At 38.4% G+C, this 72,089-nt stretch overlaps 1 protein-coding gene across 1 annotated transcript; it reads left to right on the forward strand.

Annotated features, from left to right (window-relative positions):
• Positions 1 to 10,577: 10,577 nt before the first annotated feature.
• MEP1B (meprin A subunit beta) lies at positions 10,578 to 40,507 on the forward strand (the record flags this gene model as incomplete). Its single annotated transcript, XM_081263033.1, has 13 exons — positions 10,578 to 10,632; positions 10,877 to 10,920; positions 17,124 to 17,202; positions 24,287 to 24,404; positions 25,103 to 25,281; positions 26,900 to 27,118; positions 28,168 to 28,320; positions 29,797 to 30,012; positions 32,893 to 33,333; positions 34,979 to 35,158; positions 36,296 to 36,422; positions 37,402 to 37,606; positions 40,490 to 40,507. Coding segments are annotated over 13 exons (2,034 nt in total), but the record flags the coding sequence as incomplete, so codon positions are not given.
• Positions 40,508 to 72,089: the final 31,582 nt, after the last annotated feature.

Below are 72,089 nucleotides of genomic sequence, written 5' to 3' on the forward strand. Positions count from 1 at the left end.
TGTCCAAGAAAATCTTTGCTTCTCCTTCACTTTTTGAAAGATAATGTAGGATATAGAATTCTTGGTTGGTAGTTTTTATCTCTAAACACTTTAAATGTTTCTCTACTGCCTTCTTGCTTGCATGATTTCTGAGGAGAATTCTGATGCAATTCCTGTCTTTGTTTCTCTATGGGTAAGGTGTTTTCCCCTCTGGCATCTTTCAGGATTTTTTTCTTCATCTTTTATTTTCTGTAGTTTGAAAATGATGTACCTGGATATAGATTTTTGGAATGTATCCTACTTGGTATTCAATGAGCTTTCTGGATCTCTGGTTTGGCGTCTGACATTAATTTTGGGGAAATTGAGTCATCATTCAAATTTTCTTCTGTTTCTCTTTTTTTCTTCTTTTAGAATTCTCATTATGTGGAAATAACACCTTCTGGAATTGTTCTACCATTATTGAATATTCTGTCCCAGTCTTTTTTCTCTTTTCCAGGTTTTTAAAATTTTTTTAAAAATTTTTAAATTTTTTTGCTTTTTAGTTTTGGAGATTTCCATTGAGATCTTCTTAAGCTCAAAGATTCTTTCTTCAGGAGTGTCCAGCTTACTAACAAGGCCATCAAAGGCATTCTTTCTTTTTTAGTTATAGATGGGCACAATACTTTTATTTATTTTTATGTGGTGCTGAGGATTGGATTGAACACATGCCTCACACATGCTAAATGAGTGCTCTACCACTGAGCTACCACCCCAGCCCTCATCAAAGGCATTCTTTATTTCTGTCATTGTGTTTGTTTTTTTTTTTTAAATCACTAGCATTGACTTTTGATTTTCTTAGAATTTCCATCTCTCTGCTTACAGTACCCACCTGTTCTTGCATGCTGACTACTTTATCCATTAGAGCCCTTAGCATATTAATTATAGTTGTTTTAAACCCCTGGTCTAATAATCCCAACACTCCTTCCACATTGGATCCTGATTCTGATGCTAGCTCTAGCTCTTCAACTGTTTTTGGCGTTTGAGTATACTTGTCTTTTTTTTTTTTTTTTTTTTTCTGGATAGCTGAACACAATGCACTGGGTAAAATGTGTGTACTGGTGGTAAAGTGTTGGGGAAGGGAAGCCCTCTGCAGTCCTGAGATTAGGTTTCAGCATTTTGGCAATCCTGTATCTCTAGACTTGAATTTCACATGTGCTTTCAGACTTGTCACCTCCAGTCACTTAGTTGGGACAGGATGGCCAGAATGAAGTGGAAGGCTTCCTCACGTGGAAGGCTAGAGGCAGCTGGAGTTGGGTGTTTTCCTTCTCTCAGGTGAGTTAGGGAAGTTTCTCCAGCAGATTAGGTTCTGGTGAAGCACTTTCTTCTGAGGGCTGACCTTGTTAAGAAGAACATAGTGCTTTGGGGGTTTTCAAAATGGTTTCTTTTCTCCTCCCCTGCAGTAATCATGAGGGGACTTTCTCCAATATTCACTGTGAGAACCCAGGAGAGTTCATGGAGGTAAAACTCCTCATACCTCTCACCACTACTTTGGGACTGGTTTCCCTGGCGGATTTTTCAGGGGGGCACCGGAACCCAGGAGCTCTCCTATACTAGGCAAATGCTCTACCTCTGAGAGCTCTACTCCCTGGTCCTCCCCTGGAGTTTTTGAAGGCTCAGACTTGTCTACACTGGCCCTCCAGCAATTTATTGACAACATTTCAAACTTCCCGCCCCCACTACTGATTCCTTGCAGTGGTCTTTGCTCTGTTGTAACTCTGTTCACCTGTGGTCCCTCCATTTGAGGGGCAGCAGTTTGCCCTATAATCTCGCCTCTTTTAGAGATCTAATAGAAGTTGGCAACTTTGTAGTTTGTTCAACTTTTCATTTGTTAGGAGGAGTGGCAACTTCTTACATGCTGGAGTGGAAACTGGAGGTCTCATGAGTGGCTTTTAAAACTATGCTATGGTTGCACTGAACTTCCACTCTCAGGAAGCACTCTTTTATTTTTGACTTTGCACATAAGAGTGATTCAGCCCAACAAAATTATAAAGCAGGAATGTGTTGCAGAGTAGCCAGCACCCCAACAGAATAGATTCCTGCTAGGAGGTGTGAGCCATTTGGGGGGAAAAAGTCTGAAATAATCAGTAAGAAATAAAGACAAAGCCAGAGAATAGATTTAAAAGTGAGGTGCTCGATGGGCCTTCCAGCCCTGATAGGAACTGGAACTAAACAACTGAAATGAAAAAGACATTTAAGGGGAAGTACATCAAAGGCAGGGATGAGGTTTCAGTGTGGCAGGGATCTTGCAGTAAACAGGTTGTTTGGTGCTTGGCAGGTTACGCCCATCTCCAGGTGGCTGTGTTTGAGCCTAAACCTGAGAGCTAAGGCAGGACGCCAGCACAATCCAGGCTTTCTCAAACCAGGGAATTTCACCCCCGAGTTCCCAGAAAAGCAGCTTCCTTGCTTTATGTTGGCTCAAATAAACCCATAATTCATATACAGCTCTCAGCAAATGTGTATAAAGGAAGTCCATAATAATATATCATGACAAAGCCTTGCATTATTTCCCAGTGGGAAGTACTAGTTTGTACAGGACAAAAGTATATAGGACAATAATATGTGATTTTTATTGGCTGTTGGACTTATGTGCCTAGCAGAGATGAGGGAGGCTATGAAGACAATTCATAGAAGGACATTGATCTTCAATAGCTTATTCTCATTTTTCTCAACAAACATTAACAAATACCAAACATTAACAAATGCCAACTCAATGGCTTTGGTTCCTAGTTACTTGGGAAAAGCAAACAAACAAACAAATAAATAATTCTGGTAATAAATGCCATACATAAGGGCAATCAAAATGGAAATGATTCATCTCTCCTTGTGGGTGTTTGCAGTTAATTGGAACTGAGTTTGAGGTAGTAGAATTGAGTAGAATCCCTTTCACAGTCTCACTGTTAAATTAGGAGTGGCCTCTGATGTCACTCTTTCCATCACAAAGTCAGCTAATGCCCACTATTAGACCATTTCAGCTTGGGCTAAATTCGTAACAGCATGAAGCTGGCTGAACTACATTAGGCTTGTCAAATTTTATAAGTCACCTGGTGTTCTTATTGTAGGAGGAGGAAGCTGTTTACCTAGTCACATTGCAGGGGTTTCTCCCCACTGTTCCTTTGTGTGTTGGTTCCCAGCAGAAGACTTTGAAATGGGGTCCAGGTGGTTGGAGTAGGTAGGATCTTCCTAAGTAGGGGTAGAACTTTTCCTCACTGCCTCAGTCAAATTTCCTTTTTTTTGGGGGGGGGTGTGTTGCAGGTACCAGGGAATTAACTCGGGGACACTTGACCACTAAGCCACCTCCTCAGCCCTAATTTTTTGTATTTTATTTAGAGACTGGGTCTTACTGAGTTGCTTAGTGCCTTGTTTTTTTTGCTGAGACTGGGCTTTGAACTCATGATCCTCCTGTCTCAGCCTCCTGAGCCACTGGGATTACAGGCATGCTCCACTGTGCCTGGCTCAAATTGATTCCTTAAAATGTGAAGTGTTACTTCTGGTCATTGAAGATGGGACTGTGTTGTTGGTCTCAATTATCATGACAACAGTGGATAGTATCTTTGCCTTCAGCCTGGGTTGTGATTGGCAGTGAAGTCAATAGTTTTAAGAGATGAAAATATGACCTACAGTCTGATGGATAGGTACCCTATGAACAGGTGATCAAGTTAAGGAAGGAACTGTGATGGTTAATCTTATGTCAACTTGGCTAGGCTATAGCCAGCCAATAGTATCCAGATATTTGGTCAAACATCAATTTAAATATTATTTTGAAGGTGTTTTATTATAGATAAGATTAATATTCAATTCAGTAGACTTTGAGTAAAGCAGGTTATCTTCTATAATGTGGGTGGGCCTCAAGAGAAAAAAAGACAGAGGGGGAGGAAGATTCTCTGCCAGCCAACACTCTTGATCCTCTATCGGCAACTTCATTTCCTACCTGGGTCTCCAGTCTGCTGGCCACCCTTTGCACAGTGTGGTCTTGCCAGCCTTTACAGTCACGTCAGTCAGTTCCTTAAAATAAATATCTATATACACATCCTATGGTTCTGTTGATCTGGAAAACCCTGATTAATAAGTAACATAACAATTTTGAAACATGGGGTGAGCAATTTAATTTTAGGGGAGGAATTCACAATATCTTGTGAAAAAATGTGTTTAGTATGTGCAGCACCAAACAATGCAGGGGTCTTGGGCAGGTGTCTTTGAGCTCTTTTGTTCTTTAGTTGGTTAGTAATTTGTGTTCCCAGGGATTTCCACGATCACTCCACATTTATCCTTTACCTTTTTCTAGATCTATTTAGTTTCATTTAAATTCAAATGTACGTACCTTCTCAATATTTTTTTTTAAAGAGAGAGACAGAGAGAGAGAGAGAGAGAGGGAATTTTTTAATATTTATTTTTTTAGTTATCGGCAGACACAACCTCTTTGTTTGTACGTGGTGCTGAGGATCGAACCTAGGCCGCACACACGCCAGGCGAGCGCGCTACCGCTTGAGCCACATCCCCAGCCCCCCTTCTAAATATTTTATAGAAGCATTTATCAGATTCCATGAAGAGCTAGTATTGAGAAACTCATGACCTAACTTACACTTTTTTTTTTTTTTTTTTTTTTTTTTTTTTTAGGGAGAGAGAATCAGGTAAAGAAAACAGGCTTTGTAGCCAGGCATGATGGCACTGGCCTGTAATGCCAGAAAGTTGGGAGGCTGAAGAGGATCAAGTTTTAGGCCAGCCTCACCAACTTGAAGACCCTGTCTCAAAACAGAAAATAAAAAAGGCTGGGGATATGGCTTAGTGGTAAAGCACTTCTGGGTTCAATCCTGTCCCCCCCAAAAAAGAATAAAAGAAAATGAAAAAGAAAATCAGAAAATGCCAACTCTTATTTCTCAACTACAACCTTAAGTATTCTATTCAGTTAAGTAAGGCTCTGGGTTCAATCCCCAGTAGAGCCCCCCCATCCTCTCCTCTGCCCCAATAATATGGGCTTTGAGAGAAGAAAAACATCAAGTCTCTGGGATCTTTCATTGTACTTGCTATGCTAATTCCTGTTAGAAATTTTTCTATAGTCATCATTTATTACCCTCAGGTCTAGAGTATACTCATATTCTTTGGGGATTTTGAGAATCAGTTTTCTAAAAGAAACATGCTTTCTGGTGATTCCAGTGGATTTCTGTGCAATGTATAAGTCCTAATGTCTCAAGCCCTGGGTTTCCTGTTGATGTTATTGCCTGGGAGAAATAAAGACCACAGGTGGACTCACAGAGTCAGAGACCGTTTCCTGGGATTAGACTCCAAAGGTCATTGTGAAGCTTGGAGAAGCCTCCAAGGGGCAGAATACAAGTGATGGAAGATGGAGGTTTGCTAGAACTGTCAAGAGTATCTTCTGCTGTAGAATTGCATTAACAACCCAGAAAAGAAGGAAATGTAAAAGACATCACCACATTTATTATAGGCAAAATACATTTTTTGGAGTTGGCTTCAGCAATGCCTCAGTGACTTCCCATGAGACTCTGCATGAGGTGCTGCTAATATGCTATCATCAGGGCTTAAAATAGCTTTTGAGATCCTAGAAACTGTTGGTGCTGCTCATCCTGCTTCGCTTTTCCTAACTTCAGGTGATAAGAGCTGCCTGTCCCAACACAACACAGTGCAGTCACGTCTTTCAGTTCCAAACTTCAGTTCACCCAAACAGATATGCATAAATATTTTTTTCTGTAGCAGTAATTATCAGTTGAGGTACCCATCCATGTAGGTGATAGAGATTTAATTGTAGCCATTCACATAAAATTTTTTAGCCTTTGGATTGTGCCTAAGCTTAATTGACCCAAGGCTTTGGGAGGGCCTCATCTGATTCCGGGTGCCATCAATTCACATAGACATCCTTTGGAATAGTCCCTCTGTCTGGCCCTTGGTTATCATCCTGTGTAATCTGCCGAGAGGACAGCCTTATTCCCATCCACATAGTCCTTCAGGGCTGGTGACCTTCCCTGTACTACGGTGCCAGTCTTGCCCTCACAGGACCTATCTTCCTTTTCGTAAGACATCCTTTCTTCTGTTATATTGTTTCCCTGGGACTCTACCCAGATAATAGACCTATTTGCTTTTGGATTATACCAACTACTGGGGAAGTCTCAGAGACTCAATAGTGAGGGATAGGTCTAGATTTTTTTTTTTTTTTTTTTGGTAGTGGAGATTGAACCCAGTGACACTTAACCATTGAGCCACATTCTTAGCCATTTTAAAAAATATTTTCCTTAGAGACAGGGTCTTGCTAAATTGCTTAGAGCCTCACTTAATTGCTGAGGTTGGTTTTGAACTTGTGATCATCCTGCCTCAGCTTCCCGATCTGCTGGGATTACAGGCGTGCACCACCTCGCCTGGCTGGAGGGATTGACCAATACCTACTATCTTAAACTTTCCTTTTTAACCCTCCACCTACCCTCTCAGGGTGGGAATAGTTTGCTTGTATACAAGAAGCATCTTCCATGAAATTTTATGGCATTTGTTGGTAAATGGATGGAACTGGAATCAATCATGCTAAGTAAAATAAGCCAATCCCCCCAAACCAAAGACTGAATGTTCTCTCTGATATGTGAATTCTAACACACAATAAGGTGGGGGAAGATTGAAGTTTGTTGGATTAGACAAAGGGAAATGAAGGGAAGGGAGAGGAGATGGAAATAGGAAAGACAATAGAATGAATCAGCCCTAACTTTCCATGTTCATGTATGAATACACGACCATTGTAAATCCACATCATGCACAACCACGGAATGGGATCCTAAGTAGAATAGGTTATACTCCACATATGTATAATATGTCAAAATACATCCTATTGTCATGTATATCTAAAAAGAACAAATAAAATAATTAAAAGAAAAACAAAAGAAGCATCTTCTCAAATCCTTTGCCCATACTACATGTTTTTCCATGTCCTTTCTAGTAGCCCAAAATAGGGCAAAGACCAAGCAAGAGAGGGGAATGAAAAACTGAAAAAATTTAGTATTTCAAAATTATGATTCTGTCAGTAAGTGAAACCGTGGAGATTGAATCAGAATTTTGTTGTTTCTAAAGAGCAGTTATTCCAAGAAAAGAAGAAAAAAAAAATGAAGTGGATTGGAAACATCATTTTATTAGAAAATCAGTGACCATTCCTACCCTTTTAACCCTAATTCTCATGTATATTTACTTGATAAGAACGTTCAGGAGTGAGATATGTCACTATTTTCTACTTTATATATGAATATCAACTATGCCTATTTTCTAGACACATTAATAGTTTTAATAACTCAATAAATTATAGGCGTAACCGATGTGAATCTGCAATATGTATACGGGGTAAAAATGGGAGTTCATAATCTGCTTGAATCAAATGTATGAAATATGATATGTCAAGAGCTTTGTAATGTTTTGAACAACTAATAATAAAAATAAATAAATAAATAAATTATAGGCAATCCACAATTTTTTTTTTCTGATGCTGGGGACATAATCTAGGGTTTTACACTTTCCAGGCAAAGTGCTCTGCCATTGAGTTACATCCTCAGCCCAATAGATTTTTTAAGAAACAAAAGAATGATAAAGAGTATCAGACATAACTGTGTACGTTAAAGCATCACAGGGCTACACAGACAGAAAGAAGGTTCATATATGTTTATTATTTGAAAAAGCAAAATTGAAAATTTTATATTTTCTTGTGTTCAAGTAGTAGTCTTAGGAATCAGAACATATATGTTAGAGAATGTGTTTTATTAATAGGCCTTATCCAGGCACTTAGCTATTAAATGTTGGTGGGGGTGGGGTGAGCCTCCACAGAGGTGTGCTGGAGATACTGGACTTTATCTCCTTGATTAGAGGTTACTACCGCAGCAAACTGACCTGCAAGATGGATCATTGAGATCAAAGGCTATAAGTTATGATGTTTGCTTTTGAAAAAGTCAACTCTACTCTGAACGTCATAGTTTGCAACTTTCAACTGGAAGCTACAACATGGATTCATGGTCTCTGTCTTGGTTTCTGTTCCTGGGCAACCTTCTCATGGTTTCTGGCTGGGTAAGAAAACAATGTATAGAAAACAATTAGAAAAATTGGGGAGCATTTGACATCAATCATTAAGGAAAAATTATTCTTTTTATGTTTATTATATGTTTCAAATGTTAATCTCAATTGAATTTTTTAATTTTTATTTTTATTTGTAGGCAGGGGCTGGAAGGATTTAGGGAAACAGTTTTACCAGGCAGAGAATCAGAGACATTGACATAAAGTTATTATTATTATTATTATTTTCAGTTTCAATGTCATGTAACAAGTTTTCTTTTGATAAGATGGAAAATATGAATTTTGAAAATCATTCTTTTTTTACTGTTGAAGAAATATGGATTGATGCTAGAGTAACTTGACACAGGAATGAAGTATGAAAAATGTCATAGGCATAGTCAAAACTTTCTGTTTTAATTTTTATTTTTGAGACAGGGTCTCACTAAGATGCTGGAACTGACTCTGAACTTGTGATCCTCCTGCTCAGCCTCCCAAGCTCCTGGGTTTACGGGAGTGTGCTACCATGCCTGGCCTGTGAACACTTATAAAGTTTTATAGCATGGCATTTCTCTCCTGCATCTTTATCAATTTAGACTAATTTTCCTATAGAAACACAGGCCAGCCCAAGGTTTAAATGAACTTTCAAATGGGTGGGGGAAAACCTTTGGCTGTGATTTAAAATAACAGTTATTATGTTGAGCTGTCCGTCAATGAGTAAGAACTAGAACTGCAAATAAGAGATACATTGAATACAGGTTAAAGCTGTAATTAGGAACAAGTACTTTAACTTTATTCTGTAGGCTCACCTGCATTCTTCTGGGTGTATGGCTGCGTGTGGTCATAGTAGGAGACACTCAAGGCACTTGCTGATGTAAAAAATGATGGTAACCTAATCAGGTCATTCTCCAACATGTTAGCATTCGTATGATTCTGTTTAGACATAAAGGCTGTATCTGAATATAATTGTCCTTACACTTGGGTGACAATTTATTACATTTTACAATGCATGTTTCACATAACTCTTGCAATACTCATGCAAAGCAGGTATCGACCATATTTTACAGAGTCTAGTACCAGGAAGGTAAACTAAATTACTGTTAGTTGATAAAGCCAGTAAGACAATCCACATCTACCGTGTTCCAGTTTCTTCAGCTTTTATACTAGATTCCACTGGCTGAAAATTTTCTAGGTTGACTCAGTTTTTTTCCACTGGGCATGTAGTCTGAGTTCTAGTGGTCATTTGTGGAAAACCTATTTTCAGGGGGAAAAAAAGGCTTTTCATATCAAACAAATATGCCCATTTATTTTTTCCTCAGGTATTTGGTATTGTCGTTGAAGGCAGAATCTTAGGAAAGACATGAAGTCTTGAGGAAAATTTCCTTTAAAAGCCTTGTCATAAATGACAATATTTCAATATTGGGAATGCATTTTTAGGCTTTTCAACTATTGCTGCATGAATCCTTTAGAAGATCATGTTTAAGGTAAACAGTGATTTGAGGGCCAGAGTTGTATGTTCTGCTTTCTTTTCAGCTTTTGAAGTTGATTTCCTTGTTTCTTTTACCTTCAAATTCATTTGACAAGCAGTTTCAGTTTCTATTGGAAGCAAGAAGTCTATTTGCAAAAAAAAAAAAAAAAAAAAAATCATCTTACAACTTAGCTATCTCAGTTACATGCCAGAAACGAATACATAATGATAATGAAGAAAGAACAACAGTGAATGTCTGGTTATAAATTGGAAACAAGAAGACCATATATATCGTGGCATCCCAATAATATCTTTTTTTATATATTTATGTTTGTTTCCCAGCCAGCTCAAGAAAACTTTGGTGAGTCTATTTTGAGTTTTCCTCTAGATTACAGTAAAAGAAGGTAATGTGGATAGTGAAATGACTGAATAACCTAGGATGTGTTTACTCCTAAGCCTAATGCATAATTGCTTATGTAGCACTGATGTGTAATTGCAGTGAACTTTGATTGAACACTGGCCTCTTGAATTAGCAAGGGAATGTTTGTATATATTGTCCTCCTTCCAGGGTCCATATGCTCAGCAGAGAAAGAGATGGTGGCCCAGGCAGGGAAGGCCAAATACAGTGACAGACAGCCACTCCATAAATGCTTGCCTTTGTTTTTGTTATTTTGAGTTACATCAGATGAACCTGATAATACAGGCTGCATTTTAAACATTTGTTTCCTATTTCATCTAGTCATTCAATCTGGTCTTTGAAGGTTAATAATATATGGAATGACCAATTTCTTATTCCCGAGTCATTTGACTTTCAAAGGATTTGGACAGGACAGAGTAAATATCAAAAGCCCTTTCTTTAGTTCCCTGTCTGGCTGATGGGAGGCCATAATCAATTAACTAATTGATTAAGATACTGAATCAATCAACTAGAATAATCAATTGATGTTGAATCAGAATCTAGTAGTCACTTATCTGAGGCAAAATAAACTTGTTTACTTTTGATTATATAATTGACAAATATTTTCTCCTACCCTAAACATAATGTTCAACTTACTTTTTCTTTGTTATTTTGGTCAAAGATATAGATGGTGGAACTGAGCAGGACATTTTCAATATCAATGAAGGTTTGTACATCTCTATTTTTTTTAACCACATCTTTTCTTTTCTTTTTTTAGTTGTAGTTGGACACAATACCTTTATTTCATTTATTTATTTTTATGTGGTGCTGAGGATCATACCCAGAACCTTGCACACACTAGGCAAGCACTCTACCACTGAGCCACAACCCCAGCCCTAACATCATCTATTATGTAGAGAGTTTGAACCTAATTTACTAACATGAATTTTTCTTCTTCACTCTTCTCTTAGATTTGCATCTGGATCTTTTTGAGGGAGACATCAAACTTGATGGGGTGAGTTGCCAAAGAACAAGGAAGACTTTTCTATTGATGGCAGAAAGCTCTATACACAGTGTCTGAGGATGAAGGGCAGCATGGGTTTTGCTCATTCCTGCCTAAGGGCACAGAACCTTGGAGACACATTTACTTAATGAATGCATTGTTCTTGAAGGGACTCTTATAACAGTGTCTTCATCTTCCATTCCTCAGATTTCTGTGTGGTTAAAGTCACCATCACTCCACCATGGATATCTTGATCTTATTGGTCTGACTGCTTTTCATTTTTGGAGCAATGTGGGAGATTTTCATTTTGATGTAGAACTCCATTGATTCAATCTAGTTGAAACAAATTAAGTATATTTGTGAACCTCTTCAATGAGTTGGTTTTTTTGCCATAAGAAATAGATTTGATGACCTTTCAGCTAAAAATAATGTTCCCAAGTAAAAGTTGTCCCAAACCTGTTCACACGGAGCACTGCTGATTCTTATCTAGCCATCATGACACATATGTAGATTTTATCTAGATTTATAGGGACTTCAAAGTTCCCTATTATAAGCACTATACTTTTTCATGAGGATATTAACATTTTATCTTGATAGTACTGTTTTTTAATGTGTAAACATTTTATTTTGAAATGTGTGCAAGTTTTTTGCTCAGAGAATTTAATACCTCCTTTTCCCCATTCTTTTTTTTTTTTATGATTTCCAGTTTGAATCCATGCTAATTATATCTGTATGGATTACAAGGACTATTTTTTAAAGACAAGATATAATTTATGTCCACCAATTTGAAGTGATTTTAGAACTACTATCCACTTGGTGATGATAGAAAAAGACTTGGTTGTTTATAACTGGTTCTATCAAATGTTGTCATATAGGAGAATGCACAACCCTAAAATAAAAAAAGACAGACAACTTGACAAGAGTCATCATGATTTAGAATACTTGTACCCTTTGACCTAGAAATTATCCACTAGACATTTTCAGGAAAATTTCGCTCTTCCTTTAAACCCACTCCATCACCTCCCGCACCCCAGAAAGACTGCTCTCACCTACATCTAGGGTTACATGTGTGTGCCACCACACCCAGCTCTCACATACTGTCTTCTCCTCTAGGTGTAAGCTCCGTGAAGGTTGAGACCTTGGTATACTTCTTACCAAGGGATTCCTCCTTTTAAATAACATTTGATGTGTTGACTGGATGGATTCATGAATGAATTTTTTTTGTTTCTATTATAAATTTTAAAACCTTTACAAATTTTTTGAAACTTTGGCCCAGCTCACATGTGACTTTTTGTGACGTGAAATTTAGATTTTTGAGGTTTTACTATCACTTCCTTCTTACATATTTTTAATCTCTAAAAATTTACCAGTATTTAGAGTTCAGTTTCCAACAATCATTTGTTTGTATTATTATTTCTTTTTTTTTTTTTTTTTGGTACCTAGGAGCACTTTATCACTGAGCTAAATCCAGCCATTTTAATTTTTTTTATTTTGGATAAGGGTCTCAGTAAGTTGCTATAAAGCTGGCCTCAAACTTATGATCCTCCCACCTCAGCCTCCCAAACTACTGGGATTACGGGAGTGTGCCACCATGCCTGGCCTGTGAACACTTATAAAGTTTTATAGCATGGCATTTCTCTCCTGCATCTTTATCAATTTAGACTAATTTTCCTATAGAAACACAGGCCAGCCCAAGGTTTAAATGAACTTTCAAATGGGTGGGGGAAAAACCTTTGGCTGTGATTTAAAATAACAGTTATTATGTTGAGCTGTCCGTCAATGAGTAAGAACTAGAACTGCAAATAAGAGATACATTGAATACAGGTTAAAGCTGTAATTAGGAACAAGTACTTTAACTTTATTCTGTAGGCTCACCTGCATTCTTCTGGGTGTATGGCTGCGTGTGGTCATAGTAGGAGACACTCAAGGCACTTGCTGATGTAAAAAATGTGGTAACCTAATCAGGTCATTCTCCAACATGTTAGCATTCATATGATTCTGTTTAGACATAAAGGCTGTGTCTGAATATAATTGTCCTTACACTTGGGTGACAATTTATTACATTTTACAATGCATGTTTCACATAACTCTTGCAATACTCATGCAAAGCAGGTATCGACCATATTTTACAGAGTCTAGTACCAGGAAGGTAAACTAAATTACTGTTAGTTGATAAAGCCAGTAAGACAATCCACATCTACCGTGTTCCAGTTTCTTCAGCTTTTATACTAGATTCCACTGGCTGAAAATTTTCTAGGTTGACTCAGTTGTTTTTCCACTCGGCATGTAGTCTGAGTTCTAGTGGTTATTTCCCATTTTCAGGGGAAAAAAAGAGTTTTCATATCAAAAAGTATGTCCATTTATTTTTCCTCAGGTATTTGGTATTGTCGTTGAAGGCAGAATCTTAGGAGAGACATGAAGTCTTGAGGAAAATTTCCTTTAAAAGCCTTGTCATAAATGACAATATTTCAATATTGGGAATGCATTTTTAGGCTTTTCAACTATTGCTGCATGAATTCCTTTAGAAGATCATGTTTAAGGTAAACAGTGATTTGAGGGCCAGAGTTGTATGTTCTGCTTTCTTTTCAGCTTTTGAAGTTGATTTCCTTGTTTCTTTTACCTTCAAATTCTTTTAACAAGCAGTTTCAGTTTCTATTGGAAGCAAGAAGTTTTCCAAAAACAAAACAAAACAAAACAAAAACATCTTAGATTTCCAACTTAGCTATCTCAGTTACATGCCAGAAACGAATACATAATGATAATGAAGAAAGAACAACAGTGAATGTCTGGTTATAAATTGGAAACAAGAAGACCATATATATCGTGGCATCCCAATAATATCTTTTTTTATATATTTATGTTTGTTTCCCAGCCAGTTCAAGAAAACTTTGGTGAGTCTATTTTGAGTTTTCCTCTAGATTACAGTAAAAGAAGGTAATGTGGATAGTGAAATGACTGAATAACCTAGGATGTGTTTACTCCTAAGCCTAATGCATAATTGCTTATGTAGCACTGATGTGTAATTGCAGTGAACTTTGATTGAACACTGGCCTCTTGAATTAGCAAGGGAATGTTTGTATATATTGTCCTCCTTCCAGGGTCCATATGCTCAGCAGAGAAAGAGATGGTGGCCCAGGCAGGGAAGGCCAAATACAGTGACAGACAGCCACTCCATAAATGCTTGCCTTTGTTTTTGTTATTTTGAGTTACATCAGATGAACCTGATAATACAGGCTGCATTTTAAACATTTGTTTCCTATTTCATCTAGTCATTCAATCTGGTCTTTGAAGGTTAATAATATATGGAATGACCAATTTCTTATTCCCGAGTCATTTGACTTTCAAAGGATTTGGACAGGACAGAGTAAATATCAAAAGCCCTTTCTTTAGTTCCCTGTCTGGCTGATGGGAGGCCATAATCAATTAACTAATTGATTAAGATACTGAATCAATCAACTAGAATAATCAATTGATGTTGAATCAGAATCTAGTAGTCACTTATCTGAGGCAAAATAAACTTGTTTACTTTTGATTATATAATTGACAAATATTTTCTCCTACCCTAAACATAATGTTCAACTTACTTTTTCTTTGTTATTTTGGTCAAAGATATAGATGGTGGAACTGAGCAGGACATTTTCAATATCAATGAAGGTTTGTACATCTCTATTTTTTTTAACCACATCTTTTCTTTTCTTTTTTTAGTTGTAGTTGGACACAATACCTTTATTTCATTTATTTATTTTTATGTGGTGCTGAGGATCATACCCAGAACCTTGCACACACTAGGCAAGCACTCTACCACTGAGCCACAACCCCAGCCCTAACATCATCTATTATGTAGAGAGTTTGAACCTAATTTACTAACATGAATTTTTCTTCTTCACTCTTCTCTTAGATTTGCATCTGGATCTTTTTGAGGGAGACATCAAACTTGATGGGGTGAGTTGCCAAAGAACAAGGAAGACTTTTCTATTGATGGCAGAAAGCTCTATACACAGTGTCTGAGGATGAAGGGCAGCATGGGTTTTGCTCATTCCTGCCTAAGGGCACAGAACCTTGGAGACACATTTACTTAATGAATGCATTGTTCTTGAAGGGACTCTTATAACAGTGTCTTCATCTTCCATTCCTCAGATTTCTGTGTGGTTAAAGTCACCATCACTCCACCATGGATATCTTGATCTTATTGGTCTGACTGCTTTTCATTTTTGGAGCAATGTGGGAGATTTTCATTTTGATGTAGAACTCCATTGATTCAATCTAGTTGAAACAAATTAAGTATATTTGTGAACCTCTTCAATGAGTTGGTTTTTTTGCCATAAGAAATAGATTTGATGACCTTTCAGCTAAAAATAATGTTCCCAAGTAAAAGTTGTCCCAAACCTGTTCACACGGAGCACTGCTGATTCTTATCTAGCCATCATGACACATATGTAGATTTTATCCAGATTTATGGGGACTTCAAAGTTCCCTATTAAAGCACTATTTTTTTCATGAAGATATAAACATCTTATTTTAATAGTAGTTTTAAAAAATATCTTTATTTTATTTATTTATTTTTATGTGGTAATGAGGACTAAACCTAGGGCCTCTCATGTGCTATTCAAGCCCTGTACAGCTGAGCCACAACCCCTGCCCAATAGTACTGTTTTTTAATGCATAAACATTTTATTTTGAAATGTGTGCATGTTTCTGCTCAGAGAATTTAATACCTCCTTTCCCCCACTCTTTTTTTTTTTAAAGAGAGAGTGAGAGAGGAGAGAGAGAGAGAGAGAATTTTTTTTTAATATTTATTTTTTTTTTAGTTCTCGGCGGACACAACATCTTTGTTGGTATGTGGTGCTGAGGATTGAACCCGGGCCGCACGCATGCCAGGCAAGTGCGCTACCGCTTGAGCCACATCCCCAGCCCCTCTTTTTTTTTTTTAATATTTCCTGTTTTGAATCCATGCTACCTATATCTGTATGAACTACAAGCACTATTTTTTAAAGACAAGATACAATTTATCAAGCTGAGGTTGTAGCTCAATTCTAGAGCGCTTGCCTGGCATATGTGGGGCAATAGGTTTGATTCTCAGCATCACATATAAATAAATAAAATTAGGTCCATCAACAATTTAAAAAAAAGAAAATTAAAAAAATGATATAATTTATTGTCCACCAGATTCATAGATATTTTTTTTACCTTACTATCCATTTGGTGATGATAGGAAAAAGAGATGCTTATTTATGACTGGTTTTATCAAATGTTTTTATATAGGAGAATGTACAACCCTAACAAAAAGACGGACAACTTGACAAGAGCCATCATGATTTAGAATACTTGTACCCTTTGACCTAGAAATTATCCAGTAGATTTTTTCAGGAAAATTCTGCTCTTCCTTCAGACCTACTCCGTCACCTCCTGTACCCCAGAAACACTGCTCACCTGCAGCTGGGGTTACACATCTGTGTCACCTGCTCAGCTCTCGAATACTGTCTTCCCCTCTGGGTATAAGCTCCATGAAGTTGGAGACCTTGGTGTACTTCTTACAAAGGGATTCCTTTTCTCTAGAATAATATTTGATGTATTGGCTGGATGGATACATGAAGAAAATATTTTTGTTTTCTATTATAAAATTTAAAATCATTACAAAATTTTGAAGACTGGCTCAGCTCACATGTGACTTTTTCTGATGTTGTGAAATTCAGGTTTTTGAGATTTTGTTCTCACTTCATTCTTATATATTTCTTTTTTAAAACTTTCTTTTCTCCTCCCTCCCTCCCTCCCTCCCTCCTTCCTTCCTTCCTTCCTTCCTTCCTTCTTTCTTTCACTGGGACCTGGGGATTTAATCCAGGAGCACTTTACCACTGACCTACATCCCTAGCCCTTTTTATTGATTGATTGATTGATTTTGTGTTAGTGTCTCACTAAGTTGCTAAGGCTGGCCTCAAACTTATGATCCTTCTACCTCAGCCTCCCCAGTTGCTGTGATTACAGGCATGCACCACCATGCTGGGCAGTGATATTTCTCTGTCAACTTTATGAACAAAATGATAGGAATTAGTCACTTTTTCCTACAAAGTTCATTATTTTATGATAAAAGTAGGAGTCCATACACAATTTTTTTGGGCTAGCTGGGAGAGCTTTAAACTTCATTTATTTCTAGATTAACTATTGAACATTTTCCCCCTAATTCATTTAACTAACCCTTTCACATCTATTTCTGACAGGCACAAGACAGAAATTCTATTATTGGAGATACATACAGATGGCCTCACGTCGTTCCATATGTTCTAGAGGATAGCTTGGGTTAGTATGCACCTCAGAGTGTCCATAGCTAATCCATGTTCCTCACAGAACACGATGACAACATATATAAGGGTAGGCTCGTGTGGCATTCAAGGTTTTGTGTCTTTGTTTGTCTGTGAGCTGTGTACATTTACTTTAAAAAGGAAGTAAATGAACACTGAAAAAACCCTAAGTGATTCAGCCTGAAATTTGATGTGTTTTGATTAATATTGGGATCAATTCAACCAACATTTATGCAGAGCTTAAATGTTATTGGATACTAGGGGTATAAAATTTAGGAACATACTTTGTATTTTAAGGCATTAGTTTCTCATATGTTCAAGTTTTAAGTATGAGTAAAAAGCATAAATAACCAACCAACTAAAACTTTAATGATGACATTGTTTTACCAACATTTTATTTTGCCAAGACAGGGATTAACAAGAACACACTATCTTTTATCATTGTGTTTCCATAAAACAAATAACATTATTAGTTCAGTGTTAGGTCACTAAAAAGTCAGAAAAACCTAATGCAAAACTAAGGACAGCTGTTATGTATTTATTTATTTAGGGTACCTGGGATGGAACAATCCAGGGCTGCTTAACCACTGAGCCACATCTCCAACCCTTTTTATATTTTATTTAGAGACAAGGTCTTCCTAAGTTGCTTAGGGCCTCACCAAGTTGCTGAGGCCGGCTTTGAACTTGCGATACTCTTGCCTCATCTTCCTGAGCTGCTGGGATTACAGGTGTGCACACCCTATGACCAGCTACGGGCAGCTTTTTGTATCCAGTTGTGATAAAAAAAACCCCACACATTGTCCTCATTTTGCCTGTGGACTGGTGACTGTGATGTTATTGACCAGGATCAGTTTAGATATTGCTCTTTGAGAAAACGTTGGGGGGAAAAAATGATGTTTCCTTAAAGGTTACGCATTTCAGTTGAGATTCAGATAAATCAAAATTTAATTAAAATAGAAAAAGCATTATGGTTAGTGATATGTTCAAAGAGCTCTGAGGGCACATTGGAGGAAATTTCACTCAACCTAGACACAAAGGCATATGCATTCAGGAGAAGATGACAGTATGTAGCAGGACTGTGGTGAAGGTCCTGCAGATTGTACCCCATACATTTGTGCTTGGAAGAGGGAGAGGTGGGATGGTGCCAGGTTTGTGTTCTGTTCACCAGGAGACATTTGTTTCTTTGAATGAACAGGTTGTTCACCCACCTGGCCATCCAGCACTTGCAGCACCGCATCTGTCCAGATGAGGAGTCCCTTTCCAATTGACCCCAACTGGGCTAGTAGGGCTTCTGATAGCAAGAGAAGGGTACTTTAGGCAGGTGGCCCAGTATGTGCAAAGGGAGTAGATCTTTCTTCTGTATTAATTCCAAAAATTCTGGAAGAAATTGATGGAGATGGGAGAAAACTCCTACTTGGAATTCAAATTGGGATTGTAAAACTAATGACAGCAAATAGTTGTGGCACAGATTAGGAAGAACTTGAATCTTGGTATAAGACACCTTGGTGTGTATATTGATGGTAAGGTAGAGCAAAAAAAAAAATTTTATTGTGAAGGTAAGAGAGTCATCATTTCATTTTATAATAATTACTCTGGTTATAGTATAAAGATGTTATTAGTGGGGCAAAAAGACAGTAGGAGATCATTTAGAAGACTATCAAAGAAATTCAGGAAAGAAATGAAGAGATTCTGAATCAAGACTGTCTCCAGGAGATAGAAAAGAGTGGATAAATCTAGAAGAGACTTAGGAGGCCACTGTCAGCTTGGTGATTGACTATGAGAGTCAAGAAGATGGTTAGTAAAGATTGGATCTTAGTCAACTGGGTAGTGCCTTTAATAAGAATGGGGAATATATCTTTTAAAAAATTCTTTAAAAAATATCTATTTACTTATTCTTTTTAGATAAACATGACAGTAGAGTATATTTTGACATATTATCCATACAGGGAGTATAACTGATTCTAATTAGAATCCCATTCTTGTGGCTGTACATGATGTGGGGTTACACTGGTCATGTATTCATAGACGAACATAGGAAAGTCACATCCAATTCATTCTACTGCCTTTCCCACTCCCATTCCCCATCCCTTCCCTTCATTCCAAGACTAGAGAATATATCTTAAAGAGGGTAGGTTAGTTTTCTGGAAGTTATTTGTCGGCATACAGAATTTAAATTGTATCTCTAACTTGTGGTAGTGATATCAAATAAAGTGTTGATGGGTGGTCTGATCATTAAAGATACAGAAATATTTGGGAATCATTAGGATGTAAGAGATAGTTGAAGCCATGGGTGTGAATGAGTGTCTCTCACAGTGCCTTGTCAATAACTGACACTTCACAGATAACTGGATTATACTGATCGATCCAGAAAGATTGTGTTGAGTGAAAGGAGAGCCAAAGATGGAACTCAACCTGGGAGAACAACTTTGGAATTGATACAGGAGCAAGATCTGATCAAAGTTATTGAGAAAGGAGGACTGGCCTTAAATGTGTATAAAAAATGCAGTGGGCTAGAGAAAGCCAAGGCAGGAATAATTAACAGTGTTAGAAGCTCTCAGAACTCATGGAATATGAGGAAAGAAAGATGTGCGTTGACTTTTGGAGTTGGGGAAAATCTGAAACACTTAAAGGATTTTTTTAAAAAAAATTTGAAGAACTTTTATATTTAATTTTCATATATATCTTTAAAAATATTTTCCTAATATATTCAAATTAATGAAAGACACGTGCACTTTAATCTGATTATATCACTTAGTCTATTTTTGCATGTATTCCAATCATGCCTAAATATCTATTTTTAAGTAACATTATAAACAATATGAAAAATGTCTTGCAGGTAGGAGCTATTTTTCATCTTATGAATCTGAGGGCATATTATAGGCAGTTAAATATTTTAAATAAATAAACAAATATATTATCTGAATAATATAATAGGTAATAGGTTGAAAATTCAGCCTAGATCCAAAATGTGCACATTTTACATAGTTCTAATCATGATGTTTTAAGGTTTTTGTTCTGCTTTTTTCATTTTGTATTATTACATTTTTTTCATGTTACATAATCTTTTTAACAGAATGAAACTTCAAATTTTTGTAGGTCAATTTTTATTTTCAATTATGTGATTTTGATTCTTATTTAGAAAGTACTTTATCTCCATGTAATATGGTAGAATCAAATTTATTTTCTGCATTCAGAATAAGAAAAGTGTTTCCTCACATTTCAGAAATGTGAAACATTTCCAAGTAACTCAGACTAAGGAAATTACTGAGAAAGGCCACTCTCACATGAAGCAAAAATGAACACTGTGAAAGGTATTCCGGAAATGACTTCTGGAAAGTCCTCTTTCTCAGGCTCTCGTAGGCCTACCTAAGAGGGCTGTAGATGAAACTTCAGCTGTGGTCTGGCTGGTAGGTGTGGCCCCTCTGAAAGGGGTAACACTTGGAGCATCCATTTCTAGCTTCTAGTGAGTAAGTTACAATTCCTTGCCTGAGTGCTCAGTGTTTGGGAAAAATCTTATGGAGTGGAGGCTAGATGTGAATTAAGTGGGTGTGAAAATGAAGTGGAAGGGGGTCTGAACCTGAAGAGACCAAAGAGGGAATGATAACCCTACATAATTGCTGGCTGAAATCCTAGGATTTTCAGGGACTTACCCTTTTCCTTGGGAGCCAAGGTGGTTATTGTTGTTTTAAATTGGTACATTATGATTAAATATAATAGTGTGATACATTATGCCATATTCATACATTCATATTTAGCCAACCTCATTTCCCAGTATTTTTCCTTTCCCTCCTTTTTTGGGAGCCAAGGGACTTTTATGACATGATCCTGGTGGAGCTTTTCTACATCCATGATGCAATCAATAAAGGCTTGTGGTAGGACAGGCATATGGCAAATGAACATCTTATCGTGGTAGAGGTCTTTCCTGCTAATACTACACTCATGTGTACTCACATATTGCATTTTCAAAACAGTCCAACATGGGTGTAAATTCTCATCAATTTTGATGAAAGGCTTAGATTAGCAAGTCCTGCTTACTTTCTATACTAAAATGGTGATGTTGTGGTTGGTTTAATCAAGGCTTATTTTAAGAAAAAGTTTGATTTGAAATAGTGATACAAATGTGATATTTTTAGTTCAGAACATTTTATTTATTTATTTATTTGGTTAGTTAGTTAGTTAGTTTTTGGTACCAGGAATTGAACCCAGGGGTGCTTAACTACTGAGACATATCCCCAGCCCTTTCTCTCTCTCTCTCTCTCTCTCTCTCTCTCTCTCTCTCTATATATATATATATATATATATATATATATATATGTGTGTGTGTGTGTGTGTGTGTGTGTGTGTGTGTATTATTTAGAGACAGGGTCTTGCTGAGTTGCTTAGGACTTCACTAAATTGCTCTCCTTAGAGAATATAGCTTTGAACTCTTGATCCTCCTGCCTCAGCCTCCTGAGCAGCTGGGATTACAGGAGTATGTCACCCTACCCAGCTATAGTACAGAATATTTTGAAATGATTTAAACATTTGACAAGAAATTACTATACCTTTTGTAGCTATTAATGCAGTCATTAAGATAATGATAAAGATTTAGTGGTATATTATTTAGTAAACAATAGTTCATATAATATTATATAGACTGTAATTTTCATTTTTTTATAAAAATACATGTGTGCTCTGTATGTACCATAAGCAAAAAGTATGGTAAGGGTGATTATTTCTCAGTGATAGGATTTTAAATTCCCTTCTTTCTTTTTTTAATGCCTTTTCCAATGTTTTCACAGTAAACGTGCATTACTTATGTGGTATTGTAAATGGTTCAACTCTGAGGGCCTGTTATGATTTATGGATTTTGAGGCCTTACCAATGACAATCATATACTTGTATTTAATTCAGCTTAGACAGAGGTGTTGCAGGTCATCCTCCTTGACAGGGTATACAAAAATTATGTAGGAAGGAACTTCCTTTATTTGGAACTTCATCTTTCTATCTCTTCTTATGCTCACAGTAACATGGCAAAGTTGATTTTATTTCTTCACTAAACTGATGATAACAGCAAAGCTCTTAAGAGTAATTAAATTAGCAAAGGTTACAGGTCAGAAGTTAGGTGAAGACGCATGAGAACTTGTTATGTCTGGCCCTGGGGTCCTAGCATTTCCTATTCTCCACTACTCCTTCCAGGCAGGCCACCATTCTTCGCTTAAGCAGTGCCTGACTCCATTCGTGTCAGACCCTCCTTTCAGGTCACCCTCAAAGTTTTTTTTTCCCTCTATATTTTGTTGCTTTAATGTGTCTGCCTTCTTTGAGCTTCATATCTCTCTAACCCATGAGCACCATTTTTATCTCCTAATAGTTCTTAACTCCATTTTGGTCATGGACTTGGTTGCAAACCTCTCGAAAGCTCTCTTTAGAGAATATAGTTTGCAGGTATAGATAGAGGAAAAGATACATTTACTTTGCATTGCTATTTTATGGATCTTCCCTTCTCAAGGTCCTTGGATTAAGAATTCTGCTGGGGCCTTTAAATATAAATGGTAGTTCCTTAGATAAAGCAAGTAACATTGACTGTTCATTTTTTTGTGGAGGAGGCGGGTAGTGGGGATTGAATTCAGGGGCACTTGGTCACTGAGCCACATCCTCAGACCTATTTTATATTTTATTTACAGTCAGGGTCTTGCTGAGTTGCTTACCGCCTTGCTTTTGCTGAGGCTGGCTTTGAACTCAAAATCCTCCTGCCTCAGCCTTTCGAGCAGCTGGGATTACAAGCATGCGCCACAGCGCCTGACTTGACTGTTGCTTTTTTTTTTTTTTTTTTTTGAGAGAGAGAGAGAGAGAGAGAGAGAGAGAGAGAGAGAGAGAGAGAGAGAGAGAATTTTTTAATATTTATTTTTAGTTTTCGGTGGACACAACATCTTTATTTTATTTTTATGTGGTGCTGAGGATCAACCCAGCGCTCCGTGCATGCCAGGCGAGTGTGTTACCGCTTGAGCTACATCCCCAGCCCCAAATTTATTTTTTATTCTACTTTGTTATATATGACAGCAGAACGCATTACAATTCATATTACACATATAGAGTACCATTTTTCATATCTCTGGTTGTATATAAAGTATATTCACACTGATTTGTGTCTTCATACATGTACTTTGGATAGTAATGATCATCACATTCCACCATTATTAATTACTCCATGCCCCCTCCCTTCCCCTCCAACCCCTCTGCCCTATCTAGAGTTCGTCTATTTCTCCCAGGCTCCCTCTCCCTATTCCACTATGAATCAGCTTCCTTATATCAAAGAAAACATCTGGCATTTGGTGTTTGGGGATTGGCTAACTTCACTTAGCATTATCTTCTCTAACTCCATCCATTTACCTGCAAATGCCATGATTTTATTCTCTTTTACTGCTGAGTAATATTCTACTATGTATATATACCACAGTTTCTTTATCCATTCATCTACTGAAGGGCATCTAGGTTGGTTCCACAGTTTAGCTATTGTGAATTGTGCTGCTGTAAACATGGATGTTGCTGTGTCCCTGTAGTATGCTGTTTTTAAGTCCTTTGAGTATAGACTGAGGAGAGGGACAGCTGGTTGACTGTTAATTTTGATCTATGTTGTATATCCTCCGAGATAAAGAAACACCCTTCCTATTGTTTAGTAATGCACTGCTAATGGACTCCAGAAAAATATAAGGCAAAGTAAGGATTCTGAAGAATAATCAAATACTTGAATAGAGTACTTAATTGGTACTGTATACTAAATTTTATAAAAACAAAATGTTGGAAATTCTTGAAGGAACTACCTCATGATAGTCAGTAGAGTACATAGCCTATTTCCATGGTGAATTGTTCAAAGGCGATTATTTTAATATGTGTATTTTTCTTTTTACTTGTTTATTTTTTTTCTTTCTACATTTTTTATGGGTGCATTAGAGTTGTACCTAGTGATAGGATCTGTTGTTACATCTTTGTACATGCACACGATTTAATAATCTAATTTGGCCCCACTCCCCAGCACTCCTCCTCCCCCTTCCTCTCATACCCTGGTCCCTTTCTTCTACTCCTCTCCCTTGGTTTTCCTTCAGGTGTGAATGCTAAAGCAGTTATCCTCCAGGCATTTGATCGCTATCGCCTGAAAACTTGCCTTGACTTCAAGCCTTGGTCTGGGGAAGATAACTATATAGCATTTTTCAAGGGCACTGGGTAAGTGGAGGGTTACTAGGGGTTCTGAAGAGACTGTTGTACCTAGGGAATCGCCTCACAGTAACTGCCCAAGGCCCTGACCATTAGGGTAGGGCCATGGCTTCTTTTGCTGTTGGTTGCAGAGCAAGACAGCTAGGTCTAGTTTCCCTGGCATAAAAATAATGTTTTCACACATTCAACCAGACTTTCAATGTTAAAATGAATGTGACTGAATGTCATCTATTCCACAACCTTGTGGATTTCCACCCATTTGTAATTGAAATGTAATCTTTATTCCCTCTTAAATAAAAACACTTTTGTGTGCCCGTGTGTATTTAACTTAATTTTAACCTAAAAATTATTCTTACCTAAGAACATGGGAGCATCTTTGCTTGGAGCTCAGCATTCTGAGTGGTTGCTGTGCCTGGGAAAGCCCTTGTAAATGGGCACAGGCATACCTAGGATGATCTCATAGACTGAAACTTCCAGGAATATCAGGACCAAGCTGCCTGGGGAATCACTTGCTCCTATATTAATATGTAGCATTAGGGCAAGTTCTCTAAAGATCTCTGGCCTGCAAGGTTTTTCATGCCTCACCAGGATTGTGAGAGAAATGCACAGTGTCTCAATCTAGGGAAGGGCCAGAGGGTGGGCATTCCTCTGGAGACCTCAGTGTGCATCTCTGTAACATTTCCCCCTCTCCTGTAAACTCTCCTAAGCTGCTGGTCCTCGATAGGAAACAGGCATGAGGGGAAGCAGCAACTTTCCATTGGGAACAATTGTGACAGGATAGGAACCGTGCAGCATGAGCTCTTACACTCGCTGGGATTCTGGCATGAGCAGTCTCGTTCTGACCGGGATGACTATATCCAGATAATGTGGAACAGAATTAAACCAGGTACATTTCTTCTCTCTCTCTCTCTCTCTCTCTCTTTACATTTTTAGACTAAAAATGTTAATGCCAATGGTTAATAATTGAAAAACTGACATCTTGCTGCCTTACTTGATTTATCCTCTAACTCAGTGTAATCTGAAGTACCTTAAAAGTCGTTGGGTGCTACCATACAGGAATCACAGAACTGTGATTTAGAGCTGTATATAACAGAAACTAGTGTTTCTCAAGACATGTTCTATGGGATACAGTCCCACAAATTCTTACATGTGTCCAATGGGAAGGAGTCTGAATTCGAACTAGTTCAGGTGAAAAGAAATTAAATGTGCAGTTAGTTATCTGATTGCCTGGCTGCAAACTAAGAGATTTCTAGAGCAAACGAAGTGTTTTAATCTATGACCTCACTCTTTAGTATTCTCACAGTTTTATTTTGGATAGGAACTTCTGCCCATATTTGATAAGACATCTATATATCTTTGGAAATCTCAGGCACACCTCATTATATCCACAAAATCACCTGATTTCAAGTTCTGATCAATTGCCCTTAACTGCGATGCTGAGTTGCGTGGTATCTTCTTTAAATATATTCATTTTAGTTAAAAAAAATATTTACTTTCAGTACTAGGGGTTGAATCCAGCAGGCTGTACCACTGTACTACAGCCTCAGCCATTTTTATTTTATTTTTTTATTTTTGAGATAGAGTCTCCCTAAGTTGCCTAGGCTGGTCTTGAATTAGTGATCCTCCTGCCTCAGCCTCCTGAATAGCTGGTATTACAAGCATCTGCCACTGTGTCTGGCCAAAAATGAATATTTTTTTCCTTTCCTTATTTTTTTATTGGTGCATTAGAGTTGTACATAATGATGGGATATGTTGATAACATATTCATACATGTGTGCAATATGATAATATAACTTGACAAATATCACTCCCCAGCACCCCCCAAATGAATATTTTTAATTGATAAATTGTAACTGAATACACCTATGAGCTACAAAATGTCATTTTGATATATGTACTCAATGAGGAATGATTAAAACAGACTAATTAGCATGTCTATCATCTCACTTGGTGTTTTTATAAGACATTTTAAAACTACACTTAGCAATTTAGAAATATAAAATAAATTATTATTAACTGTTGTCACCATGATTTATACGTATCTACAAATATTCCAGCAATCCTGGAAAACGTCTCTGACCATGTCAATCCTTTTTCTAATGATTCTTGTCTATATTATTCCCAGGTCCCATTTAAACCACCCTTCCCAAAGTCCTCTTAATTTTATCTCCATTTGCTGTGGAGATGAAACTTAAACTTCTGCCCTGGCTGGCCCATAATCCTGACTGTTTCGTTACCACTTTTTAGACCCTTGGATCAGGCCCGCATATTCCAACTTGGGACATGGAATCTTAGATATATTTAGTGTGATTGCTGGAATCACAATTCCAAGTGTGAATATTATATTCTAAGATAGGAAGATGTTAAACACTCAAGGTACAATAGATCCTTTGCATAAAAGTTTGCTATATTTTATTCTCCTTCTGTAAGTGAACAGTGTGTAGAGAAGATACATTGGTTTTATGAACATCAAGTAATCAAAGATTTTTTTATGTACCACTTAGGTCGAGAGCACAATTTTAATATTCATAATGACAAAGAATCAGATTTCCTGAATGTTCCCTACGATTACTTTTCTGTAATGCACTACAGTAAAATTGCATTCAAAAGTGGACAAGACCCTACAATTATAACAAAGATGGCAGGCTTTGAGGATCTGATTGGCCAACGCATGGATTTCAGTGACTATGATCTCCAAAAGTTGAATCGACTGTATAACTGCTGTATGTGACAAGTTCTTTGAAATGTGTTGTATTTCCCTCTGCTGTGTGGAAGAAAATGATGGTCTGTGCCATTGGGGGTTTCTGAGAATATATATGTTTGACTTTCAGAAAAACAAAGTAGCACCCAGATCCCAGTTTCCCACTCAGTTGTAACATTTTTCTTCTCTCAAGTTCTGTCTTTGAGTTCTTTTTTTTTTTTAATTTTTAATTTGTAATTGGACACAATACCTTTATTTTGCTTATTTATTTTTATGTGGTGCTGAGGATCAAACTCAGGGCCTTGCCTGTGCTAGGCAAGCACTCTACCACTGAGCCACAACCCCAGCTCTGCCTTTGAGTTCTTAAAAACAGCTTGAGTCCTTTTAGGAATACACCTCAGGCAGGGTTTTGAAGCTGTTCCTAATTCAGACATGGACCCAATTTGATATTCAAACCTCTTTTCAGCTAAAATGGGGTACACATTTGTAATATAAACAGGATAAAATAATCTGGGTTGTGTGGCTTAATGACTTGAATAACAAGGGGAGTGTAGACTCAGTTTCTACAAATAGATAATTAGAAGAAAATAAAAGGCAATACAGGGCTGGGGTTATAGCTTGGCAGTAGATCACTTGCCTCACGTGCGTGAAGCACTGGGTTCGATCCTCAACACCACAGAAAAGTAAATAAAATAAATAAATAAATATTGTGTCCATCTTAAAAAGAAATCGTTTTAAATTTTTTTTTAGTTGTAAATGGACACAGTACCTTTATTTTCTTTCTTTATTTTTTATGTGGTTCTGAGGATTGAACCCAGTGCCTCACACATGTGAGGCAAGTGCTCTCCTACTGAGCCACAACCCCAGCCCCTTAAAAAGAAATCTTAAAAAAAAAAAAAAAAGACAGTGCATCCTATGTATGCTGATCCACAAAGGAGGGGTCTCTAGCTCAGATCAGATAGGTGTTCCCCTTAATGATGACCTTCTAAACCTTCCTCAGACTTCTGTGATAAGCTCAGTTTTTTTTATTACTTGGATTATGATGCTTTGTTAATAATTTTTTGTTTGCAGCCTCTTCCTTGAGTTTTATGGACTCATGCAATTTTGAACTGGAAAACATATGTGGAATGATACAAAGTTCAGAAGATAAGACTGACTGGAAGCGAGTTTCAAATGTTTCTGGGGGTCCAAAGACTGATTATTCCAACATGGGAAAGTGTAAAGGTAACAGGACTGAGGGACTTCTAGATATTATGTTCAGTGCCCCCCCTTTTCCTTTTACTATGAAACCCTGGGATTTTATCTTTCATTTCTGTCAGAATTATTAATGATAATCCATTTGGTTGCTACAAAGGAATGAGCTTTGTGCATTATAAGGACATGGGTGATATCTTTGCTTTTACGCTCTGAGAACATTTTTCTTTCTAGTTTCTGGGCTGCCTCTCTCTCCTGCCCACACAGTAGGCTCACTTCTCCTAAAGCACTTACAGCTGCACCTTGAGTTAGCCTGGGGACACACAGATACTGTGGCTTTCTACCTACCTGGATTTCAAGCCCTACTTTTTAATTTTTTTTATTTGTTCTTTTTAGTTATACATCACAGTAGAATGTATTTTGACAGATCATACATACATGGAGTATAACTTCCCATTTTTGTGGTTGCACATGATGGTCATGTATTCATATATGAACATAGGAAAGTTATGTCTGATTCATTCTACTGTCTTTCCCATTCCCATCCCTCTACACTTCCCCTCATTCCCCCCTCCCCCCATACAAGCCAGTGAACCTTTCCTTCTCCCCCCTCCCACCTATTGTGACTCAACATCCACTAATCAGAGAAAACATTTGGCTTTTGTTTGTTTGGGATTGGCTTATTTCATTTAGCATGATCGTTTCCAGTTCCATCTGTTTACCAGCAAATGTCATAATTTCATTCCTCTTTAAGGCTGAGTAATAGTCCATTGTGTATATATACCACATTTTCTTTATCCATTCTTCTGTTGAAGGTCACATAGGTTGGTTCCATAGCTTAGCTATTGTGAATTGAGCTGCTGTAAACATTGATGTGGCTGCATCACTGTAGTAGGCTGATTTTAAGTCCTTGGGGTATATGCCAAGGAGTGGGGTAACTGGGTCAAATGGTGGTTCCATTCCAAGTTTTCTGAGGAATCAAGCTTCTACATTGGGCTGAATTTCTATTCCCCTTTTGCACATTCCCAGAGGGGGGAACAACTCTCCATGCTGTCTTACTGATGGTAACTACTCCCACTTATAGCTTGGCCAGGGATGGGAATGTTTGAAAGATGCTCCTTGCAGAATATCTGTCTTTTGATCCTGCTTCTTAGGCATGACCTGAAGGCTTATATTGGATTTTTTTTTAAATTAGTGTTTTATACATAAGCTTGCTTTATCTTTACAGCTCATAGCAAATGAAGATAAGTGAAGATCAGTGCCCACAAGCAAACTGCTACTATTGTAATTAATATTTTATAAGTAATAGATTGGGGTTGTGTTCTGTTATGTCAGTCAGTTAGCGTTCTGAGTACTAGAGATATAGCTTAGGCTCCTAAAGTTTCTCCCTGGGGATTTACCTCCTGGTACTAATTGGGCCTAACCTAACTAACATCACTATTAACAAACACACATTCCTCTAGCCAGCATCTGTTTTTTTTCTCAATTCTTTTGTCCTCATACCAGGTTCTGGTTTCTTCATGCATTTTAACAGTAGCTCTGTAAGTGAGGGGCACACAGCAGTGATGGAAACTAGGATGCTGTACCCTAAAAGAGAATTTCAATGCTTGGAATTTTATTTGTATAACAGTGGAAGTATAAATGACCACCTGAACATATACGTCAGGAATTATGCTGCAGATGATGTAAGTGGTCATTGGATCCTTGTGAAACAAATAAAAGGTAAATATTAATATTTTTATTTTGGGGGTTCAGAGTTCTTTGTTTATTTAATGCAGCAACTTAATAGAGCAGAGGTTACTGACTCACTACTTAATCTTTTTTTTTAAAATTTTTTGGTACCAGGGATTGAACCCAGGAGCACTTAATTTCTCTGACTCACTACTTTTTGAATACAACTTGATCTTTGTTTCTTAAGGAAGCCAAAGGGAGGCTCCTTTGCTGTGTTTTATTTTTTATTTTTAAAAACAATTTTGAGGGCTGGGGATGTGGCTCAAGCGGTAGCGCGCTCGCCTGGCATGCGTGTAGCCTAGGTTCGATCCTCAGCACCACATACAAACAAAGATGTTGTGTCTGCTGAAAAACTAAAAAATAAATATTAAAATTCTCTCTCTCTCTCTCTTGAAAAAAAAAACAATTTTGATACTGTGGATTGAATCCACGGGTGCTTAACCACTGAGCCACATCCCTAGCACTTTTTTATATTTTACTTGAAGGCAGGCTCTCATTAAGTTGCTTAGGTCTTGCTAAGTTGCTGAGGCTGATTTTGAACCTATGATCCTCCTGATTCAGCATCCTGAGTTGCTAGGATTACAGAGATATGCCACTGTGCTTTTGCTGTACTGTGTGACACTCAAGAAATAAAACTTGGCCACATCAATGTTTATAGCAGCACAATTCACAATAGCTAAATGGTGGAACCAACCTAGATGCCCTTCAGTAGATGAATGGATAAAAAAAAAAAAAAAAACTATGGTATATGGGCTGGGATTGTGGCTCCAGTGGTTGAGTGCTTGTCTAGCATGCACCGGGCACTGGGTTCCATCCTCACCACCACATAAATGTAAAATAAAGATATTGTGTCTACCTAAAACTAAAAAAAAAAAAACCCACCTGTGGTATATATATACAATGGAATATTACTCAGCAATAAAAGAGAATAAAATCATGGCATTTGCAGGTAAATGGATGGAGTTTGAGAATATAATGCTAAGTGAAGTTAGCTAATCCCAAAAAACCAAATGATGAATGTTTTCTCTGATATAAGGAGGCTGAGTCATAGTGGGGTAGGGAAGGGGAACAAGAGAGAATTAGATGAACTCTAGATAGGGCAAAGGGGTTGGAGGGGAAAGGAGGGGGCATGGGGTTAGAAATGATGATGGAATGAGATGGACATCATTATCCAAAATACATGTATGAAGACACAAATGGTGTGAATTTACTTTTTATACAACCAGAGATACAAAAAATTGTGTTCTATATGTGTAGTATGAATTGTAATGCATTCCTCTGTCATATATAATAAATTAGAATTAAAGAAAATTAAAAGGAAAAAGAAAAAAGAAATATAACTTGGTCTCTGGAATTGTGCAGTTCAGTCCTTGGCAAGTAATAATCGTGCAATGAGAACTAGCTTAAGCACAATGGGAAAGGTTGCCAGCTCATTGTAACTGAACTATAGAATGGATGAGGGAGGAGCTGGCCTCAGGGGCCCCTGGACCTGTCCCTGAACATTGCTGGGGACCTTGTGTTTGATCTCAGAATGGCCTTGTTCATACACTGGGACTTGGGCTGTTTAGTTTCCTATATTACCTCATACCCAATGTGCCATTTGACTAGAAAAGGGACTCCTCTAATTTCCAGCTTAAAAAATAAATTCCACCAAAGGATGCTGAGTGTTATGACTTGGACTAAATGCAACTTCCTGAGTACAGAGGCGGGTGCTCATCCTTCAACCCAGCCCTGAGTTGACCACCTGTTAAAGCAGATGGCCAGGATGGTTCCCTGGGGAAGGCAAGGGAAGGGCAGAACGTGGACTGGCAAACAGATGACTGTGTGCTCTGCAGGTTGACCTCTTGGTTTGATGAACTGAGCAAAACCTATTATGAAATAGACCCACATGATGCTGTGTTATGCCATTTCCTCCCCTCTGCTTAACAATAGAAACAATCTGAAATACAGAGGCTATTTTTCTTTGTGAACACCTATGAGCAGTGTGGTTCTTAATCTCACTAAGAATATGTACACAGTATGCACACACATCATGTATGAAATTAAATACAATATATAATTATAGATATGAAAACCATGTATAGAAGTCTCATATATGCAATACAAATATATTATATATATGTATATGAATCTACATACTAATATATATATGCAATTCCAGGTTTGAAGGGAACTCCTTCTCCTTAGCAACCGTGAGTGACTCACTGATAAGCAAACACAAAGGGATCTTAAGAAACTAGCTAGGGGTACAAGATGAGAGTTGAGAAGGAATTGCAGACAGGGAGACAAGAACTGATATACCAAATATCAGAAAAATATTTTCAATACATGTATGAATTCAAATTTAAGTCACTAGTAAGTGATCTGAGGAGTACCTAGTAGGATGTGGACTTCCAGAGTTTGGTAGATCTCTGTTTTAAATACTGCTGAAAAGATGATTGTGCATGTAAAGAAGGTATACCAATCAAACTATAAAAATATTAAAGGCAGCATTGGCTGAGTATCACAAAGTCATGGGCACAGGTGTTGAGTATAGAGCTTGCTTGACTGTTAGCTACCAGAGAATGGCAGGTAATTCATAAGTTGGGCTTGGAGAACTCATGAGTCACACACTACTGCTTGCTTACCTACCTCTGGCAAAGGGTGACCTCTCTGAGAAACAACTATATATGCATTCAGATATTCTAGAGAACAGTATGACTTCCACAGAAATACCTTGAAATCCTGGGCTGGAAAAGTGAGCTCATACTTCTGATCTGTAGGAAGCAATACCTCTTGGATGATCTAGGAAGATTAGAGCTCTACTGTTTATTTGCCTGTGATGCATAGTCCTTTGTCTTCTTTGAAATAATGGCTTTTTTTTTTTTGCAGAAATTCCCATTGGGATCTGGAAACTTTACTACATACCACTGAAAATGGTCAACAAATTTAGAGTGGTGTTTGAAGGACTCAGGGGCTCTGGTGCATCATCAGGTGGTCTGTCTATTGATGACATCAATCTTTCGGAAACACAGTGCCCTGAACATGTGTGGCACATAAGGAATTTCGAAGAGACCATTGAAAAAGAAAATGGAATTCTATTAAGCCCTCCATTTTATTCTCCTAAAGGTTATGCTTTTCAAATTCAATTCAGTCTAAAACCTTCGACAGATGCACAGATATATCTCCACTTGGTCTCTGGAGGCAATGATGATTATTTAAAGTGGCCATGTCCTTGGCAACAAATCACGATGACACTCTTGGATCAAAATTCTGACATTCGACGGCGTATGTCCAACCAGCTGAGCGTAACTACAGACCCATTTCTTCTTGGTTCGTGGCTCATTTTATTTATTACTAATACACAATTATTGCTCCAGGAGAGACAGATGATTTGGGAATGACAAATTGGATTGCACAATTGGTTACTTTTGGAATTTGAGCTCCAAATCTTAAGAATAGGGGATGCTTACAGGCAAGTCTTTACTAATTGAGGACAGAGTCTCTGAAGCAGGAGACTACTAAGAATATCAGCAAGGACTTTGACAAACAGGGAAGCTATTAGCTGGGTCCCTGGGAATTGATGGCCATCCTTGACTTCCATGTTGTTCAAGCAATGTTGTTTTTAGTATGATGTGCCTGGGTTCAAATCCAAGGTTTGCTTTGCATTAGTTATGTGACTGTGAGCAAATAATGTTTTGGAGTCTCAGTGTCCTCAGCTGTGAAAGTAGAGCAGTAATTCTCCCATAAATTGTTATGAGGATAAATACAGATCAAGTACGGAAGGCTATTGGAACATCCTGGTACGCAGAATTCTCAGATGTTGAGTTTCTCTAACCCATAATGCCTTGATCATGCCACGGGGTTTGTCAAAAACAATTCAGCTCTTGGAATTTGGGTGGTTTTGATCAGGAGGAAGATCTTGGGGATAGGGCGGGGGGGGGGAGGTTGTACTGGAGTATTGGTAGGAAGGGTATGGATTGTAATCTCTTATGGAAGAGTTCTGGAGGATTTGCTAACAGTGACATCATTCTTCATTTTTTCCAGTCTCAAAAGGAAACAGGGCCCAGAAGGCCATGATCACTCTTCTAATTGTAATACTCTTTTGTTTCTGGAAACCTGACAAAGGGAAAAATAGACTTATGGCAAGCTAACGATTATTGCCAAATTTTGAATTTTATAAACGTTTAGAATTTTTTTTCACTCTTCCTTAAATTTTTCTCCCTGAATGACATTGAAAATGGCTCAGTTTTGCCAGGCGTGGGTGGCACACACCTGTAATCTTCGTGGCTGGGAGACTGAAGCAGGAGGATTGCCAGTTCAAAACCATCCTCAGCAAAAGCAAGGCGCTAAGCAACTCAGTGAGACCCTGTCTCTTAATAAAATACTAATAGGGCTAGGGATGTGGCTCAGTGATCCAGTGGCCCTGAGTTCAATCCCCAGTACCCTCCACCCCCCTAAAAAAAGAAATGGCTCACTTTTGCTGGATCCTCACCTTTTCCCAGGAGCAGTGCTTCTTGCTGTCTTGTATGTTGGAAGGACTTTGCTCTTTTAGGTGAATAATTTGATTAATGAGATAATTTATTCTGCGCTAATATTTAAAACTCTCTCAGCAACCTATTGCTTTAACTCAATTCAAAAGGATGATCTGTAACTCAGAAGGCCACTGGGGCATGGTTCTAAGTGTCAGAAGGGTTTCTGTACCAGTTAGTAAGCAAAGGTGTGTCATCCTCACCTAGGGGACTTTGGGTCCTCTCCACTCTAAGCAGGGCCCTTCCTGCCAGACAATCTTATTTCCTTTAGGACAGTATAAATGAATAGGCTCCAGTGGCTTGCCAGAGAATACATCACAGGTCAACAGCATCATTGGATTATTTGGGGCCCATCCTGATTTGTGTTTCACATTGCCTGTTCTTTCCTACCACCCAAAGCCATGCTGATGCTAAATACAATCCATTCATATAAATTGCTTTTTCAGATGATACAAAGTATTTTTGGGACAGGCCTTCTAAAGTGGGAACACAGACTGTTTACCCTAATGGAACTGAGTATATGATGAACAAAGGCTATGGGAGCAGTGTCTTCATAAGCCACAGCAGGCTGCACAGCAGAGAGTTCATAAAAGGAAATGATGCTTATATCCTACTGACCACGAATGGTATGCCAGTAAAAGTAGTTTTATTTAAGTTAATTTTTGTGTGTGTGTTATGGCCATGGGCTATTTCTGATGTTCTTCTGGTTTCATTTTTAGGCATATTATAGGATGTAGGAGGAAATGGGTACAAATGAGGTTTTTTTTTTGGGGGGGGGATACGAATCATTAACAACATGAAAAGTATTAAATTTGAAACAACAAAAGTTCTAGGGTATAGAATTTAATTACTATCCCATGGTACAATAGTAGAAAGCTTTAGACTGGATGATTTCTTTAGAAATAAGTTAGGATACAGATAATATTCCCTAGGATTATACTCTATAATTTATAAAATAAAATAGACAAGCACATGAAATTCATCTGTAAACAAACCAAGCTATTATCTGATACACACATGCACACGCATACATGAAAACATATGTACACACCTATATCCTGGCAGTAATCATGTTAGTTAATTGTCTGTTAAATTTTTTATCCATGGCAATCAATAAATACATTTTCCAGCAATGCAGGTGGTTTCCATGTTTGATGTAGTATGATTTTAACTCATCTACTCTTAAAGATTCACTTGTGTCTCAGTAAATCAGACCGCATTGCAACCGAGAGGTGGTACAACTAGAACCCATGAAATTCAAACCACAGTCTTCACTAGAATAAATCTAGATGATATTTTTTGGAAAAAACTATTGAGAAAAAAACACTAGTAAAGAGAAGACATTTTAGGGTACAGAGAAAAAGAAGTCACATTACAGTGAGAGAACAAATTACAGTGTAAAGAACATGGCACAGGCTACCAGGGCACCGTACTTTGCTTGAAGTCTCTGCCTCTTACTCTACCAAGCAGGAGACCCTGACCTCGGGCAAGGTCCTTAACCACTTTCCATTTCTGAGCTTCGGTTTTCTCACCTGTCTTTAGTGGGTTGGTGACAAGGGTTTGAGTCCCTCAGAGCTCAGCTCCGAGAGCCCTGCCTCTGTTGATTCCTTATTTCACAGCCTCTGAATGTTGCTGGACCACACATCAAATTATCTAAATTCCTCACAAGGCTGAAGCCTGAACATCTATTTTGAGACTTAAGGGCCAAAGGATTACTCAGGCACATGCTGATCACCGTTTCTCTCTCCTGTTGCCCCTCTTAGACCGATCTGACCTCGCTCAAACACCGGATCAGAGTAACCCAACCTCTGATCCCAATGACCTCTGCTCAGTAGTCATATGTGAAAATGGTGGCATGTGCTCTGTCCAGAATGGCAAGGCCGAGTGCTGGTAAGGGGGCACTTGGGAGAGGGCCCTGTTCTTATTGTTAGAACGTAGGATTAAATGCTGATAGTTCATATGAATTAAATTTGTCAATTCTCCTCTCAAAACCACTCACAGAATATTCAGTGTTTTCGCATTCCATTTGGGACTTCAGATACCTATAAGGACAATAAAACTTTTAATGAAAAAAAAAACCCCAACAGATTATATTCCATGCTTTTATGATTATGTCAAAGTGAATCCTATCAATATATATAACTAAAAATAATCAAGAAAAATGTTTTTTTAAAAAAGAATGAATGCTTAGCATGCTCAAGGCTGTGGGTTCCATCTCCAGTATCATGGGGAAAAAATTTAAAAATCTTTTAAAATGAAAAAAATATGACACATTACATTCAAGTTGCCTTAAAAAAAAAAAGAAAGAAAAAGAAAAGGACTCTTTACAAGTTACTTGTTAAGTCCTCGCTTGTCAACTCCTTTTGCCAGTCTGGTCCTTTTAAGTATGTTTATCCCCATTTTCTAGATGAGGATACTAAAGTTCTGAGAAGACCTTGACCAAGGTGTAAAACTAGAAGTTGGAGAGCCAAACTTTCTTTATTGGTTGTGCTCCCTCCCTTTGCTACATCTCAGCTGCTGTTTTTCTATTGAATTAGGAATGACTCCATTTTTTTTTTACAACTTTTCTCACTTTTTATTCTTATTATTTTTTTATTTTTTTTATTGTTGGTCGTTCAAAACATTACATAGTTCTTAATATATCATATTTCACAGTTTGATTCAAGTGGGTTATGAACTCCCATTTTTCCTTTTCATTGTTCCTGTCTGGTCTCCTGGTGCCAGTCTAAGTCCAGAGTGGGCGAAGTAGTTCATATGTCAGTGACTTATTGGTGATCGAATAGGACTAAAGGTGATCAACAGATTTTATGGGGAGGATTTCCACAGTCAAATATCAATGCATAACTCCAAGTCACTTCACCATGTATAGGTGTCCTTCTGGGGAAGACTGGTGGTACATGGGAGAAAGGTGTGAGAAGAGAGGTTCAACCCGTGACACCATTGTCATTGCTGTTTCTTCCACCGCTGCTGTGTTTGTCCTGATGCTGATAGTCACCCTCATCAGTGTTTACTGTACCCGGAGGAGATATCGCCAAAGGCCAAATTCAAATATTACGAATATCACTCTGGAAAATGTAAGTTGAGTTGGCTATTGAGTTATTCAAAATCTATGGATGAAATCATATGGAGAATTAGGACTTTTTTTGGAGGAGAGGGTACCAGGGATTGAACTCAGGGGCACCCCACCACTGAGCCACATCCTCAGTCCCTATTTTGTATTTTATTTAGAGACAGGGTCTCACTGAGTTGCTTAGCGCCTTGCTTTTGCTGAGGCTGGCTTTGAACTTGAGATTCTCGAGCCTCAGCCTCCCAAGCCACTAGGATTATAAGCCTGTGCCACTGCGTCCGGCTGAGAATTAGGGCATTTTTTATGTACTTTTTTTTTAAAACCTTCTTTTGGTTTCCTATACTGAGAACAATGGATTTGAGACTCTAAATTCTGATTACTTTCAATATAAATCAACAGCTTCTGATATCATGGCCCTTCTTCTTGGGATAGTTCATTATGCTCAAAATTAAGTATGGTTATGCATTTATTTTCCTAGGGTGTGGGGGGTCTGTGACCCTCTGAAAGACACGCTGATTTCTCCTGCATATTTCCACCTTTCTGGAAGAGGAGAAACAAGGCTTATAAGTGTTTTGATTCCAAAGGTCTTGTAGTGGGGGATAAATTGAGGCCTACAGGAAGGGTGCAGCTGTGTTTGGGGAAGCTTTTCCAATGAGACGATTCTAGCTAATGCTCTATAAGTAATCATGAAGACAAGATCTTCAAGCAGAGGGTTTGACATTTTTCCCCAGGAAAGCTCTAAAATTGGCAACAGGTTCTCAAAATTATTGTCTCAGGAGCATCCTTTGGGCAGCAGAACCTGAGATGGATGGTTGGGTGCAGGGGATTTATTGGGAACACTCCTGGGAAACAGGTGTGATGATGTGAAGGCAGCTGGCACAACAGGGGTAAGCACGGGGTATGATGTAGGCATGGTTGGGCTTTGACCCAGGCTACAGGGAGCTCTGGAGCCGGGAGGGCTTCTTAGCCCAGGCCTGACTTGAGGGAAGGGGCCAGGACTTCGTACTTCACCACAGCAGCCATTGCACTGGGGCTGCCTCCAAGGTGGGGACATGAAATTGAGCAAGACAGCAGCCTTGGGGGGAGGGCAATTTTTGCAGGAAAACTTTTGTTTGGAAGGGGCAGGCCAGAGCAATGTGCTCTAGCACCCAGTAGATACCCCGGCAGTAGAGCGACTGATAGCCACAGGCACTTGCTTATTCTTACAGAAGAGCTTGGAGAAAACAGCATCAAATCTGAACATTACCTAAGAGGGAAGTTTTAAAATTCTTTCAATTCGATTGCATTCAAATTAGAGTCTCTGAAAATTGTAGTGAAACAAATGAAGAAAAACACTTCCTATTAGAATCTCCCTGAAAATAAAAATACTGTAATTAGCAAAGTGTATGTTTTCTTAAGAAAAACCAATTATTCGGACAGGTACAGTACAGTGGTGCACGCCTGTAGTCCTAGCAGCTCAGGAGGCTGAGGCAGGAGGATTACCAGTTCAAACCCAGCCTCAACAACCTAGTGAGGCCCTAAGCAATTTATCGAGACCCTGTCTCAAAATAAAATATAAAAAAGGGTTGGGGATATGACTCAGTGGTTAAGTGCCCCTGGGTTCCATCCCCGGTACCAAAAAAAAAAAAAAAAAAAAAAAGTTATTGTACAACATGCTATATTTTAAGTTTAGGATTTTTTTTTAAGTGAAAAACCCTGTGTCAAGATGCTAATTTGGGGGGCTGGGGCTGGGGCTGGGGCTGTAGCTCAGAGGTAGAGCATCTGCCTTGCACAAGTGAGACACTGGGTTTGATCCTCAGCACCACATAAACATAAATAAATAAAGATATTGTGTCCATCTACAACTAAAAAAAAAAAAAAAAGAAAAAGAAAGAAAGAAAGAAAAAAAAAGATGCTAATTTTTATTTTGCAAAGTCAGTTCAAAGGTGGATGAAGATGTTGAACAGAAAGCAAATAATTTTATTCTCATTTGCTATGGTCTTACTTCTTCAGTGTCAGGAAGATGTTTAAAGCTAAACATAGAGCAATAGATCAGTTACTTCATAAACTTATTAGAAAAGTACTTAAAATGTATTCAGGTTGTTTTATTTCCAACAGCTATTTCCAGATTTTTTTTAATGACCTGAAATGAAAGGGACAGGTCAGCCAAGCAGGACCGGTAGGCCAGGCTGACCGAAGCTATGCCTGTAGGCCGGTCCCCTGGACCAGTAGGGGTGAGTCAGGCTGTGTAGAGGAGGTAGAAGAGGGGCTAGACAGGAGGACCCATTGGTTAGGTAGATAAGACTGCAAAGTATTCCCCTAGATAGTGGCAAGTGTAGAGTTATAAGGGCTCTGACTTAGCTAGTAAAAATTGGAAGGAATTAAAGAAAAAATGATTTAACACAGAAAAAAGAGAGAAAAAAGGAGGCTAAGTCAGTAAGAGGGGTGAAACTATCAGGGCATCAGGGACATGGTAGGTATAGTGACCGGAAACACACACATCCAACCACCATAACATTATAACACAACTGCTTCATCTCTGGATCGTTTAAACACATTCCCAAGGACAAGGAACCAAGTTGCATTTCCCTTACTCTCCCCATTTCTCCAGTTCATTCACTGGTGATGGAGTCTCCAGAACTATAAACTGTTTAACTAGGTTGAATCACAATGACCCTTCTGAGGCCACTTGTGCACTTACCCTAATGTCTTAGCATCTGAATAATGAGAGCCAGAGAGGCGGGCATCTTCCCGGAGACTCAAGTGGGAGCTGCTTGCTTAGCTGGGAGGGATGCCAGGAGACTGCTGATGGGGACTTCATTTAAAAATCAGACCATTTCATTGTGATTCATTTAACTGACAGATTTTAAATTTAGAAATTAAGTCATCCATTCTTTTTTTCCCCTTTTAGCAACACCAGGCTTTTTGAAGATCAACTCAACAATACAGCCAGCAGATGAAATTAAAAAGGATTCTTCATCATGGGTTTCACCTAAGAGATATTATAACCTTTATATCCTTCTAAAAATGGTTCTTCTCTGCAAATAGCTGAGTGTACTCCAAATCATTATTTAGGTAAAAGTTGAATTGGCAAAGTCAGTCTCTCTCTCTCTCTCTCTCTCTCTCTCTCTGTCTGTCTCTCATAGGAAGCCATTCTGACTCCTCTGAAAGTATAATATTATCAATAAAAGGAAAAGCAACAATTAGAGACAGCTTTCAAGTTACTGACCCTTCTATCTGGGGGTGGAGTGCAGTGGTCTCAGAAAGGATTCTCCAGAAACCGGCAGGAATTTCCAGAGAATGATCCTCCATATGGAATCTCAGCAGTTTCAATGCTGTCTTGTCCCCTGATATATATGCCTGTCTCCAAAACTGGCTAATTTCTTGTTTTTTTACATAATCCTTTGGGTACCTGCACTTGGCTGAGCACCTGTTTGAACAGACCAGTATAGTAAACAAGAAACTTTCAATTCTTCATGCGGCAGTTCTCAAAGTTTTGGGTGAAAGGACCATTTTCACTGAGGACCCCAAAGACCTTTTGCTTGCAAGCTTTCCATTGACCAGTATTTGCCTTACTAAAAATTCAAAGTGGGAAAATCTAAAACCATATATTTATTAGTCATTAAAAAGAATAAGCCCATTACATGTTAAAATATTTTTTTTTTCCTGAACAATGACTATATTTGACAAAATAAAAGAAAGTTTAGGGCTGGGATTCTAGCTCAGTGGTAGAGCGCTTGCCTCGCACTTGTGAGGGGCTGGGTTTGTTCCCTAGCACCACACAGAAATAAATAATAAAAAATATCATGTCCATTACAACTAAATAAATATTTAAAAAAATAAAAGACAGTTTAGCAAAAATATGAGTGTTGGTTTACATTCTTTATTTGCAAATATCTAATGTCTAGTTTAACTGATTTCTCATATGCTCTGTACCTAATCTGTTGTGATGTATTACCTTGGTTGAAGGATAGGAGGAAGTCTAACTTTGCAAAGATAAGTAGTTGGAAAAAGAAAGTATATCTGGATAGCATTTCAGGTAAAAACAGATATTGTTTTTAATAGTTTGTTGATAGCTGACAATGGTATTTTTTTTTTTTTTTTTGTACTGGGAACTGAACTCAGGGGCACTCCACCACTGAGCCACATCCCCAGCCCTATTTTGTATTTTATTTAGAGACAGGATCTCACTGAGTTGCTTAGTGCCTAAATTGCTGAGGCTGGCTCTGAACTCTCAATCTTCCTATCTCAACCTCCCAAGCCACTGGGATTACAGGTATGTGCCACTGTGCCCGGTTTAGAAATTGTAATTTCTTAAAAATGATAATTTCTCAAAAGTTAGTTGCAGTTGTAATCTATGGTCAAATGGATATACTTTTGTATGCCACCCAGTAAAATCTACTGGCTTATCTTGCACTTTTCAGTGAGTTTTCAATTTTGCATCATTTTTTAGTATTCTAGATCGATCATTTAGAAAATATTGGTTCATGGAGTTATGAAGCTCTTACAATTACTGATATATTTCATTTTACAGTATCAAAACATTAGGACAAACTTTGGCTAGGGCAAACAGGAGGGAGAAGAAGGGAGGGGGTATTGGGGTAGGAAAGATGGTGGAATGAGATGGACATCATTACCCTAGGTACATGTATGAAGACATGGATGGTGTGACTCTACTTTGTGTACAACCAGAGAAATGAAAAATTGTGCTCCATTTGTGTACTATGAACTGAAATGCATTCTGTTGTCATGTGTAACAAATCAGAACAAATTAATTAATTAATTAAAAAAAAATTAACACAGCCAGGAGTGGTTGTGCATGCCTAGTGGATAATAAGGGATCATCAGCTTGGGAGGCTGGGGCAGGCGGATTTCAAGTTCAAGACCAGACTCAACAATTGAGCTGGGCCCTAAGCAAATTAGTGAGACTCTGTCTCAAAGAATAAAAAGGGCTGGAAATGTAACTCAGTGGTAAAGCACACCTGGGTTCAATACCCAGTACCAGAAAAACAACAACAACAACAAATTAGCACACCTGTAATCTCAGCTATTCAGGAGACAGAGGCAGAAGTATAGGAAGTTCAAGGCTAGCCGCTGCAACTTGGTGAGACCCTATTCCAATAACAAAAAGCTAAGGATGCCGATCAGTGGTAGAGTACTTCTGAACTCAACTCCTAGTACCTCAAAAAACAAACTAAAAAAAAATTAATTAATGGCACTAGTGATCCATTTAAAACTTTCATTAAGTCTTGGGAAGTTGTTCTGCTATGGTGGCAGAAACAAAATTTCCAAAATTCTAATTTTTGCTTGACATCTTGAATTTTATCATTGGTAGCAAACGCAATATTCCTTGTACTGAAAGGCTCACTTCACTTAGTTTTTGTTTTTATTCAAATTTTATTCTGAGATAATTGTAGATTCACATACAGTTGTAAGAAACAATACAGAGAGATCTCTTGTGTGCTTTACTCAGTTTCCCCCACTGGTAACATCCTACAAAACTAGTTCTGTATAGGAGTGAGGTGTGGTGGCCCATGCCTATAATCCCAACAGCTCAGTTGAGGCCAGTTCAAAGCCAGCCTCAGCAACGGCAAGGTGCTAAGCAACTCAGTGAGACCCTGTCTCTAAATAAAATACTAAATAGGGCTGGGGATGTGGCTCAGTGGCCGAGTGCCCCTAAGTTCAATTCCTAGTGCCAAAAACAAATAAACAAACAAAAAACTAGGATGTATAGGAAGTACAGTAGCACAATCAGGAGAGTGACATTGATATAGTGAAGTTACAAATATATATCTATATCCTATATAAAGTTCCTATACCTATATAAAGTTGTCTTTATGTAGCCATTTTTACTTCCTCTTTGTTCTCACCTCCTTTTTATCTTCTGAAAAAAACCACTAATGTGTTCTCTAATTCCATTATTTTGTCATGTAAAGAATGTTCTATTCATAGATTCATATAGTGTAGAAACTTTTGGGAATAGCTTCCCTCCCCCAGCATAATTCTTTGTAAACACGTCCAAGGATATTTTGTGTATCAGTAGTCTGTTCCTTTTTATTGGAGAACAGTCATCCATGGTATGGGTGTCTACCACCCATACCCTCATAGGCCACAGTTTGCTTCATTGTTCATTTGTTGAAAGACATCTGGGTTGTTTCCAATTTTTGGTTATTACAAACAAAACGTCTATCAATATTATGTACAGATTTTTCTGTGAATATGTCTTCACTTCTCTGGAATATGTGCCAGGAGAAAAATGGCTGAGTCCTAGGGTAGTTGTACCTTTCATTTTTAAAGAAATTGACAAATTGATTTGCAAAGTGGTTACACAGTATTCTCACCAGCAATGTATGAGTTTCTCTGCATCCTTGCCAACTTTTAGAGTTGTCATTAAAAAAAAAATAGATTTAATTTTGTTAAGAAGTTTTAGATTCACAACAAATTCGAGCAGAATATGCAGAGACTTCTCACATACCCCTGTCCTACCTACACATAGCCTCCCTACTGTCAACAACCTACACCAGAGTGGTACATGTGTTACAATCAAACTTTCATTGACACATCAATATCAACTGAAGTCCACCATTTACATTAGATACACTTTTGGTGTTGTACATTCTATGGGCTTTGAGAAGTGCAAAATGACATTTATCTGCTATTATAGTGTACTCTGCCTATTCATCCTTCCCTCCCCACTAATCCCTGGCAACCGCTAGTTTGTTTTGGTTTTGTTTTGTTTTTTAGTGTCTTCATGGTTTTGCCTTTTCTATACTGTCATATTATTGAAATCATAGGGTATATAGACTTTCCCGAATGTCTTCTTTGACTTATTGTCACTATTTTTTAAGCCCTTCTCATGTGTATAGTGATTTCTCATTGTGACTTCAATTTGCAATCTAATTGTTAATGAGGTCTAACATCCGTGTGTGTGTGTGTGTGTGTGTGTGTGTGTGTGTGTGTGTGTATGATGTGTGTATGTGTGTTGCATGCAGGGCCACATGCATGCTGGCCTAGCACTCTCCTACTAAGCCACAGCTCTAGCCTGCTATCTAACATTTTTTCATATGCTTTTTTGCCATCTGAATCTCCCCTGAGGTGAAATATCTCTTCATGTCTTTTGCTTATGCTTCAATTAGACTTTTCGTTCTTATACTGTCGGGCTTTGAAAGTCCTTTATATATCCTAGATATTATCCTTCTGTCACCTTTGTGGTTTAGAAAGATATTTTTCTATTTTGTAGATTTGCATTTTCTTAACAGATTTATCAATTTTTCCTATTAATGGCTTATATTTCTGTTGGCAAGTTTAAGAATTCTTTGCCCTGTCCTAGATTCTGAAGATCTTCTATTTTTAAAAACCATTTATAATTTTTCAGTTTTACATTTAAATCAGTAATCTATTTTGAGTTTGTTTTTGTGGGGTTCAGGTGGAGGCTCATGTTTTTGGCTCATGAATGAACAATTAATTGTACCAGCACTATTTGTTGAAAAGGTTCTTTCCTCCATAGATATTGTTTTTGTACTTTTGTTAAACATATTTTCTTGGACCTATTTCTGAGTTTCCTTCTCTTTTATTGATTTGGGTGTCTGTTCCCCTGCCAATATCATATAGGCAGACTTGATTAGTATATGGTCTTGATTACTATACAGCCTTCCTCTGTCAATACTATACAGTCTTGATTCTGTATATTATATAGTAGGTTTTGAAATCTGGTAAACTGATTCCTCTCACTTTTTCTTTCTTTTTCAGACTGGTTTTAGTTATACTAGTTCTTTTTTACCTTTACAGATAAATTTTAGAATAATCTTATCTGTATCTACAAAAAATTATTGTTGGGATTTCCACAAGAAATCAGTTAAATCTGTTCATCAACTTGAGGAGAATTAACATTATTTTTATATTGAATCTTCTAATCTATGAACATAGTATGTCTCTCTGTTCTTAGGATTTTTTGTTTCATCTATCGTCAACATTGTGTAAGTTCCAGCATGCAAGTTTGTAAATATTTTATTAGAGTCACACCTATGTATCTCATATTGGGGAGAATGGTGTTGTATTTTTAACTTTAGTATCCCTGTGTTCGTTACTAGTATATAGAAATCACTAATTCATGTGTGCTGCAGCCTTGCTATACCATCATGCCATCTGCAAATAGGGGGCTTGATTTTTTTCTTTTCTAATTGGCATGCCTTTTATTTCTTTTTCTTGACTTATTGGGTTGGCTAGACCTTCTTGTACTGTATTGGATAGAGGATGAAAGTGAACACTTTTGCTAGTTCCATCTTAAGAAGAAAGCATTCAGTTTTTCATCATTAGATATAATGCTCTCTGTAGGTTTTTTCCTATGTTCTCTTCAACAAGTTGAAGAAGCAATCCCCTATTTTTATTTTTCTGGAAGTTTTTTTTTTTTCATAAATTTTGTCAAATGCTTCATCTGTATTGATCTATGTGGTTATGTGATTTTTTTCCTCTTTAGTCTGTTAATATTGTGGATTCTATTGATTGATTCTGAATATTGAGGAAGACTTCTTTGTCCCTGGAATAAACCATACCTGGACATGGTATATGATTCTTTTTATATGTTGCTGCACACTACTTGTTTGTGTGTGTGTGTGTGTGTGTGTGTGTGTGTGTGTGTGTGTATTCCTCAGGGATGTTGGTCTATAGTTTTTTGTTTATTTTTTATTTTAGTAACATCAACATCTTTCTTTGGAATATGGGTACTATTATTTTCATAAAATGAATTGGGAAATGTCCCTCTTTTATTTTCTTGAAAAGACTATGTAGAATTGGTGTAATTGTTTAAATGTTTAGTAGAATACACAGTCAAACCCTTTGGGTCTGGAATTTCTCTTTGGGGAGTTTTAAAATTGTGAATTCAATTTCCTTAATAGTTATAGGGCTGGTCAAAGTATTTCATATTTTTGGGGAGTGTTTGTGTTTACAGGGAATTGATAAATTGATAAATAAATACATTGTCAAATTTTTGTATATATTATTATTCCTAATATACCTAGATGCAGAACTGCTGGATCATATAATAATTTTGTATTTAGCTTCTCTGTGTTTCAGATGTTTTTCACAGCAATCACACCATTTTACACTCCCACCAGCAATGTATGATGCTTCCCATTTCTCTATCTCCTTGCCAAATCTCATTATTTTCCATTTTTTTTAATTATAACCAACTTGGTTGGTGTGAAGTGGTATCTCCTCTTGGGCTATAAAAAATATAAATTCAAATGTCAACACAGTGAAAGAGACAAGAAACATCTTAGTATTACTATGAAAATATTTGTAATCTAATGACCCTGTGAAAGGATCTCAAAGGTCACAGGGTCTGGACCACCCTGTGAGAAGAGCTGCTATAGCTGAACTCTATGCAGGCAGGAATGGTACACTTGGACATTTAGTGATATTTCAGATGATTTTTCTATCTGCTTGTCATTTGTAAGGGTCAAACCTAGGGCAGCAGCTGAGACCTTGAGCTTTTTCATCAGACAGACCTGGCTGGCCTTGACTCTTTGTTCAGTAATTACTATTATACAATTTTGGACAAGTTTCCTAACATCTCAGTTTCCTTCACTATAAAACTGGGGACAACAATCATGACCTCATGGAATTCTTAAGTATGATAAGATAATAAGTATAATTTTTTGGTGAATAGTAGGCACTCAACAAATGGTAGCTATAAATAGCAGGTCGCTTTCAAAATGTGATATAATTTTACCTAACAGGGACAATTTTGAGGGTGAAAAGAGAGCTATCAAAAATGACTATGGGCAGGGGCTGGGGTTGTGGCTCAGTGGTAGAGCGCTTGCTAGCATGTGTGAGGCACTGGGTTCAATTCTCAGCACCGCATATAAATAAATGAATAAAATAAACGTTCATCAACAACTAAAAAAAAAAATGACTATGGACAGCAGGTTTTTCTTGTCCCAGGGAAACCTGCAAGTGTGGTCTCTCTAATCAAAGGAAACTGTAGTAAGTCATTTGAGCAACAGAAGCAAAATTGTTGCCCACGTGTTGGCAATTGAGAGTAAAGACTCTGGAGCTATGGGGCCTGAGTTCAAGTGCCAGCCACACACTCAACAGTTGTATGTTTGGACCCATTACTTCATCTCTCTATGCCTTAATCTCCTCATCTCTATAATGAGTAGTAAATACACTTACCTCATAATAGTGTTTAAATTGCATGATAGATGCAAAGTGCCTGGCAGATTCATCATAAGCATTATGTAAGAACTGCTACCTGACGGAAGAGAAAAAACAAAGGGAATGGCAGAAAGGAAGGGTAGGAAATCTAAGAGGAATCTTAGATGAAAAGAGATTATTCTCAGTGATCCGGGGGAGGAATAGTTAAAAGTAGTTTTAAAAATAAGATCTGATTAGAAAAGCAATTGCCTATGTACCTTTCCATATTCGGTTTGGATGGTTTACAAGAAGAATCCTGGTTAAGGGAATTCAGCCCTTGAAGTTTGATCTCTTCATTTTCTATGTAGAATCCTGATCATTCATGCCACAAGCCCTGCTGGTCTCCCATAGTAAAGTTCTTGGAGGATTAACACTACCAGGTTTTGGGAAGATTATAATTGCTTCATAATAAGAGGCTCTCAAATTGAGATGTTTTAAAAATTTTTATATTTTTGATTTTTATATTTTTATATTTCTAGGATGAACAGATAAAAAAGTCCAACTTCTTATATGTGAATACAATCATTTTACTAATATGTAGAATAGAAATAATTGGAAGAAGATATACTTCTTGGTTTGTATAATTATATCATAATGGAGTCTGCTGGTGTGTGTAACTAAAAAGAACCAATAAAAATAAATAACAATAAAACAAAAATAACAATAAAAATAAATAACAATAGGACAGCTTAGGAAGGATGGTTATCCTTTGGCATTAAGAATTTTAATATGAAACCACATCTCACTGCTGAAGTCTGAGTGCCAAATCCATCAGCCTCAGTAACGTGGACTGCAGTGTGGACATGTATTACACAGGAGGAATAGGGACTTGCTGCTATTTGAGTTACTAAGTACAGGAAATTTTTTTCTTCAGAGCTCTCAGATGGCAGGGAAAAATCGTTTTGGAAAGATATAATTAATCACTGGTCATTTAAACACCCATGAGATTTTATTTCAAACTAGCCTGTGAGGTGAAAACAGACCACTCAAGATAGATAGTTCTTTAACTTCAGGGATCTCAGATCACTCACTGAGCAGAAGGGCACCTGGCTTTTTCAGGGGGAGAGGGCACTGTACTCAAGTCTAGCTCTGGGTCCATGCATTTGATGCCTTGGGTGCATCTCAGGGGTAGGAAATGGCACAACTTGTCTACTTTTTTTTTCTTTTGTGGTATTCATTGGAGATTAAACCTAGGGACACACAACCACTGAGCTCCATCCCCAGTCTTTTTATTTTGAGACAGGGTCTCCGTAAGTTGCTGAGGTTGGCCTCAGACTTGAGACCCTCCTTTCTCAGCCTCTGGAGTAGCTGGGATTACAGGTGTGTGCCACTGTGCCCAGCTAGTCTACTCTTTAAGTACAGCTTGTATAGAACCCCCATAGAGATCTTGAAGGTGGTAAATTATCCAATAGAGTCAAACCAAATCACACCTGTATTCCAAAAACAAACAGAAAAGAATGAGGTAAATATCTGAGTGGCAACTTGACTGAGCCTACAGAGCAGTTCCTCAACCTGAGCAGTTTGCTTTACAGAGGACGTATGTGACCAGCCAATCCCGTCACTATTCCTCTAACCTAACGTCTTTCCTCACCTTTGCATCTAATTGCCTTTGATCTGCCTAAGACCTGAGGCCAGCTTCCAGGTTCTAAAATCCAGTAAGCCTCCTGTCCCAGAGCTGATGGCTAGTGCTGTTTCCAAAAGGATATACTGAAGGCCTTCCTGATACTTGTGCAACCACACGTGAGTCACGTGGAGCACCAGGAAACTTAGGAAAGGCATGCCTGCATAGGCAAAAAACCAGGGAGATGGAAAGTATTTTCCTTGGAGATGGAGCTCGGGTCTCATACATGCTAGGCAATCACTCTGCCACTGAACTGCATCCCCAGCCTCCTGGATAATTTTTTAAAATATTTATTTATTTGATGATGTACCTTTATTTTATTTATTTATACGTGGTGCTGAGAATAGAACCCAGTGCCTCACATAGGATAGGCAGGTGCTTTACCACTGAGCTACAACCCCAACCCCTTTCTAATTTTTAAATGACTAGGTTTTTCACATATTTTCCAATTACTATGATTAGGACATCTTATCTACAAGGGAAATTTATTTTAAAGGAATCTTATTTATGCATCCTTTGTATATCAACCTGAAGTGTGTATAAGTTAATAATAGGTTGAGTTAGTTAGCTGGGTTTTTAATTTTTTTTTCATATTTGAAAATAGTCATTTGGACAAAATCATAGAATTTGGAGGGAAATGGATGGCATTAGAGCAGATTATGCTAAGTGAAGCTAGCCAATCCCTAAAAAACAAATGCCAAATGTCTTCTTTGATATAAGGAGACTAACTAAGAACAGAGTAGGGATGAAGAGCATGAGAAGAAGATTAACATTAAACAGGGATGAGAGGTGGGAGGGAAAGCGAAAGAGAAGGGAAATTGCATGGAAATGGAAGGAGACCCTCATGGTTATACAAAATTGCATACAAGAGGAAGTGAGGGGAAAGGGAAAAATAATACAAGGGGGAGAAATGAATTACAGTAGAGGGGGTAGAGAGAGAAGAGGGGAGGGGAGGGGAGGGGGGATAGTAGAGGATAGGAAAGGCAGCAGAATACAACAGACACTAGTATGGCAATATGTAAATCAGTGGAAGTGTAACTGATGTGATGCTGCAATATTTAAAATGGGGTAAAAATGGGAGTTCATAACCCACTTGAATCAAAGTGTGAAATATGATATGTCAAGAACTATGTAATGTTTTGAACAACCAATAAAAAAAAATAAAAAAAATAAAAAAAAGAAAATAGTCATTTGGGTTTTACTCAAAGAGTTATAATAAAATTTCTTTTCTTTTTAGATTTTCTGATGATTTTATAACAAAGAAAATAAAAATCACCCCAGGTCCTCCAAAAGTGACATTTCCTTAGGTCTAACATTTCCCCTTCTTGGAAGTGACTCAATTATCATAAAACTTAATGACAGTGATTTGATAAGCCCCAGAGTAGTTAGCGTTGCAAAACATTTTGTTTTAGATGGAGCCCTGGAAACTCACCTGTACTAAATACCTGGCACTGCCAGGAACCAGCCTGACATTGCATCTTGATGATGCCTCCACTGACAGGCAGCTCCTGTGCTGTCTGCAACCCATAACACTTCCTCACTGAGAAACCTTGGCCAGCCCCACTCAACCCACTGGGGAGTTCTCGATTTCCACAGTTTTGGCAGAATATCTTGAATTAATCATCCTTATCTCTTCTGAAAGCTCCTAAGCCAGTATTAGAGTAAATATTTTTAAAATACTTAATATCATAAGGAGATGGGATACATTTATCTCCTTGGAATACATGTATCTGTAATAGTTCCAAGATATTATCCATTTTTTACTTTCAATCTCCCTCTGTATTAGCAAGCTTTTTGTCACTGTGACAAAATAGCTGAGAAAAACAGCTTAAATGAGTAAAGATGTACTTTAGCTCACAGTTTCAGAGGTGTCAATTCATGGTTTGCTAGTGCCATTGTTTCTGGGGCTGTGGTGAGGAAGAACATCTTGGTGGAAGGGCATGGCAGAGCAAAGTTGGCTGGGAAGCAGAGAAAGAGAAGAGAAGGAGGAGGGCAGAGACAACATACACCCTTCCAATGCACACCCCCAGTGAGCTACTTCCTCAATCTATTCTTAACCTCCTTCGGTTTCTACCACGTCTCATAATTGAATAGTTCATTCAATTATTAACTTATCAATTAATCAATCCATGAATGAGATCAGAGTCTAATGATCCAATCACTTCCCCAAATCCCTACCTCTGAACATCATTTCACTGGAACCAAGACTTCCAATTTGTGCCTTCTTTTGGTTGATGCCACCTCTGTGATATTTTTTCTTTGTGTTTTAGCTTTGTGTATAATTTTATTATGACAATTTAAGAAGGAACAGGGAGGGAAGGCAATGCTCAAAAATGATGACTCTTCCTCCTAGCTGCTGGGAAGACTAAGGCAGAAGTACTGCAAGTTTGAGACTAGCCTTAGTAATTTAGTGAGACCCTGCTCAAAACAAAAAAGAAAAAGAAGAAGAATGAGGGATGTAGCTCAGTGGGTTCAACCCCTAGTACTGGAAAAAGAGAGAGAGATAGAGATAGAGATAGAGAGAGAGAGAGAGAGAGAGAGAGAGAGAGAATTTTTTTAAATCTATCTATCTATATAATTTTATTTATAATATATATAAATTAAGAAAAATATAAAATATAAATGCATACATATAAAACACATGTATTATAAAATATTACATTGTATACATTCTGTATATTTTTGTGCATTATATATTTTTCTAAAATATAAAAATACACATATATGTGTGTGTGGGTATATTAAATTAAAGAAATAAGTTTAAAGGAAAAAACCTGCTTTCTCTCTACCAGAAATTTTCAAGAATAATGGAGCCTAAGAGAGAAGTGGGGTCAGGACATGTGGGGACAAGGGGAGCATGCTAATTGTCAGCATTGATTGTATCCAACAGAAAAGCATATGGCAGAAGGTCACCCTCCCATTTCCCATGCCAATGCCTTGAGTTTTTCAAATAGAAAACCAATGAATCTACTCTTTTTAACCCAAAGTTTAAAAAGAAACGATGGCCCTGAATAGGAATGGTTTCTTGCGGGAATGCTGTGTGAATCCTCTGACTAATGATAGTCATGAAGTTTGTGACATTTCCACCTATACAGAAGCAGTGCACAAAAATAAAAGGAATCCCCACTCTACAGGAACCATTTTTTTTCTGTTGTCGTTGTTGTTGTTAGAACAACTCGGCAAAATAGAATTCCAGTTTATTGTTGGACAACATGGTTTCACACATACATCAAACAGGCCAAAAATAATAAATAAATAAAATAAAATAAACATCAACGAGAGAGAGAGAGAGAGAGAGAGAGAGAGAGAGAGAGAGAGAGAGAGAGAGAGAGAGAGCCTTTTATCTTTATCCATTTAAAATGGATACTTTCTCTGGGTGTCTTTTCTCTCCCAGCTAATAAGTTTGAGGTAGAATTTGACAGGCCTTCCGATTCCAGAATCTATGCATTTAACCACAGTACTTGGTAGGGTTTATGATAAACAAGAAAGAAACAGTAGCTGACTTTAAGGACAGAGCAATCACTGCTGATTAGTCATAGATTTCCTAATGGAAGCCAGACAAATGAGAAGGTGAATACGGAAACTGTTGAGTTAAAACTTGACTCTTGGTTGTAAAATTCTGGACTCTGGATTACAAGGAAGAATTTGCAAGTTTGCTTAAGTAAATGGAGACTTTATTGGCTTGCAGATATGAACTTTGGAAAGGCTGGGGCTCAAGCTGGCCCCAGGAATGGCAGGAATCAGAACCATGCCTGCCACCAAGACTTCCCCTTTGTCTTCAGCAGTGCCATTTCACCTCTCTTCTACCAAATCAGTTCCCTCTCTGTAGGGGGAATGTGGCTGCTGGTGGGACCAGACTGAAAGTCCCAACAGCTCTGCCACAGATAGAACATGGTTCTTTCTGCACAGCTCCATTTTGAAGCACTGTAGAGAAAGATTTTGTTTGTTTTGGCTTAGGGTATGCACCAATTTCTTCTGGCTCCGATTGTCTAATTTAACTCAAATGCGCAGCCCTGTGGCCATAGAGGGAGACGGAAACATGGCCCTTGGAAAATCATCCTGGATTGTCTGATAACTGATATTGGAAATATGGGAATGATTTGTAAAATAATGATTTTTTAAAAATTAAAAAGATAAGATGGTGTTTTTCAAGCAGTATGCTACAAGTCAGATTCCATCTGCTGACCAAGGAGTGCTAGCTAGCCTCATTGATTTTCTTTTTTTTTTTTAATTTTTTTTTATAACAAGAATTTTTTGAGAGAGAGAGAGAAGAGAGAGAATTTTTAATGTTTATTTTTTTGTAGTTTTCGGCAGACGCAACATCTTTGTTTGTATGTGGTGCTGAGGATCGAACCCGGGCCGCACGCATGCCAGGAGAGCGCTCTACCGCTTGAGTCACATCCTCAGCCTACCTCATTGATTTTCTATTTGAAAAACTCAAGGCACTGGGGTGGGAAATGGGAGGGTGACCTTCTGCCATATGCTTTTCTGTTTGACCCAATCAGTGCTGACTATTAGCATGTTCCACTTTCCCCATGTGTCCTGACTCTACTTCCCTCTTAGGCTCCATTATTATTGAAAATTTCTGGCAAAAAGAAAGCAGCTAATGAGTCCCCCAAATTGGTGACTCCTGAGATGCGACCCAAATAGTTATTTCTTTTCTTTTCTTTCTTTCTTTCTTTCTTTTTTTTTTTTTTTTTGGTACCAAGGATTGAACCACTGAGCCACACCTCCAGTCCTTTTTAAAATATTTTATTTGGAGACAGGGTCTTACTGAGTTGCTTAGGGCCTCACTTAGTTGCTGAGGCTGGCTTTGAACTCACAATCTTCCTGCCTCAGCCTCCCACGCTGCTGGGATTACAGGTGTGCACCACCATGCCTGGTCCAATAGTTAGTCTTTATTGATGTTTTTGTGACTCATTCAAAGGAATGAAAGACTGCTACTTTATTAGGCATTTAATTTTCTTAATCGTATATTGTTTCTTCTAGTTAATCTTAAAATAGCATATATTAAGATTTGTAGAAATGAAAAATTGCTTAATTTAGCAGTAGAGATAGTCTAATGATAAGAAAGAAAGTCCTGCTATCAGTAGAAAATTCTGATAATAGTTGAGAGGGGGAAAATGATTACAAGTAAAGGAAATAAAGAAATAAATAGTTTCCTTTTTGTGGTTTTATGAGTCTATCATTGGAAAATTCAAAGGAATCTATCAAAAATTACCAGAGGAAAAAGAACTCCCCCTAACTGCACACATGAAATGAATCTGTAAGATTTATTATTATTTGTACATGTGAATGCCATTATGCTAAAATATACAATAATAAAAGCGTTCTTTTTGGTTTGTGCAAATATTGAATCATTGAGATTTAACTCAGAACATGCCATTAAAAAATATCATTAAATTCTTAAATGAAAAACAAAAAAAAAGGATAAGATTAAAGGACAATAAGTAATTAAAAGATAAAAAAAAAGAGTAAATGGACAGCTATAAACTATGACCAGTTGAGAATTTTAAATAAAAGACAGTAATTCCCAACTCAAGATAACATAGGTTTATGCATCATTGCTGCATTGTCAGTTGAAGTTATCACAGAAAAAACATAGAACTTAGTAATTTCATAGTCACACTGGAGGACTAAAAGACTAAATATGAATTCATAAATATATATATGTCTTCACATTAAATTTCAGTATCATATTTGAAACATTTCAGAAAGTAAAAAAAAAACCAAAACATTCCAGCACTAGGTTAAAAGAGATAAACTGACCAGGAAAATCTATTCCATTGTTCATATATTATAGAAAGAATGTAAAGACGAAATTGACGCAATATGGCAACTGGGGTAAGAGACCATGGCTGAGTAGTAGTTCTGCTCTCAGCTTGCCTCTCTGGCTCTCGGCCTCCAGGTCTGAGCTTCTTCCATCTGAGTGTTGCACATATTCAGGGCCTGCTACGGCTTTGTTTTCCGGGGGCAGATCATTGTGTCCCTGGGTGCTGCAACTGACTAAAGAATGGTATTGTCGGGATTGGGGTTCGGGTCTTAGTGATGTAGGGGCTAAGAGAATTCTACTCCCTCCCCCAAAGCCTGCAGAAATAAGATGGCAATAGACAGATCAACAGGAGAAAAAGCATAAAAATTTACTATGTGTACATGGGTATGGGAGCCTTAAAAAACCATGGAACTCAAAGAAGGGCCAGATGGTTGAAGCTTCAATGGACTCTTCTTAGGGGAGAAGAAAATAAGGGGCTATGAACACTTTTAGAGGGTGTTGCGAGGGGGCAAAATTGCGACGTATGCAGTCGAGGAGAGAAATAAAGAATGTCCATGCGCTTCCGCCCCTTTCAATGCTTTACTCACTCAAATTGCTCAATACAATTTCATTCTATAGCTTCTTAATCAAGAAAACGATAATCCTTAATGCAATAGACGTAATCAATTCACAGCAAACAATTCTAGATTAATTCTAAGCACTGCAAACACACTTAATCATGACAGGCTAACGACAGACATTCCCTCTGCATGCTAAGTTCAAAGGTCTTAAGTCTTAGGCTTTGAGTCCAGTGGATGCACATTCACTAGGACTGTGGTGACCAGGAACCAAGGCAGGCGTGGAGTGGTTGGGTTGAGGAGAGGGTTCTAGGGAGAAGTTGCGGCTCTCACCAAGGTCCAGATGAGGCAGTAGAATTTGAGAGTGGTGAGGATCATGCAGAGGATCAGGAACGATGACAAGTGATGGGATGTCAGGTCCTCATCTGGCATCCTTGTTTCAGCTGGCTAAATCCCTGCTCATTTGCTCTATTATTTATACTAAATTTGGGGACTTTTGACCCCCCCCCCCTTTCAATCCTTATCAGCTACCACCAGATTTCTCAGTGACATCATTTACCCTGGGGTCAGAAACATCTGGTCTGGTGGTCTCCACCCTGATCTTCTCACCTTTTCCTCTATCAGGCGAGGACAGCCTGCCAGGGGCTTCACTCTGTTTTTCAGGGTGAGGGGAAGCAACTTGTTTGAGGCCATACTGGAGAGCTCTGTGGGTGTGCCTGGTGAAACTGCAGGTTTCAAACTGGAGTTTTTAAAACGGAGTTGCTTAGGCTCAGGCCTAAGGCCATCCTCACAGAGGGATAAATGATTTTGGGGAAAATGAATAGACTCAAAGGCTAGGCTTTAGATGTGGTGTTTGATTTTTGGACTCTTCTTCAGTAGCTAATTCGAGAAAGAAAGGATTAAAGGTGATCCAGAGACAGGGGACAGAGGGAGTGTGTGATAGGTAAGAAGGGCAGAGAGACCTTGGTTCTGAGACTCTTTCTCCAGCTTTGTATGACAAAGTGCTGTACTTTGTGGGTATTTTCTTCTGAACCCCAATAGTCAGAAGGCCCCAACTGCATGCTTCATTGCAGGGCTACACTGGGCTCACTATGCACTAACTCTGTTCTACCAAAGCAGTATTTTCTTTTTCGCTATTTCTCATTCCAAATTACTTGGGAGTTTTAGGCAGAAGGCATGGGTGTTTGTGGCTGACAGAGTTGAATTTGAAAATTCTTGCTTCCTTACAATAAAAACTCATTACAAATTCATATCAAGTCATTGCTGAGTAAAAAATACTAGGGTAAGGAATATCAAAAGAAAAACCAACTTAGATTTATATTTATTCCATGTACTGCAATGGGTTTTGAAATTGTTCAGAGGGTTAAACATATAAACATTAGATGAAACATATCTCCTTAGCCTGAGCAGTAATATTGAGTCTTATTAATCATAATAAATAGTATTTTTCAGTCCTTTGTCTCTTTCTGTGGAACCTTCCACCACTCACAAGATCTGCATAATAGTTTTGGAGAATTTCCAGGGGTTTTCTCACATGGGATCAAAAGTGTCCTCCCAGGGCGGGGGATATAGCTCAGTTGGTAGAGTGCTTGCCTTGCATGCACAAAAGGCCCTGGGTTCAATTCCCAGCAACACACACACACACACATACACACACACACACACACACACACACACAATCCTCCCAGCTAAATAGAGTGGTTCTCATTACCCTCCCTTGCTTCACTCCCCACCCCTCTTGCTCCCCCCCTCACCCCCCATTGATCCTGCTGGGTTAAATTGTAAAAGTAATAGAATCTGCCATCCCAAATATGCTACTTTGGCATAAGGATTATTTTGAGCTGAAGGCAGTGACAAGAAGAAAATATAAGAAAATCTCTCTGCCTTGCTCCTATTTGCTTAAGCAGGACATAAATTTCCAAAGGTGTCCTACCTTTGCTCTATACCAGGAAGAAAAGGTAGATCACTGGAGACAACTTTAGATACTTATCAGTCCAGGAACAACCCCAGAGGACTCTACATAACAAGCTGTAACTGGTGTTGACCTACCTTTGTCTTCCCATTTTTTTTTTTAATTGGTTGTTCACAACATTACAAAGCTCTTGACATTTCCCATTTATTGACTTTCCCCCAACTTGCTGCCCTTAGAGACTCAAGGTTCTTCTCTCCTTTGTCTTGTTACTTTTAATTGAAGTTTTTATATATGCTGACGTTCTAAGTCCCATCTTTGTGAGATTTGCTTTTTCCCAGAGTTTTCTCCCATGTATTTATGAAATAGGCATGGTGATAAACTTCTGGTTTTCTCTTGTTAATCTGTCTTTTGTTATAGGAAACTCAGCTGAGAACTCAGATTTCATATGCTGGAATCTTAAGCCCCAGTATTTTGAAATGTGACCTTCACTGGAAATGGTGTTCTTGTAATATAGTTAAGAAAAGGTCATACTGGAGTAGTCTGGACCCCTAATCAAATAGGACTGGTGTCTCAATAAGGAGGGGGAATCTGGGGCTGGGGTTGTGGCTCAGCGGTAGAGCCCTCGCCTAGCACATGTGAGGCCCTGGGTTCTGTCCTCAGCACCACATAAAAATAAATAAAAATAAAATAAAGATATTGTGTCCAACTATAAAAAATAAAAAATATTAAAAAAAAGAAGGGGGAATTTGGACACAGACATCCACACAAGAGGAGTGTAATATGAAGACGCAGGTAGAGATCAGGCTAGGGCTGGGGAAGTGGCTCAAGTGGTAGCGCGCTCGCCTGGAATAAGTGCGGCCCGGGTTCGATCCTTAGCACCACATACCAACAAAGATGTTGTGTCCGCTGAAAACTAAAAAATAAATGTTAAAAAACTCTCTCTTTCAAAAAAAAAAAGAGATCAGCCTAATGTTTTCATATGCCATGAAACATCAAAGACTGTGGCACATCACACAGGAATTTACCTCTCAGGCAGTGCTTGCTCAGCAGGTGCCTTGGTGGCCATCACTGGCAGATTCTGTTGCTCCATAGCTTCTGATTCCCCAGGTGAGAACTACATCAGTCAAGTTGTGGTCCTGAATTACATTGAGTCCCCAGCGGTGTGTGATGGTACCACAGTGTAGCTTGTATTCACCGTGTCATCAGGAAATTATTTTCAATATCTACTGCTGAATGCAATTGCATAATCCAGTTCATTCATTCATCCATCAAATAGTTTCATCTGTCTCTTCATTCAACAAAGTTTCAAAATGAAACGTTTTAGTCCTCAAAAATGGCAAGATTCATCACCTTGATGATTCATTTCCAAATGGCAAGGAATGAAAACTTCTTTTGTGTTTTCACATAACAAAAGTGATAAGAGAGAGACAGTTGTGAGTTGTGGGAACATGAGGTTAAGGGAATAATTCTATGAACTGGGTCCACTGTGCTGGCTGTCACATGCTTTTACCTTTGAAAAGCAATTTACCTGCAGTCCCGCCTAGCTTACATGGACAGGATATGTTACATTCCATAGCAAACTCTCTGTTATCTGCAGGATAATTCCTGTAAGAGAAAAACAAGTTACAACGAAGCGGGGACTTTTGTGAACTTTTAACAGACCACATCCCAGAACTCGGACACACAGATAATTCCTCCTAAGGATAATAAAATCTGTAAGAACAAATTCCAATAGGAACTGGTCAGCATGGGCCATAGTGACCTAGAGTTGTCAGGGCAATGGGGACTTGAAAGTTGGATGTCATCCTGCTGCCAGTCAAAAGTCAAGAGCTAGACCTGGGTGAACCCTCTAGAATCTTCCCTGGGACTCCCAATAAACTGGAGGGTAGGAGAGGCATGCTGTCTCTCTCTAAGAGGACCCACTCTCTCCCTTGAGAGTGTGTGCTTTCCCCTTTCTTATCCCTTAGAACAAACTTAAGCCTGTAACTTTGAGCAACATGTCTGAAATCTTTCTGACTTGATTGTAAGAATCAGGGTTTGAAGGGGGGGCCTTCACACTGCCTCAGTTTCCCAAAAGGCCCCAGCCCTGTAACAGAAGTAGACTATGTTAATTGATTAATTTCATTGGCCTGTATTTGGGTACAGAATCCTACAACACGTCTACGTATGTAAGTCAACACATGGAGTAACACCAGGCTTTCAAGAGATTTGTGCAAAACATGAAGCATTCTCACCCAGGCACTTCTTATTATTTTACCAGCAGTCCCAATCCCTGCTTTGTTAACAGTAAACTGAAAGCGGACTTAGAAATCATTCAGAAACAAAAAAGTGCATCTGTAAAAACAGAAAATATAGGTTATTGCTATCTTTTTTTAAAAAAAACTCCATCTAAAAATTCCATTTTTCTCCTTCTGTTCAAATCCAATTGTCCATCTGTTTTGCATTCCCTTGCTTCCCTGTGGCTTACTTTACACCTTTTCCAGGGCTTATTAACACTTGTCATTCAGTCATCTGTCCTTTCAGATCAGCAGCCTGGCAGTCTGATTTAATAGCTAAATGACTGGCAGTTCCTCTGGCTTTCACATAGGCTAATTTGAACAATCTGCAGCCCTCTGGTTAGTTTATTTTAATTTTCAGCCTTCTGTGGATATTATCTCCTAAAGCAGAGGAGAATGTTTTTTTGTTTTGAGCTCAGTGCAACAGACGCTTGGCTAATTTTCCCTTGAAAAAGTCAAGAGGGGAAACCAGAGCTATGACAGCTCTGGGGAGCCTGAGCAGGCAGCCCCCATAGCCGGAGCTTCTGCCAGGGAAGCACAGCTTCCCTGTCCTTGTTTCCACTTCCGGTATTGGAAAACACAAAGTGAAGAGAGCATGCTCCTTTTAAATGTAGGATAGGGCTGGCCACGTAGCTCCATGGTGGAGTGCTTGCCTAGCATGTGCATGCGAATGAGCAAGGACCTGGGTGTCACCCAAGCACTCACACATGCAAAGTAGGGTTTTTGTGTAAAAATGTTTTAGAAGACATGGAAAGATACTGGGTTTGGGGATTCTTCAGGTTCTTATTCATCTTTATGTTCCTAACACCCCCTCCCTGGGCCCCTGCCAGGGGCTGCCCCAAATACATGGGAGTACTCAGTAAATATTTATGGAATGGAATTAAATAGATTAGCATGATCAAAGGCATGGTAAGAAAACAACAATGCATGTCAAGGAATTATTCTTTAGGAAGAAGTTTGAAAGCAGAGATAATATCTCATTTGGATTATTAATTATTATTATTTGCTAGTTAGACCTAAATAATATTGTCAGGGGACATTCTTTGTTTGCCTATTAGATATAATTGTGTCATTTATCCCTCATCTCAGAATGGCAGGTTTTCTGCTTGATATTAAATGTTGGGAAATGAGCAAAACACCTCACCTCATGTTCAAAATTCCTGTGGAATTTCAACCAGAAGACCGTCAGTGCAAGATAAAGACAACACTTTTCTACATCCAGAACTCACTTTCTTGTCTACCTTATATTATTTACTGTTTAAGAATGATATATTATGATTCAATATTTGTGGGCACTTAAGCTTGAGTTTCACAGCTGTCACAGGCTTTGGCTCTCACCGTGACCTTGGCTAAGGTATCTGGCCACACTGAGAAGGCAATGTCAAGGGCCCGATGGGGCTCTCAGCTGGAAAACTTCTTTCCCTGGGAACCAATACTGTGTGTTGGCTCAGGGCTGATGAGGTGGGAGTAAGTGGCTGGGATATGGAGATTCAAGTAAGGAACAATGGCCTCTCTACGATTGAAGAAAAGCTTGCAAGTTTACCATTCATCTATGCAAAAATATTACTGAGTGCCTTTGGTGTTTTAGGGTCTGGGGATGTAGCAGTGAACACAATAAAGTCTTGGTTTACTTTGAGTTGATGGGCAAAAAAACAAAGTCACAAGAAAGAGAATTGATTTTGATAAGTGTTAGGCAGAAGATAACAAATACATTTATATAAAAGAGAGACTGAGCCGCCACTCTATGAGGGGAAGCCGACTCAGGAGAAAACCACGTGGAAATCTGAACGAAGAAGTTATAACACCAAATGTGGGTGATACCAAGGAAAGCTTTGGAAACAGGTTTTTATGTGTTTCTGTTTTGCAGTTCTGGGAATGGAAAGCAGGGCCTCTGCATGCTAGGCAAATGCTCTACCACTGAGCTAGACCCCCAGCCCCAGGCCTATTTTCTAATGGATTTTTGAAATAACTATTCAAGGAAAATGTTGAAAGCTAAAATCCTACTGTTGCAAACTTTTTCACCACCCATCTATGCTATATCTTCCTCCTCTGAAAAATTATCTCCTTTCTGGTACTTCCTGTCAGTGCTCACTGTTAACATTATGCTTATACTTCTGCCTCAGCACCTGACAGTAGGGTGCACTGATCCCTGTTCATATGTATCCTCTTGTTTTCTATTGTGAGCCACCGGAGGACAAGCTTTGTCTAACAATATTTGTTTCATCTGTGGCTGGAAATACCTGGGGTGGAGTAAATATTTAATAAATGCATGTTCAGTGAGTATATTTGACTCATCTCCACAATAAGACAGAAGGATAGATATCAGACTTGTGTATTTTTGTATCCTCCCTGAGTGCCTGGCATTGTGAGGGTAAAGATTTGCCAATGGTAAATCTTTACCAAAAGTCTTTACGCAAGCTCATCTTGGTCTTTCAGCTTTCGCTCAAGGGGTAAAATGGAAACACAGGAAATAGCTAGGTTAGAGGGAGAGGTAGACTAAAAAGAGAATCAGATTATTTAGGGTGTTTGTTGGATTTTTGAGTAGATGAAAGTTAGGATTAGGTGCTGGAAAATAGGATGGGAATAAAGAGATAAATGGAGGAATTTGGGGTATGGAGTTGATGTATTGATATTTGTGGAAAAGGTCAAATGCTGTTCTCACAGCTAAAAAATATTTCCAATGAAAGGCAAGCACATTTTTTTTTTGATGCCAGAAAATGATGACGCAGTAATTGTGCTAGTGTGGCTTTTTGTTTCCTTGCTAATATTACATCACCAAATCACACAAGCGTGGCGAGGAGGGGACAATAAAAATAAGTTATCAATGCACTATTAACTCAGTGTGCACTTACCTATTAATAAGACATTGATGTCTCCTCTTAAGCGTGTCCCATTGAGAAGCGCTTTCTCATTACCTCCAAGCGGCATACACAAAATGGCTTTTTTAATATACTCATGTCTGTGGATGCTTGGTGCTAAAGACTTGTTTAAATGGTCAAAGATATCCTATTTAAGAAACAGGAAACACTTACATTGCACATTATCAACATTAGAATAGAATCTCATTATCCATTAGCTGGTATTTGTGCGATTTATAACTCACTTTAGATTGAGTTTTGTAGAATTTCATGATCTTTGCCACATTATCAGCTGAAAACGTAGGTACTATGTCTTTGCTCATCAGTTTGATATTATTAGCTAGGATTATGGCTTTGTGTTTCCTAGGCTGCAGAAATCTTTTAAGAGATGCTGCTAATTAACTATTAAATAAATGATTGGATGAAGTTATCTTCATAACAGATAAGCTACTTGGAAATTGCCTTCAATAAAATGGGATGAGTTAAATTTCCTTTATATTTTTGTTAACCTTTGCCTGTCTTTTCTAAATCTCACGGCGTACTCTACTGTGTGTGATTTTTTTTAGACTTGTGTTCTCTTAAAACTTTTCAAAGAAAAAACTGGTAAAAAGATACTCTATGAAATGGCCTGTGGGAATTGAAGACGCTTCAAATGACTACTGATGTTCTCTCTGCTTTGAGGCAAATCTAGCACAATGCATCTGCTTGTTCGCATAGGGAGAGAAGAAAAACTAAGTAGAGGCAAATGTTTCAAGTCATAAAATGTAAATCGCATTATAATTTAGAGAGGATTATATATTCATTAAGTTGAAACTTTTTTTGGTACCATTTTGAATGAGAAAAGAAAAACTAAAAAGAGCTGGGAAAAGTGTTTTTGCATTTTTTTGGAAAGCTATGACATTATTTCATTGTATTGAAAACTGGTTTTCAATTTGAAGCACAAAAAATATTTCTTAAATAGGTAAAAACACTTATTTCAGCACATTTCATATTGTGTCAAACATTTACCTCTCTTTTAAAAAAAACACAATTAAAAGAAGATTTTACTTTCAAAAGCAGAATTTAGATGTTCAATTTGCTTAAATTCACCAAGTCAGTGACAAAGACATTTATGAATTTAGCCTAGCAGTGACAGGCTGAGGGGGTGGTGGGGCAATCTTGGGACATCAGGGCTGAGGTGAATAAGACAGACCATCCAGTGACAAGATGAGCAGCTCAGCCCCAAAGTGTGGATCCATTCACCTTCTGGAAATGGAGTGGAAACAGCAGTAAGAGGTTGATAGACTATTGGAGAAGAAAAGAGGAATTTGCTAAATTCCTCACCCATCAAATAACCAACAGATATGACCAAACATCCACCACGGGCAAGATGCTGTGTTGGCATCTTGGATGTAAAAGCCAATTCCTGACCTCAGCTCATTCCTTTCTGTGCAAAGGGCAATCTCTGTTGGATCATTATCTGGCCACACTACATGACAAATAATGACAAAGAATCTCATTCCTTTCTTCTGCTAATATATAAGCCTTGCTGCTTTCTTTATTTTTCCCTTTGGACTTCACTTTGCTTTTTTCAAAGAAATAAAAGTCTGGCCCCTGCTTCCTCAAGGCAATTTTATTCCTTTAGTACTGCTCCCAAGACTCTGCTTAAGCTTTGCAAAGTCAGAGATGTTAGACATAAATTATCCTAGGGAGAGAGGTATGCTGACTTAGTAGCTGTCCTTGGTGAAATACATCGCTTTTTTGTTGTTGTTTTAAACAAAGCCTATAATACCTTATTGTATCCTATTCATGAGGATTGTGGTGATAAGGATCATTAGTATAAACATATTTTAGACTAAAATGGTTGAGCAGTGAAGAAAGAAATTTAAAACTCTGTCAACTATTTGGCTGGAGCTAAGCCTGAAGAAATCAGCTTTATTAGTTTTGTTTCTTAGGCTTGTGGGTAAGTCAATGTCTTAGTTGGTTTTCTGTTGCTGTGACAAAATGACTGAGACTGGTAATTTATTAAGAATTTGTTTGGGCTCATAGTTCTGGAGGCTGGGAAATCCAAGAGCATGGTATCAGCATCTGTTTTGGCTTCTGGTGAGGGTCACATGCTGCTTCAACTCACGGTAGAAAGAGCAAGAGCAAGTAAGCATCCAGGGAAGAGATGAAAGACAAGAGGCAGCTTCACCCGCACCTGCTTGCGTGATAACTGATATTGTCCTTTGAGAATAACCTAGATCTAAGAGAAAGGAGTCAACTCCCTCCAACCATTCAAGGACCTATTAAGGCCCTACTGATTCCCTCAATTCTTGTATTGGGAACCAAGATTCTAGCATATGAACTTTTAGGAGACATGCTGACATCATAGCTATTAAGGTTTGGATATGAGGTGTCTCCTGCAAAGGTCCTGTGTTAATGCAGGAATATTCAGAGGCAAAATGATTCGATTTGGGGAGCTGGAATGTGATCAGTCCATCCTGGTTTTGAATGGACTGACTGGGCGGTAACTGTAGGCAGATAGGACTTGGCTGGAGGAGGTGAGTCACTGTAGAGGTGAGTCACTTATCTTCCCTGATGCCCCATTCTCTCCCCCTCTCCCTGCTTCCTGACCCTGCCTTGAGGTGAGCAGCGTTCCTCCACCATGCCCTTCTGTCATGGTGTTCTGCTTCACCTTGGACCCAGAGCAACACACTCAGCCCACCTTGGACTAAATCTTTGAAACTATGAGCCAAAAAATAAACTTTCCCTCCCCTAAGTTGTTCTTGCCAGGTATTTTGATCACAGAGAGATGCAAAGCTGACTAACACAATAGCCCATCTGTTTATACCATGATATTCTTATCCACTTCTTAGAGTTTTCAAAAGAAATCCCTAATTGAGAAGATCTCTAATCTGGTTCAAATTATAGAAGTTTTGCTCCTGTTTCTGGTGTTGCCTTCAGTGAGGAAGACCAGTTAGATTTGTGGTTGTTGCTTGCATGTGTGGTGGTGTGGGTGGGACGGGCCTTTGTGGTAACAGGACTAGCTTCTATTCATGGACATAAGTTGAAATCCCAGGAATACAAATACATTTGATTGAGAGGATTTTATTGGCACTAGAAATGCAGAATTCTGGGTTTCACCAGAATGTCAGCTCTGGCTTTCTGGAGGCTTTTTTTTTTTCTAGTCTCTTCCTAAGCCTTATCAAATCCATTCAGTCATCAGTCAATATTCCAATCCATCAGCCACCTGGGCACTTGCCACAGGTCATGTGCTGTACTGTGTGTTAAACATACATAAATTAATATAACATCCCTAAGGTACTCAAAGACTAATAGATCGAATCATTCTACTGTTTTTTAAAAATTTAGATTCTTCTTCATATGCACTTATGATAACAAAGTGAGACTAATTTATTTTTTCGATATATCTGATATGAACTTGACTCCATCCTGTTCAAGGATAGCCCCTTAGTAGATCTCTACTGAGCTCATCTACTGACAGAGCTCCCATTTCATCCCTCCTGTCAGGAAAGTAGGTATGGCAGGATTCTGGCTTGAGCACTCTAAGTGTGTTTGAGCTTCTATTACAAAATACCATGAACTGGGGGGAGGCGGGGAGTGCAAGAACACGGTGTCAGAAGATTTGGTGTCTGGTGAAAGCCTGTTTTCCCATAGATGGAACCTTTTTGTCATGTCCCCACATGGTAAAAGGGACTGGCTGGCTCTCCAGGGCCTCTTTTTATAAGGGCATTAATTTCATTCATTATGGCTTGACTCTCACGACTTACACAGTTCCTAAAGGCCCCACTTGCTAGTGCCATCACACTTGTGACTAAACTTTAATATATGAATTTGGGGAAAATAAGCAAATACTATCACTTGTCATAAAAATGCATATTTTATTGTTTCTTCAACCATCTAGAAGCCCCTGGAATATTATCATAAATTAGCCTTTTACTTCCTCTTCCCACACTGCATTTGGAGAGTGCGTGGGAAAAGTTTGCAGGACCTATAGGCATGTGGGGCCACAGGAGAATTCAGATGCATACTTTCAAAGATCAATATTAGCTGCCACATTGGATCAATTGCTAAGTCCTTTCAGAGTTACTTTCAGGGGCTGGGACTATAGCTCAGTTGGTAGAGTGCTTACCTTGCATGCACAAGACCCTGGGTTTAATCCCCAGCACCACAAAAAAAAAAAAAAAAAAAAAAAAGAAAGATTTACTTTCAAACACTGCTCTAATTGGTCCATTCTCTACATCCATGCTAGTAGCAGTCCATCCAGGCCATCATTCCCTGCATGAATTATTCTGGCCTCCTGATTGGGCCCTTAGCATCCAGGTTTGCCTACTTTCCATCCATTTTCTCTGCATTCACAGCAATCCTATCTGCTCAGGTCACTCACCTGCTTATAATGACCACCCTGCTTTGCAATGGTGGTCACAGAGCCCTTCCTTCTTACCTTCCTTTTTCCCATTTCCCCCCAATGTTCTTTACTCACCATGCTCCAGTCCTGCTGGACAAGTTGAATAAGCAATGCTACACTCTCTTGCAACTCCAGGACTTTTTAAATACTGTGGTCTTCCTTTGAATATTCTCCATCTTCTCCCTCCTCCCCTTCATCTTCCTAATCCCTACTTATTATCCAGGTTTAAATGCCACTTCTTGCAGGAGAACCACTCTGGGCCTCATAACACAGTGCAGTTCTACCCAGGAGCTCCCTGAGCACCTGGTATGAATCACCTCATAAGAGCACAGACCCTGGGTAAGGAAGCCTTGACTTTGAATCCAGGATTGGCCATTACCTTGCTATGTGGTCTTAGATGTCTTAGAACAATTTTCCTTTTCAGATGCAGTTTCCTCATCTATAAAAATGGGAATGATACTAGTAGCTACTTTTTATTGCTGCTTTGTAAATTAAATGGGATGATGCATGTGGTTTCCTATGGCTCAAAGAATGACACAGAAAGTATTCAATACATTTTTGATGTTGTTGTTATTGTGCTAAAGGTCTGCAGACCATTAGTCTGACGAGAAAGTGCCTTGTTATATATCAGCTTTCGCACCTAGCTCTGGGCTCAAAACTTAATATATGCCCAATAATGAATGGCGAGATAGAAGGAAGTTGTTATTCCTGTAGCCACATTCTCCTTCATTTCTAAAGGAGTTTAATTCCATTTCACAATAGAAAGGTTTTAGTTTGAACTAAGTGGTATGTAAAGAGCTTTACATTTGTCAACTCAGTTAATTTTCATAAGCACTCTAAGAGATACTTGTTATTCTTCCCATTTTATGGATCAGAAAATAAGGTCACAGCGAAATGTATAATAAAGAGTGGAGCTCAATCCAAATTCAAAGGTGACTCAAAGGTGTTAATGTCCGTAGAGAAATAAATCCTCCCTTGGGCAAATTCTGAGGAGGAGGATGAAATCCAAGCTCTTGCTGGGTGACTGTGGAGCTGAGGGCATAGTGCTGAAGACGCCTGTGGTTCATTCTTGGGTGGATTTCTCATTCCTCCTCAGAGGTTCAACTGTGAGGCTTGGAGAGGATGTTTGTTCTTGGCACAGGTGAAGGTACATGTGTACATACCCACTGGAAATCTGGGATTAAAAAACGCACCTATAGCCTACCCTGAAGGGGCGGCTGCACACAGAACTTGATATAGTGGTGCTGGAGGTGGGGGCAGGGGAAAAGCAATAGCTAGGAATGGAAAGGTCCACATGCATGTCTCAAGTGGTACCTGTTTGCAGGAGCAGCTGCCTAACCAGATACTGTGCCCAGGAGCTCCTGGTGAGGACGGCTAACAGTGACTGTGGTCATGACAGGGTGGGGTATACAGCTAGGGCTGAGAATCTTAGAATAACTATGTTGGTCAACCTAGACACAAATGAACCACACTTTCCTGGAACATTCCCTGACTCCCACAGGAGGCTGAGGGATTGGCTGATAAATATTTTGTTGGTTTATTAAAAGTAATTTCAAATCTGTCTTTAGCATCCCTTTCAGTACAGTGCATTGCTTAACCACTGGGATATATTCTGAAAAACATGTCATAGGTCATTAACTTGTGTGAACGTCGAGGGAACCTGCACACACCTACATGGCATAGGGCAACCACTTTACATAGTCTCTTGATGCGGTGAAGAAGCGTACCAAATACAAATGACACAGGCTGCTGCTGCTGGTGTTACACGGCATGCTATTACATTTGATAGTAAACTTATTATTAGTTATTCATGTTGGTGCTAGGGATTGAAATTAGGATTTAAACATGCTAAGCACACAATTTACCACTGAGCCACACAGCCAGTAAACTTAAAAAAATAAGTAGAAATACATTTTGAAATAATGATAGACAGTAGAGGGAACTGAACATAGCTTTCCTATGTTTATATATGAATATAACCTACATCGTGTACAACCACAAGAATGGGAAGTTATACTCCATGTATGTATAATCTAGCAAAGTATACTCTATTGCCATGTGTAACTACAACAGATTAAAAAAGAAAAAAAATAATGATAAAGAGTATAGTAAACATACTAACAGGACTGGGGTTGTAGCTCAGTGGTAAAGTGTTTGCCTTGCATGAGTGAGGCACTGGGTTCAATCCTCAGCACCACATAAAAATAAATAAAGACATTATGTCCATCTACAACTAAAAGAATATATATAAAAAAACCATACCAGCAACATCCTCATTTATTGCCATTGAGAAGTTTTTACTGCATGTAACTGTATGTACCATATTTTTATGTGACTGGCAGTGCAACAGGTTTGTTTACACTGGCATCACCACAAATGGGTGAGGCACTGTGGTATGATGCTATGATATCACACTAGTCAACAGGAAGTTTTTGGCTCCATTATAATTTTTCTTATTTTAGGTACCAGGGATTGAACTCAGGGGCACTGGGCCACTGAGCTACACCCCCAGTCCTATTTTGTATTTTGAGACAAGGTCTCACTGATTTGCTTAGCACCTCACTTTTGCTGAGGCTGGCTTTGAACTCTTAATCTTCCTACCTCAGCCTCCTGAGTCACTGGGATTATGACCATTGAGATCACAGCACACGGATCCATTATAATCTTATGGGACCCTCTTTATATGTGTGGTCTGTCATTGACTGAACATTGTGGCGATGTGTGTGTGACAGTTTTTATTGGAAAGGTGCATTTTTTTTTTCTGCTTGGTAATGATGTTAGGCACGTCCCCTATGATGCTGATGAATTAAGCCACACAGTTGCATACCGGCCACCCTTCCCTCTTCTACCAGCCTTGGAGACCGATACCTTTCTCCAGGGCTGTTCGCCTAGTAGAAGTCTGGCTGTGAATAGAACACGTTTTGTATAGAATAGAAAATCAGACTGGGGAATATTTTATAGCAACATAACGAGCTAGCTGGACATAGAATGAGACTGTAAAAGCTATTCAGGGATGTCTGAAATTTGGGTGCAGCCTGAAGATCTAAGAAATCCTGGGGAGAGAGAGAGAAGAAGCCTAGACCTGGAGAAGGCAGAGTAGATGGGATCCTTCATTTTCAGTGGATGTGAGGTAGGAAAGTCACTGAGCTGGGTCAGGAGGTGGAAGAGGCAATGGAGAGCCTGAGGGCTTGCTATCTATCAAATCCGTCTCCCAGACAACTGCTCACTTCTGCATATCCTCCTGAAATTAAATCACACTCTGATATGGGGTGATGATCAGGAGGGGGACAAAGCCAATGGATGAAAGATGGATTCTTTAAAAACACTCAATACCAGCAACATGTTAAGGCAATACATAAATAAATTAAATAAACTACATGCCTCTCAAGGAAGCTGGCCAGGATTAAATGGTAGCATGGTTCCCTTAAGCTTTAATTCTGGAGGATATGCTTGGAAGTTAACTGGATAAGAATGCGTACTTCATTTTCTCATCCCATATTTCAATTCCTTGTTATGGTTAGTTATCTGTGAAAGATAAGTTAGCTATCACAGGCTTCCAAATAACAGACTATCAACAATTAACTGATTTCTGATCATAGTCCTTTGTGTATCACCTTAATAGTGGTCTTTCTACAGGTTGCCTTTCTTCTGCCAGAAAAAAATAATTTCCACATTTTTCTATCACCCATGGTAATGAATGCAGGGAAATCTTGCTTTTCCCAAATGTGCTCCAGATAACTGGTGTTACTCAGAGCTAAATTCAAGTGCTATTCTCATCCAATAGGAAAATGAGAATGAAAATGAACAGTCTCTAGGCTTGACAAAGAATATGACAGAAAATGACCTAATTTGCAATTTAACTCCATGGAAGAAGAGGTGAATAGTTAAAAAACTGAGATACACCTTATCTAAATAATTGCATGAACAATTTAAGTTGCAAAATGAGGTCCAGATGGAAGAGCTCAGAACTGTTCACTGTAGGAATGAGACCTGCTATGCTGGAGATCTCTAAATCCAGAAAAGAGACCATCACAGGATGAGGGGAAAAGTCCTGCCCAGGACTCAGATTTTGAGATAAATGGGTTCCTCAGTAATCCTGCCACAAGGATAGGAAACCAGTCTCATGACCTCTGAAGGTTGCATTTACTTCCATGGTAAAATCATTTACATTACTAAATTTTATCAAAAGGAGACAGGAGCAAATAGGATACAGATGCAAAACTGGCATAGTTCTACAGTCCTCTTATATAGAAGGCACCAAAAGTGAGGGTCTCTGGATGTGTTGGATGAGGTGATGTAAAAAGAAAAATGAACCCAGCAGATCATTTTACAATAAGAAATAAATTTCTGTGACTTGTGGTCCATTCAGAAAAATCTTATTTCTCTATGACTTTTATTTACAAATCACCAAAGTGGGGGAAGAAAACAGGTGACTAGGGTTATATGAAAACATGAACTGGCAGTTGCACTATTTCAAGATGGCAACCTAAACTGTGAAAAATGGACTTGTTAGTGTCACAATACACAACTAAATCATTCAGGGTCACTCCAGGTGAATTCGAGTTGGCACGAAATAATTGCACAGACACAGAAAGTATCTTTTTCTTGGTGTCCAGTGATGGCTCTCAACCTTAGGAGTCCATTGGAAAGAAAGTGAGCCACCTGAATTCTTTATTTTTATAAACACAAAGGGAGGTTCCATGGAATGTTCTTTCCAAATAAGGCAAAGGGTCAGTTTTCAGGGGGTTGACTCTAGCTTCATGATGTCTTGTGGTCAGTAGATTGATTGACATCTTTGCAAGTCACACCCATCTCAGGTGCTGTGTGGGATCAAAGGCAGAGGGAAGTGTTGCAGGCCCCAAAGAGCACATCCAATCCTCCCATATGTTCAAAAGCTCAGAGCTCACACACACCGCCCCGGGCTGGCCTG

This window comes from Spermophilus citellus, assembly GCF_964194105.1.
Source record: "Spermophilus citellus genome assembly, chromosome: 12".
In the NCBI taxonomy this organism is placed as follows: Eukaryota; Metazoa; Chordata; class Mammalia; order Rodentia; family Sciuridae; genus Spermophilus; species Spermophilus citellus.